This window comes from Schistocerca gregaria, unplaced genomic scaffold (assembly GCF_023897955.1).
Source record: "Schistocerca gregaria isolate iqSchGreg1 unplaced genomic scaffold, iqSchGreg1.2 ptg000387l, whole genome shotgun sequence".
Classification (NCBI taxonomy): domain Eukaryota; kingdom Metazoa; phylum Arthropoda; class Insecta; order Orthoptera; family Acrididae; genus Schistocerca; species Schistocerca gregaria.
Genome location: NW_026061829.1, coordinates 5,840,227 through 5,912,315, shown reverse-complemented (window position 1 = coordinate 5,912,315; position 72,089 = coordinate 5,840,227).

Genomic DNA, 72,089 nt, shown 5'->3' with positions numbered 1-72,089 from the left:
TCTACATATCCCCCCCCCCCCCCGCATGATCTGTCTACTTACCCCCTTCCCCTGTCATAAGATGAATGTCTACCTAAACCCCTCAGAAGATGTATGCCTATCTACCCCCTTCAAATGATTCGATTTTATCCCTCCTGTGGGAGATATCTGTCTCCCTACCCCTACCTCTGAGGATATCTGTCTGCCTACCCAACCCCCCCCCCTCGGAAGTTGTTAAACTACCACTCCTCTGGGAAGATATCTACTCCCACATCAGAGAATGTCCACACCCCTCTTGGAGGATGTCTGTATACCAAAACGCATACTTTGGAAGATGTCTCCCCCCCTTTGAAAGATGTCTGTCTACCATGAACACCCCTCAGAAGATGTCTGAGTACTGAACTCACCCTCAGAATATATCTCCTCCTTACCTACCCCCCCTCCCTTGGAATATGTCTGTCTACCTACCCATTTCCCATAAGAAGATGACTGTCTACCTTATTCCCCTCAGAAGGTGTATGTCTACATGCCACACCTCGGAACATGTCTGCCTACCTAAAACCCTCGGAAGAGGTCCATCTACCTCGCATCTTGGAAGATATTTATTTACACCCCTCTTGGAAGATATCTACCCCTGTCTTGGAGGATGACTACCTCCCTCTCGGATGATGTCTACCCTCTCTCTGAAATGTCTGTCTACATACCCTCCTCTCAAAAGATATTTCTCCTCCCTCAGATGATGTAAGTCTATCAACCCTCAAATGGAAAATGTCTGTCCTCCTAATCCCCCTCGGAAGATGTCTGTATACCTACCCACCTGTCTGTCTACGTACCCCCACTCCCATGATGTCTGTCTACCTCCCCCTTAGGTATATGTCTGTATACCTACACCCGTTCGGAAGATGTCTGTATACCAAACACTCCTCCGAAGATGACTATCTACCTACCCTGCCTCAGAAGGTGTCAGTCTACCTAACCCCTCGTTGGAAGATGTCTGTCTACAAAACTTCACTGGGAAGATGTCTGCCTACCTACAAATCCCACAACAGAAGAGGTCTGTCTACCTACTTACACCCCTTGGAAGATGTCTCTCTACATCCCTCCAGTCATAAAGTATTGTCTACCAACTCATACTTCTGAATATGTCTGTCAGCCTACCCCAGAAGATGATTGTCTAATTACCCCCTCATCTGAAGATGTCTGTCTACCTAGACCCCACGTGGAAAATGTATGTCTATGTACACCCCTCGGAAAATGTCTGTCTCCCTACACCCCCTCAGAAGATGTGTGTCTACCTACATGAACTTTTGTATGATATCTGTCTACAACGCCCGCACTTGGAAGATGTTTGTCTACCTACCGCACCCATTGGAATATGTCTGTCTATGTACCCACCAACCATCGGAAGATGTATGTCCACCTACACATCCCCCTCGGAAGATGTCTGTCTACCTACACTCATCAGAAGATGTTGTCTACTTTCCACCATCGGAAAATGTCTCTCTACCTACCCCTCTTGGCAAATGTCATTCTATGCCACCCCTCTGAAGAGGTCAGTTTACCTACAACCCCCCAGAAGAAGTCTGTCTAACTACCCCCCCTCTCGAAAAATGTCTATAGTCACCCTGCCTCGGACAATGTCTCTCTGCCTACGCCCCATCATGGAAGATGTCAGTCTACCCACCCACCCATCAGAAGAAGGCTGTCTAAACCATCCCCTCACATGATATGTCTGCCTACCAACCCCCTATTGGAAGATGTCTGGCTACCTACCCCACCCCACATCTGAAGATGTCTGTCTACCAACCCTCCACTTGGAAGATATCTGTCCTCCTACAACCCCTCAGAAGATGCCAGTCTACATAAACCCTCTCAGACATTATCTGCCTAAATACCCCTCCTCGGATGGTTTCTGTCTACCTACACCCACAACCCGTCATAATATGAATGTTTACCTAAACCCCTCAGAATATGTATATTTATCTACCACACCTTGAATGATTTGTCTCTATCTTATCCCTATCTCGGAAGATGTCTGTCTCCCAACCCACCCCCTCTGAGGATGTCTGTATACCTACCCCCCTTCTCGAAAGTTGTCTGTGTACATTCACCACACATTTAAACATGTCTATCTATGTACTTCCTCTCGGAAGATATCTATCTATTGCCGCCATGGAAGAAAAGTATCTCCCCCCTCTCGAAAGATGTCAATCTACCACTCCTCTCAGAAGATATACACTCCCCATCTGAGAATGTCTACATCCTCTCTCGTAGGATGTCTGTCTACCAAACTGCATCCTTTAGAAGGTGCTTCCCACCCCTTGGAAGATGTCTGTCTTCCAACACCCCCCTCCACCCCTTGGAAGATGTCTTTCTACCGCACCCAGGCTCAGAAGATGTCTCCATACCTAACACTCCTCGGAAGATGTCTTTCTACCTACCCCCCACCCCCCCAATCAGAAGATGACTGTCGACGTTATCCCCCTCACAGAATGTCTATGCCCCTCTCGGAGGATACTGCTTACCAAACTGCATCCTTTAGAAGATGTTTCCCACTCCTTGAAAAATATCTGTCTTCCAACACCCCCCCTTGGAAGTTGCCTGTCTACCGAATCCAGCCTCAGAAGATGTCTCCATACCTACCACCACTCGGAAGATGTCTGTCTACCCACCCACCCCGATCAGAAGATGACTGTCGACGTTATCCCCCTCACGTGCGGAGTAGGTAGAGAGTGATCTTCTGAGGGGGGTGGGGAATGTAGATAGAAAGACATATTTTGAGAGGCTGGTAGGTAGGCAGACATGCTCCAAACGAGGGGGTTGGGGGTTAAGTAGACAGGTATCTTCCGAGGGTGTGTAGGTAGACAGTCATCTTCTGAGGGGGGAGGGGGTGGGAAAACTGACGTTTTCCGGTTGGGGGGATAAGTAGAGAGTCATCTTCTGAGGGGGAAGTGGGTAAACACACATTTTCAGAAGGCGTGAGTAGGTAGGCAGACATATTACGAGGGGGGGGGGGTGGCGGGTGTACGTAGACAGTCATCTTACGAGGGGGGAGGGGGGTAAAAAGACAGGCATGTTCCAAGGTCCTCTATCAACTGCAAGACACCAGAACCGGCCTACAGTTGAATTTTCGATACCTAAAACTTGAGTAGTACTACTTCTTACCTGCCGATTGCATCAAATGAGAAGCTCCTATTTTGTTGTTTGTGGTGCGACCGCATACCTCAGCACATGACGTAAGTTTCCAGATGTATATGTAAACAGTTCCGTGAGCAAAGCTGCCACTGCGACGATCTGGCATTACGATTAGGCGCGTGAGTGCGTGTGAAATCGCTCTCTAAGTTTTCATACATTTATAGGTTTCAGATACATATTTTAACGGTTTTTGTGATAATATTTACTATATAAGATACTTATTAATGGTTTCTTCATTCACCTCCGCCTTTCTTGGGTTGTGACCTGATATTTGCGAGTGTTTCGTATCGAGCAACTTAACTTCTTACCTGTGTTTACATTCCGCGCTGTAGCGGCGCATCCAAAGCTAAGTACTAATTAGTTGTTTGTGTATAGTGGTTTATTTTGGAACTTTGGTAGTCTTCAATCGGTGTTCTTGTTGTTTCCTGGTGAAATAATTTCAGAAGAAATTGTCGCGAACTGTTTTCAGTTTCGTTACTGTGCCATTAGACGTTTGATAATCTTTCTGTTTTACCTTTTGTTTTATTTGCTGTTGATAAATACTGTTAATAATAGTAGCTACTTCCCTTGTACAGCAAGATTATGATTATTGTAGTCAGTTTTCTAACAGATTCTTATTGTACTAAAGGAACTTAAATAAATGCGAAACGTTTTCTTAGGTTTTTAATATATATTAACACGTTTCACATTTCCCCATGCAACGTGACGTTCAGACCTCGTTTGATGCAAAAGCTTGAGGTCCTCGATCATGTCCAAGGCACCAAAGCCGGCTAATAAGTCAGTAATCTATAACTAAAACTTGAATTGTACTGCTTCTTACTGGCCGAATACATCTTCTTAACACCTTCTTCTGTCTTCTACTGTGGTGCTTTTAGTGTCTCCGCAAACCGCAGCAGGCGACATAAGTTTGCAGACTATAAATTTAACCGTCTCAGAGCGTAAAGCGGCCGATGTGACGATCTGCCAATAAGTCGATTCGACAGCAAATGAAGAAAACGGTCGGATTTGTCAGGTTTTTACTACAAATGGACACTTTTCACATCATCCCGTGCAACGTGGCGTCCAGACCGCGTTTCATGCAAAATCTTAAGGCCCTAGGTCATGTCCAAGGTACCAAAGCAGGCTAATAAGTCAATAAATGATAACTAAAATTTGAATTGTACAACTTATTACTGGTTCTTTCTCGCTGATTACACCAACAGAGAAGCTTCATCTGTGTTCTACTGTGATGCTTTGACTGTCTCCGCATAACGCAGCACGCGACATGAGCTTGCAGATCTGGCAATTAGTCGATTAAATAGAAAATGACGAAAACGGGAGGATTTCTCAGGTTTTTACTACATATGAACACTTTTTACATTCTCCCGCACAACGTGGCAGACAGACCTCGTTTCATGAACAATCTCAAGGTCATAGCTCATGTACAAATAACCAAAGCCGGTTAATAAGTCAATAATAGATAAGTAAAATGTGAATTGTAATGCTTCGTACTGGCCGATTACATCTTCTGAGAGTCTTCTTCTGTGTTCTACTATGGTTCTTTTAGTGTCTAAGCATAGCGAAGGACACGATATAGTTTTGCAGAAGATAAATATAACCATTGCAGAGAGAAAAGCGGCCAATATGACGATCTGGCATTAAGTCGATTCGATATCAAATGACGAAAACGGCCGAATTTGTCAGGTTTTCACTACATATGAACACATTTCACATTCCCCCGTGCAACACGGCTGCTCGACCTCCCTTCATGCCAAATCTTAAGGTCCTAGCTCATGTCCAAGGCACCAAAGCCGGCTAAAAAGTCAATAATCGATAACTAAAACTTGAATTGTACTACTTCTTACTGGCTATTACATCAACATAGAACCTTCTTCTGTGTTCTATTATGGTGCTTTTATTGTCCCCGCATACCGCAGCACGCGACTTAGCTTTGCAGACGATAAATGTAACCGTTTCAGAGAAAAGAGCGGCCAATATGACGATCTGGCAAAAGACGATTCGATAGCAAATGACGATCTCACTTTAAGTCGATTTGATAACAAATGACGAAAACGGACGGATTTCCAGGTTTTTACTACTTGTGAACACAGTCTCCCTTGTACCGCGGCTGCTAGTTCTTCTGTGGTGCAAAATTGTAAGGTCCTAGCTCAAGTCCTACGCACCAAAGAAGGGTAAAAAGTCAATAATCGATAACTAAAACTTGAATTGTACTACTTCTTACTGCCTATTACATCAACTTAGAAGCCTCTTATGTGTTCTGCTATGCTGCATTTAGTGTCTCGGCATACCGCAACACGCGACATAGATTTGCAGTCCATAAATGTAACCGTTTCAGAGAGAAGACCGGCCAATGTGACGATCTAGCTAAAAGCCGATTCGATAACAAATGACGAAAACGGACTGATTTCTCTGTTTTTTACTACAAATTAACACTTTTCACATTCTCTCGTGCAACGCGGCTGCTAGACCTCCCATCATGCAAAATCGTAAGGTCCTAGCTCATGTCAAAGGCACCAAAGGCTGAAAACACAATAATCGATATCTAAAACTTGTATTGTATTACTTCTTACTGGCTATTACATCAACTTAGAAGCTTCTTCAGTGTTCTACTATGGTGCATTTAGTGTCTCCGCGTACCGCAGCACGCGACATAGCTTTACAGACGATAAATGTAACCGTTTTAGAGAGAAGAGCGGCCAATGTGACGATTAGACTTTAACTCGAATCGATAACAAATGACGATAACGGACGGATTGCTCAGGTTTTTACTACATATGAACACTTTTCACATTCTCCCGTGCAATGCGGCTGCTAGGCCTCCTTTCATGCAAAATCTTGAGGTCCTAGCTCATGTCTAAGGCACCAAAGATGGGTAAAAAGTCAATAATCGATACCTAAAACATGAGTTGTACTGGTTCTTACTGGCTATTACATCATTTTAGAAGCTTCATCTGTGTTCTACTATGGTGCTTTTAGTATCTCAGCATACGCAGCACGCGCCATAGCTTTGCAGACGATAAATTTAACCGTATCAGAGAGAAGAGCGTCTAATCTGACGATCTGGCATAAGTCGATTCGATAGCAAATGACGAAAACGGGCGGGTTTCTCAGGTTTTCACGTCATATGAACACTTTTGCACATTCCCCCGAGCAACGCGGCTACTAGAGCTCCCTTCATGCAAAATCTGAAGGTCCTAGTTCATGCCCAACGCAACAAAGCCGTCTATAAAATCAATAATCGATAACTAAATTTGAATTGTACTGCTTCGTACTAGCTATCACATGAACTTAGAAGCTTCTTCTGTATTCTATTATGGTGCTTTTAGTGTCTCCGCATACCGCAGCACGCGACATATCTTTGCACACGATAAATGTAACGGTTTCAAGAGAAAAGCGGGCTATATGACGATCTTGCATTAACCTGATTCGATAGCAAATGACGCAAACGGGCGGATTTCTCATTTTTTCACTACATATGAACACTTTTCACATTCCCCAGTGCAACACAGCTCCTAGACCTCCCTTCATGCAATATCTTAAGATCCTAGCTCATGTCAAAAGCACCAAAGCCGTGTAAAAGGTCAATAATCGATAACTAAAACAAAAATTGTAATGCTTAGTACAGGCTATCACATCATCTTTGAAGCTTCTTCTGTGTCCTATTATGGCGCTTTTATTGTCTCCGCATACCTCAGCACGCGACATAGCTTTGCACACGATAATTGTAACCGTTTCATTGAGAAGAGCGGCCAATATGACGATCTGGCAAAAGTCGAATCGATAGCAAATGACGAAAACGAACGGATTTCTCCGGTTATCACTACATATGAACACTTTTCACATTCCCCCGTGGAACGCGGCTGCTAGAACTCCCTCATGCAAAATCTTAAGGTCCTAGCTCGTGTCCTAGGCACCAAAGCCGTCTAAAAAGTCAATAATCGATAACAAAAACTTGAATTGTACTGCTTCATACTGGCTATCACATCAACTTAGAAGCTTCTTCTGTGATCTATAATGGGGCTTTTAGTGTCTCCGCATACCGTAGCACGCTACATAGCTTTGCACACGATAAATGTAACCGTTTCAGAGACAAGTGCGGCCAGTATGACGATCTGGCATTAAGCCGATACGATAGCATATGACGAAAACGGGCGGATTTCTCAGGTTTTCACTACAAATGAACACTTTTCACATTCCCAGTGCAACGCGGTTGCTAGACCTCGCTTCATGCAAAATCTTAAGGTCCTTGATCATGTCTAGGGCACCGAAGCCATCTAACAAGTTATTAATCGATAACTAAAACTTGAATTGTACTGCTACGTAATGACTTTCACAGCAACTTAGAAGCTTCTTCTATGTTCTATTATGGAGCTTTTAGTGACTCCGCATACCGCAGCACGCGACATAGCTTTGCAAACCAATAAATGTAACCGTTTCAGAGAGAAGAGCCGCCAATATGACGATCTGGCAAATGTCGATTCGATAGCAATGAGGAGAACGGGCGGATTTTCCAGGTTTCCACTGCATATGAACACTTCCCACATTCCCCTGTCAAACGCGGATGCTAGACCTCCCTCATGCAAAATCTTAAGGAACTACCTAATGTCCAAGCCACGAAAGCCGTGTAAAAAGTCAATGATCGATAGTTAAAACTTGAATTGGACTGCTTCGTACTGGCTATCACATCAACTTAGAAGCTTCTTCTGTGATCCATTATGGTGCTTTTAGTGTCTCCACATACCGCAGCACGCGACATATCTTTGCACACGATAAATGTAACGGTTTCTGAGAGAATAGCGGGCAATATGACGATCTGAAATTAAGTCGATTCGATAGCAAATGACGAAAACGCTCGGATATCTCAGGTTTTCTCTACATATGAACACTTTTCACATTCCTCCGTGCAACGCTTCTCTTAGACATCCCTTTATGCAATATCTTAAGGTCCTAGCTCATCTCAAAGCAACCAAAGCCATTTAAAAAGTCAATAATCGATAACTAAAACTTGAATTGTACTGCTTCGTACAGGTTATCACATCAACTTAGAAGCTTCTTCTGTGTTCTATTATGGTGATTTTAGTGTCTACGCATAGCGCAGCATACGACATAACTTTGCACACGATAAATGTAACGGTTTCAGAGAGAAAAGCGGGCTATATGACGATCTGGCATTAAGCTGATTCGATAGCAAATGACGAAAACGGGCGGAGTTCTCAGGTTTTCACTACATATGAACACTTTTCACATTCCCCAGTGCAACACAGCTCCTAGACCTCCCTTCATGCAATACCTTAAGGTCCTAGCACATGTCAAAGGCACCAAAGACGTGTAAAAAGTCATTAATCGATAACTAAAACAAAAATTGTAATGCTTAGTACAGGCTATCACATCATCTTTGAAGCTACTTCTCTGACCTATTATGGTGCTTTTATTGTCTCTGCATACCTCAGCACGCGACATAGCTTTGCACACGATAATTGTAACCGTTTCATTGAGAAGAGCGGCCAATATGACACTCTGGCAAAAGTCGAATCGATAGCAAATGACGAAAACGGGCGGATTTCTCCGGTTTTCACTACATATGAACACTTTTCACATTCCCCCGTCCAACGCGGCTGCTACACCTCACTTCATGCAAAATCTTAAGGTCCTAGCTCATGTCCAAGGCACCAAAGCCGTCTAAAAAATCAGTAATCGATAACTTATACTAGAATTGTACTGCTTCCTTTAGGGTATCACACCAACTTAGAAGCTTCTTCTGTGTCCTATTACGGTGCTTTTAGTGTCTCCGCATACTGCAGCACGCGACATAGCTTTGCACACGATAAATGTAACCGTTTCGAAGAGAAGAGCGGCCAATATGGCGATCTGGCAAAAATCGATTCGATAGCAAATGACGTAATCGGCGGATTTATCAGGTTTTTACTACATATGAACACTTTGCACATTCCCATGTGCAACGCGGCTGCTAGAACTCCCTCATGCAAAATCTTAAGGTCCTAGCTCATGTCCAGGTCACCAAAGACGTCTAAAAAGTCAGTAATCGATAACTAAAACTTGAATTTTACTGCTCCTTACTGGCTATCACATCAACTTAGAAACTTCTTCTGTGTTCTATTATGGTGCTTTTAGTGTCTACGAATACCGCAGCACGCAACATAGCTCTGCACACGATAAATGTAACCGTTTCAGAGAGAAGACATAAGACGAACTGGCAAAAGTCGATTCGATAGCAAATGACGAAATGGCGGATTTCTAAGGTTTTCACTACATATGAACACTTTTCACATTACCCCGTGCAACGTGGCTGCTAGACGTCCTTCATGGAAAATCTTAAGGTCCTAGCTCATGTCCAAGGCACCAAAGCCGTCTAAGAAGTCAATATCGATAACTAGAACTTGATTTGTACTGCTTCTTACTGGCTATCACTTCAACTTAGAAGCTTCTTCTGTGATCCATTATGGTGCTTTTAGTGTCTCCGCATAACGCAGCACGCGACATGGTTTTGCACACGAATAATGTAACCGTTTCAGAGAGAGGAGCGCGAAATATGACGATCTGGCATTAGGTCGATTCGATGGCAAATGACGAAAACGGGCGGATTCCTCAGGTTTTCACTACATATGAACACTTTTCACATTCCCCAGTGCATGACGGCTGCTAGACCTCCCTTCATGCAAAATCTTATGGTCCTACCTCGCGTCAGAGGCAACAAAGCCGTCTAAAAAGTCAATACTCAAAAATTTAAGCTTGAATTGTACTGCGTCGTAGTGGCTATCACATCAACTTAGAAGCTTCTTCTTTGATCTATTATGGTGCTTTTAGTGACTCTGCATACCGCACCACGTGACATAGCTTCGCACACTATAAATGTAACCGTTTCAGAGAGAAGTACGTCCAATATGACGATCTGGCATTAAGTCGATTTGATAGCAAATGAAGAAAACGGGCGGGTTTATCAGGTTTTCACTACATATGAACACTTTTCACATTACCCCGTGTAACGCGGCTGCTGGATCTCCCTTCATGCAAAATTTTAAGGTCCTAGCTCATGTCCAAGGCACCTAAGCCGTCTAAAAAGTCAATAATCGATAGCTAAAACTGGAATTGTACTGCATCTAACTGGCTATCACATCAACTTAGAAGCTTCTTCTGTGTTCTATTATGGAGGTTTTAGTGTCTCCGCATACCGCAGCACGCGACATAGCTTTGCACACGATAAATGTAACCGTTTCAGTGAGAAGAGCCGCCAATACGACGATCTTTCAAACGTCGATTCGATAGCAAATGAGGAGAACGGGCGGATTTCCCAGGTTTTCACTACATATGAACACTTCTCACATTCCCCCGTCAAACGCGGCTGCTAGACCTCCCTAATGCAAAATCTTAAGGACCTACCTCATGTCCAAGCCACGAAAGCCGTCTAAAAAGTCAATAATCGATAGCTAAAACTTGAATTGGACTGCTTCGAACTGGCTATCACATCAACTTAAAATAATCTTCTGTGTTCCATTATGGTGCTTTTAGTATCTCTGCATTTCGCAGCACGTTACATAGCTTTGCACACGATAAATGTAACCGTTTCAGAGAGATTACTGGCCAATATGACGATCTGGCATTAAGTCGATTCGATAGCAGATTACGAAAACGGAAGGATTTCTCAGGTTTTCACTACATATGAACTCTTTTCACATTCCCCGTGCAATGCGGTTGCTACACCTCCCTTCATGCAAAATCTTAAGGTCCTAGCTCATGTCCAAGGCACCAAAGCCGTATAAACAGTCAATAATCGATAAGTAAAACTTGAATTGTACTGCTACGTACTGGCTATCACATCAACTTAGAAGCTTCTTCTGTGTTCTATTATGGTGCTTTTAGTGTCTCCGCATACCGCAACACGCTACTTAGCTTTGCACACGATAAATGTAACCGTTTCAGAGAAAAGAGCGGCCAATATGACGATCTGGCAAAAGTCGATTCCATAGCAAATGACGATAACGGGCGGATTTCTAGGGTTTCACAACATATGAACACTTTTCACATTCCCCCGTGCAATGCGGCTGCTAGACCTCCCTTCATGCAAAATCTTAAGGTCCTATCTCATGTCCAAGGCACAAAAGCCGTCTAAGAAGTCAATAATCGATAACTAAAACCTGACTTGCACTGATTCTTACTGGCTATCACATCAACTTAGAAGCATCTTCTGTGTTATATTATGGTGCTATTAGTGTCTCTCCATACCGCAGCACGCGACATAGCTTTGTACACGATAAATGTGACGGTTTCAGAGAGAATAGCGGGCAATATGACGATCTGAATTAAGTGGATTCGATAGCAAATTACGAAAACGCTCGGATATCTCAGGTTTTCTCTACATATGAACAATTTTCACATTCACCCGTGCATCGCTTCTCTTAGTCATCCAATTATGCAATATCTTAAGGTCCTAGCTCATCTCAAAGGAACCAAAGCCGTCTCAAAAGTCAATAATCGATAACTAAAACTTGAATTGTACTGCTTCGTACTGGCTATTACATCAACTTAGAAACTTCTTCTGTGTTCCATTATGTTGCTTTTAGTGTCTACGCATACCGCAGCACGTGACATAGCTTTGAACACGATAAATGTAACCGTTTCAGAGAGAAGAGCGGCCAATATGACGATTTGGCGTTAAGTCGATTCGATAGCAAATGACGATATCGGCGGTTTTCTCAGGTTTTCACTACATATGAACACTTTTCACATTCCCCCGTGCAACGTGGCTGCTAGAACTCCCTCATGCAATATCTTAAGGTCCTAGCTCGTGTCCAAGGCACCAAAGCTGTCTAAGAAGTAAATAATCGATAACTAAAACCTGAATTGTACCGCTTCGTACTGGCTATCACATCAACATAGAAGCTTCCTCTGTGTTCTATTATGGTGCTTTTAGTATCTACGCATACCGCAGAACGCAAAATAGCTTTGCACACCATAAATGTAACGGATTCAGAGATAATTGCGGGTAATATGTCGATCTGGCACTAAGTCGATTCGATAGCAAATGACGAAAACGGGCGGATTTCTCAGAATTTCACTACATATGAACACATTTCACATTCTCCCGTGGAACGCGGATGCTAGACCTCCATTCATGCAAAATCGTAATGTCCTAGCGCATGTCCAAGGCACCAAAACCGTCTAAAAATTCAATAATCGATATCTAAAACTTAATTTGTACTGCTTCATACTAGCTATCACATCAACTTAGATGCTTCTTCTGTGTTCTATTATGGTGCTTTTAGTGTCTCCGCATACCGCAGCACGCGACATTGCTTTGCAGACGATAAATGTAACCGTTTCAAAGCGAAGAGCGTGCAATATGACGATCTGGCATTAAGTCGATTCGATAGCAAATGAGGAAAACGGGCGGATTTCTCAGGTATTCACTACATATGAACACATTTCACATTCCCCCGTGCAACGCGTCTGCTATAACTCCTTCATGCAAAATCTTATGGTCCCAGCTCATGTCCAAGGCACCAAAGCCATCTAAAAAGTCAATAATCGATAACTGAAACTTGAAATGTACTGCTTCGGACTGGCTATCACACCAATTTAGAAGCTTCTTTTGAGTTCTGTTATGGTGCTTTTAGTGTCTCCGCATACCGCAGCACGCGACATAGCGTTGCACACGATAAATGTAACCGTTTCAGAGAGAAGAGCGGGCAATATGACGATCTGGCATTTAGTCGATTCGATAGCAAATGACGAAAACGGGCGGATTTCTCACGTTTACACTACATATGAACTCTTTTCACATTCCCCCGTCCAACGCGGTTGCTAAACCTCCCGTCATGCAAGGTCGTAAGGTCCTAGCTCATGCCCAAGTCACCAAAATCGTCTGAAAAGTCAATAATCGATAACTAAAACTTCAATATTACTGCTTAGTACTAACTATCTCATCAACTTAGAAGCTTCTTCTGTGTTCTATTATGGTGCTTTTAGTGTCTCCGCATACCACAGCAGCGGCATTGCTTTGCACACGATAAATGTAACCGTTTCAGAGAGAATACCGGCCAATATGACGATCTGGCATTAAGTCGATTCGATAGCAAATGACGAAAACGGGCGGATTTCTCAGGTTTTCACAACGTATGAACAGTTTTCACATTCCACAGTGCAACGCGGCTACTAGACCTACCTTTATGCAAAATCTTAAGGTCCTAGCTCATGTCCAAGGCACCAAAGCCGTTTAAAAAGTCAATAATCGATAACTGAAACTTGAAATGTACTGCTTCGGACTGGCTATCACACCAATTTAGAAGCTTCTTTTGTGTTCTGTTATGGTGCGTTTAGTGTCTCCGCATACCGCAGCACGCGACATAGCGTTGCACACGATAAATGTAACCGTTTCAGAGAGAAGAGCGGCCAATATGACGATCTGGCATTTAGTCGATTCGATAGCAAATGTCGAAAACGGGGCGATTTCTCAGGTTTACACTACATATGAACACATTTCACATTCCCCCGTGAAAGACGGCTGCTAGAACTCCCTCATGCAAAATCTTAACGACCTAGCTCATGTCCAAGGCACCAAAGCCGTCTAAAAAGTCAGTAATCGATAACTAAAACTTGAATTGTACTGCTTCTTACTGGCTATCACAACAACTTAGAAACTTCATCTGTGTTGTATTATGGTGCTTTTAGTGTCTCCGCATACCGAAGCACGCGACATAGCTTTGCACACGATAAATGTAACCGTTTTCGAGAGAAGAGCCGCCAATATGACGATCTGTCATTTAGTCGATTCGAAAGCAAATGACGAAAACGGTCGGATTTCTCACGTTTTCACTACATATGAACTTTTTTTACATTCTCCCGTGCAACGCGGCTGCTAGTCCTCCATTCATGCAAGTTGGTAAGGTCCTAGCTCATGTCCAAGGCACGAAAATCGCCTAAAAAGTCAATAATCGATAACTAAAACTTGAATTGTACTGCTTCGTATTGGCTATCACATCAACTTAGAAGCTTCATCTGTGTTCTATTATGGTGTTTTTAGTGTCTCCGCATACCGCAGCACGCGACTTAGCTTTGCACACGATGAATGTAACCGTTTCATAGAGAAGAGCGGCCAATTGGACGATATGACAAAAGTCGATTCGATAGCAAATGACGAAAATTGGCGGATTTGACAGGTTTTCACTTTATATGAACACTTTTCACATTCCCCGTGCAACGCGGCTCCTAGATCTCCCTTCAAGCAAAATCTTAAGGTCCTAGCTCATGTCCAAGGCACCAAAGCCGTCTAAAAAGTCAACAATCGATAGCTAAAAATTGAATTGTATTGCTTCGTTTTGGCTATCATATCAACTTAGAAGCTTCTTCTGTGTTCTATTATGATGCTTTTAGTGTCTCCGCATAGCGCAGCACGCGACATGGCTTTGCACACGATAAATGTAACCGTTTTAGTGAGAATACCAGCCAAAATGGCGATCTGGCATTTAGTCGATTCGATAGCAAATGACGAAAACGGGCGGATTTCTCAGGTTTTTTTTGCATATGAAAACTTTTCACGGTCTCCAGTGCAACGCGGCTGTTAGACCTCCCTTCATTCAAAATCGTAAGGTCCTAGCTCATGTACAAGGCACCAAAGCAGTCTAAAAAGTCAATAATCGATAACTAAAACTACAATAGTACTGCTTTGTACTGGCTATCACATCAACTTAGAAGCTTCTTCTGTGACCCATTATGGTCCTTTTAGTGTCTCCGCATAACGCAGCACGAAACGTAGCTTTGCACACGATAAATGTAACCGTTTCAGAGAGAAGAGCGGCCAATATGACCATCTGGCAAAAGTCGATTCGATAGCAAATGACGAAAACTGGAGGATTTCTCAGGTTTTCACTACATATGAACATTTTTCACATTCCAACGTGCAACGCGGCTGCTATAACTCCCTCATGCAAATCGTAAAGTCCCAGCTCATCTCCATCTAAAAAGTCAATAATCGATAACTAAAACTTGAATTGTACTGCTTCTTACTGGCTATCACCCTCAACTTAGAAGCATCTTCTGTGTTCCATTATGGTGCTTTTAGTTTCTCCGCATACCACAGCACGCGACATATCTTTGCACACTATAAATGTAACCGTTTCAGAGAGAATACCGGCCAATATGACGATCTGGCATTAAGTCGATTCGATAGCAAATGACGAAAACAGGCGGATTTCTCAGGTTTTCACTACATATGAACACTTTTCACATTCCCCCGTGCAACGCGGCTGCTAGACCTCCCTTCATGCAGGGTCGTAAGGTCCTAGCTCATGTCCAAGGCACCAGAATCGTCTAAAAATTCAATAATCGATATCTAAAACTTTAATTGTCCTGCTTCGTATTAGCTATCACATCAACTTAGAAGCTTCTTCTGTGTTCTATTATGATGCTTTTAGTGTCTCTGCATACCGCAGCACGCGACATAGCTTTGCACACGATAAATATAACGGTTTCAGAGAGAATAGCGGGCACTATGACGATCTGGCGTTAAGTCGATTCGATAGCAAATGACGAAACATAGGCGGATATCTCAGGTTTTCACTGTATTTGAACACTTTTCAAATTCCCCCGTGCAACGCAGCTGCTAGACCTCCCTTCCTGCAAATTCTTATGGTCCTAGCTCATGCCCAAGGCACCAAAGCCATATAAAAAGTCAATAATGGATAACTAAAACTTGAAATCTACTGCTTCGTAATGGCTATCACATCAACTTAGAAGCTTCATGTGTGTTCTATTATGGTGTTTTTAGTGTCTCCGCTTACCTTAGCACGAGACATTGCTTTGCACACGATAAATGTAACCGTTTCAGAGAGAAGAGCGGCCAATATGACGATCTGGCATTAAGTCGATTCGATAGCAAATAACGAAAACGGTCGGATTTCTCAGGTTTTAATACATATGAACACTTTTCACATTCCCCCGTGCAACGCGTCTGCGAGACCTCCATTCCTGCAAAATCTGAATTTCTTTGCTCATGTCCAAGGCACCAATGCCGTGTGAAGAGTCAATAATCGATAAGTAAAACTTGAATTGTACTGCTTCGTACTGGCTATCACATTCACTTAGAAGCTTCATCTGTGTTCTATTATTGTGCTTTTGGTGTCTAGACATTCCGCAGCTTGCGACATAGTTTTTTACACGATAAATGTAGACGTTTCAGGGAGAAGAGCGGCCGGTATGACGATCTGGCATTACGTCGATTCCATAGCAAATGACGAAAACGGTCGGATTTCTCAGGTTTTTACTACATATGAATACTTTTCACATTCTCTCGTGCAACGTGGCTGCTAGACCTCCCTTCATGCAAAATCTTAAGGTCACAGCTCTTGTTCAAGGCACCAAAGCCGTCTGACAAGTCAATAATCGATAACTAAAACTTGAATTGTTCTGCTTCGTACTGGTATCACATCAACTTAGATGCTTCTTTTGTATTATATTATGGTGCTTTTAGTGTTACCACATACCGCAGCACGCGACATAGCTTTGCACACGATAAATGTAACCGTTTCAGAGAGAAGGGCGGCAAATTTGACGATATGGCATTAAATCGATTCGATAGCAAATGACGAAAACGGGCGGATTTCTCAGGTGTTTAATATATATGAGCACTTTTCACATTCTGTTGTGCAACGTGGCTACTAGACCTCCCTTCATGCAAAATCTTAAGGTCCTAGCTCATGTCCAAGGCACCAAGGCCGTCTACAAAAAGGCAATAATCGATAAGTAAAACTTGAATTGTACTGCTTCGTACTGGCTATCACATCAACTTAGATGCTTCTCCTATGTTCCATTATGGTGCTTTTAGTGTCTAGGCTTTCCGCAGTAGGCGAGATAGCTTTGCACACGATAAATGTAACCGTTCAAGAGAGAAGAGCGGCAAATATGAAGATCTGGCATTAGGTCGATTCGATAGCATATAACGAAAACGGGCGGATTTCTCAGCTTTTACTACATACGAAACTTATCACATCACACCGTGCAACGTGGCTGCTAGAATTCCCTTCATGCAAAATCTTCAGGTCCTAGCTCATGTCCAATGCACCAAAGCCGTCTAAAAAGTCAATAATCGATAACTAAAACTTGAATTGCACTGCTTCGTACTGGCTATCACATCAACTTAGTAGTTTCTTGTGTGTTCTATTATGCAGTTTTTAGTGTCTCCGCATACCGCAGCACGCGACATAGCTTTGCACACGATAAATGTAACCATTTCAGAGAGAACAGCGGCCAAGATGACGATCTGGCATTAAGTCGAATCGATAGCAACGTAAACGGGCGGATTTCACAATTTTTCACTACATATCAACACTTTTCACATTCTCCCATGCAACGCGGCTGCTAGACCTCCCATCCTGCAAAATCTGAAGGTCGTAGCTCTTGTTCAAGGCACCAAAGCTGTCTGACAAGTCAATAATCGATAACTAAAACTTGAATTGTTCTGCTTCGTACTGGCTATCACATTAACTTAGGTGCTTCTTTTGTATTATATTATGGTGCTTTTCGTGTCTCCACATACCGCAGCACGCGACATAGCATTGCACACGATAAATGTAACCATTTCAGAGAGAAGAACCGTCAATATGACGATCTCGCATTAAGTCGATTCGATAGCAAATGACGAAAACGGGCCGATTTCTCAGGTTTTCACTACATAAGAATACTTTTCACATTCCCCTGTGCAACGCGGCTGCTATACCTACCTTCTTACAAAATATTAAGGTACTAGCTCATGTCCAAGGCACCAAAGCCGTCTAAAAAGTCAATAATCGATAACTAAAACTTGAAATGTACGGCTTCGTACTGGCTGTCACATCAACTTAGATGCTTCTCCTATGTTCCATTATGGTGCTTTTAGTGTCTAGGCACTCCGCAGCAGGCGAGATAGCTTTGCACACGATAAATGTAACCGTTCAAGAGAGAAGAGCGGCCAATATGAAGATCTGGCATTAGGTCGATTCGATAGCAAATAACGAAAACGGGCGGATTTCTCAGCTTTTCACTACATACGAAACTTTTCACATCACCCCGTGCAACGTGGCTGCTAGAATCCCTTCATGCCAAATCTTAAGGTCTTAGATCATGTTCGATTCACCAAAGCCGTCTAAAAACTCAATAATCGATAACCAAAACTTGAATTGTACTGCTACGTGCTGGCTTTCACATCAACTTAGAAGCTTCTTCTGTGTTCTATCACATCAACTTAGAAATTTCTTCTGTGTTCTGTTATGGTGCTTTTAGTGTCTCCTCATACCGCAGCACGCGACATAGCTTTGCACACGACAAATGTAACCGTTTCAGAGAGAAAAGCGGCCAATATGACGATCTGGCATTAAGTCGATTCTATAGCAAATGACGAAAGCAGGCGGATTTCTCCGGTTTTCACTACATATGAACACATTTCACATTCCCCCATGCAAAGCGGCGGCTAGACCTCCCTCCCTGCAAAATCTTAAGGTCCTAGCTCATGTCCAAGGCACCAAAGCCGTCTAAAAAAGGCAATAATCGATAACTGAAATATGAATTGTACTGCTTCGTACTGGCTATCACATTAACTTAGGTGCTTCTTTTGTATTATATTATGGTGCTTTTCGTGTCTCCACATACCGCAGCACGCGACATAGCATTGCACACGATAAATGTAACCATTTCAGAGAGAAGAACCGTCAATATGACGATCAGGCATTAAGTCGATTCGATAGCAAATGACGAAAACGGGCAGATTTCTCAGGTTTTCACTACATATGAACACTTTTCACATTCCGCTGTGCAACGCGGCTGTTATACCTACCTTCTTACAAAACCTTAAGGTACTAGCTCATGTCCAAGGCACCAAAGCCGTCTAAAAAGTCAATAATCGATAACTAAAACTTGAAATGTACGGCTTCGTACTGGCTATCACATCAACTTAGATGCTTCTCCTATGTTCTATTATGGTGCTTTTAGTGTCTAGGCATTCCGCAGCAGGCGAGATAGCTTTGCACACGACAAATGTAACCGTTTAAGAGAGAAGAGCGGCCAATATGAAGATCTGGCATTAGGTCGATTCGACAGCAAATAAAGAAAACGGGCGGATTTCTCAGGTTTTTACAACATATGAACACTTTTCACATTCTGTCGTGCAACGTGGCTACTAGACCTCCCTTCATGCAAAATCTTAAGGTCCTAGCTCATGTCCAATGCACCAAAGCCGTCTAAAAAGTCAATAATCGATAACTAAAACTTGAATTACACTGCTTCGTACTGGCTATCAGATCAACATAGAAGCTTCTTGTGTGTTCTATTATGCTGTTTTTGGTGTCTCCGCATACCGCAGCACGCGATATGGCTTTGCACACGACAAATGTAACAGTTTCAGAGAGAAGAGCGGCCAATATGACGATCTGGCATTAAGTCGATTCGATAGCAAATGACGAAAACGGGCGGATTTCTCAGGTTTTCAATACATATGAACACTTTTCAAATTCCCCCGTGCAACGCGGCTGCGAGTCCTCCATTCCTGCAAAATCTTAAAGTCCTAGCTCATGTCCACGGCACCAAAGCCGTCTGACAAGTCAATAATCGGTAAGTAAAACTTGAATTGTACTGCTTCGTACTGGCTATCACATCAACTTAGTAGTTTCTTGTATGTTCTATTATGCAGTTTTTAGTGTCTCCGCATACCGCAGCACGCGACATAGCTTTGCACATGACAAATGTAACCGTTTCAGAGAGAAGAGCGGCCAATTTGACGATCTGGCATTAAGTCGATTCATTAGCATATGACGAAAACGGGCGGATTTCTCCGGTTTTCACTACATATGAACACTTTTCACATTCCCCCATGCAACGCGGCAGCTATACTTCCCTCAATGCAAAATCTCATGCTCCTAGCTCATGTCCATTCACCAAAGCCGTCTAAAAAGGCAATAATCGATAACTAAAACTTAAATTGTACTGCTACGTGCTGGCTTTCACATCAACTTAGATGCTTCTTCTGTGTTCTAACACATCAACTTAGAAATTTCTTCTGTGTTCTGTTATGGTGCTTTTAGTGTCTCCTCATACCGCAGCTCGCGACATAGGTTTGCACACGATAAATGGAACCGTTCCAGAGGAAAGACCGGCCAATATGACAATCTGGCATTAAGTTGATTCGATAGCAAAAGACGAAACGGGCTGATTTCTCAAGTTTTCACTACATATGAACACGTTTCACATTCCCCCATGAAACGTGGCTGCTAGACCTCCCTTCATGCAAAATCGTAAGGTCCTAGCACATATCCAAGGCACCAAAGAAGGGTAAAAAGTCAATAATCGATAACTAAAGCTTGAATTGTACTACTTCTTACTGGCTATTACATCAACTTAGAAGCTTCATCAGTGTTCTACTACGGTGCTTCTAGTGTCTCCGCATTCCGCAGCACGCGACATAGCTTTGCAGACGATAAATGTAACTGTTTCAGACAGTAGAGCGGACAATGTGACAATCTAGCTTTAAGTCGATTCGATAATAAATGACAAAAACGGACGGATTTCTCAGGCTTTTACTACATATGAACACTTTTCACATTCTCCCGTTCAACGCGGCTGCTAGTCCTCCTTTCATGCAAAATGTTAATGTAATAGCTCATGACCAAGTCACAAAAGCCAGCTAAAAAGTCAATAATCTATAACTAAAACTTGAATTGTACTACTTCTTACTGGCTATTACATCAACTTAGAAGCTTCATCTGTGTTCTACTATGGTGCTTCTAGTGTCTCCGCATACCGCAGCACGAGACATAGCTTTGCAGACGATAAATGTAACCGTTTCAGATAGAAGAGCGGCCAATGTGACAATCTGGCTTTAAATCGATTCGATAACAAATGACGAAAACGGACGGATTTCTCAGGTTTTTACTACATATGAATACTTTTCACATTCTCCCGTGCAACTCGGCTGCTGGTCCTCCTTCCATGCAAAATGTTAAGGTCCTAGCTCATGTCCAAGGCACCAAAGCCAGCTAAAAATTCAATAATCTATAACTAAAACTTGAATTGGACTACTTCTTACTGGCTATTACATCAACTTAGAACCTTCATCTGTGTTCTACTATGATGCTTTTAGTGTCTCCACATACCGCAGCACGCGACATAGCTTTGCACACGATACATGTAACCATTTAAGAGAGAAGAGCGGGCAATATGACGATCTGGCACTAAGTCGATTCGATAGCAAATGTCGAAAACGGGCGGATTTCTCAGGTTTCCACTATATATGAACACTTTTCACATTCCCTCGTGCAACGCAGCTCCTAGACATCCTTTCATGCAATATCGTAAGGTCGTAGCTCATGTCAAAGGAACCAGGTTTCCACTATATATGAACACTTTTCACATTCCCCCATGCAACGCGGCAGCTATACTTCCCTCAATGCAAAATCTCATGCTCCTAGCTCATGTCCATTCACCAAAGCCGTCTAAAAAGGCAATAATCGATAACTAAAACTTAAATTGTACTGCTACGTGCTGGCTTTCACATCAACTTAGATGCTTCTTCTGTGTTCTAACACATCAACTTAGAAATTTCTTCTGTGTTCTGTTATGGTGCTTTTAGTGTCTCCTCATACCGCAGCTCGCGACATAGGTTTGCACACGATAAATGGAACCGTTCCAGAGGAAAGACCGGCCAATATGACAATCTGGCATTAAGTTGATTCGATAGCAAAAGACGAAACGGGCTGATTTCTCAAGTTTTCACTACATATGAACACGTTTCACATTCCCCCATGAAACGTGGCTGCTAGACCTCCCTTCATGCAAAATCGTAAGGTACTAGCACATATCCAAGGCATAAAAGAAGGGTAAAAAGTCAATAATCGATAACTAAAGCTTGAATTGTACTACTTCTTACTGGCTATTACATCAACTTAGAAGCTTCATCAGTGTTCTACTACGGTGCTTCTAGTGTCTCCGCATACCGCAGCACGCGACATAGCTTTGCAGACGATAAATGTAACTGTTTCAGACAGTAGAGCGGACAATGTGACAATCTAGCTTTAAGTCGATTCGATAATAAATGACAAAAACGGACGGATTTCTCAGGCTTTTACTACATATGAACACTTTTCACATTCTCCCGTTCAACGCGGCTGCTAGTCCTCCTTTCATGCAAAATGTTAATGTAATAGCTCATGACCAAGTCACAAAAGCCAGCTAAAAAGTCAATAATCTATAACTAAAACTTGAATTGTACTACTTCTTACTGGCTATTACATCAACTTAGAAGCTTCATCTGTGTTCTACTATGGTGCTTCTAGTGTCTCCGCATACCGCAGCACGAGACATAGCTTTGCAGACGATAAATGTAACCGTTTCAGATAGAAGAGCGGCCAATGTGACAATCTGGCTTTAAATCGATTCGATAACAAATGACGAAAACGGACGGATTTCTCAGGTTTTTACTACATATGAATACTTTTCACATTCTCCCGTGCAACTCGGCTGCTGGTCCTCCTTCCATGCAAAATGTTAAGGTCCTAGCTCATGTCCAAGGCACCAAAGCCAGCTAAAAATTCAATAATCTATAACTAAAACTTGAATTGGACTACTTCTTACTGGCTATTACATCAACTTAGAACCTTCATCTGTGTTCTACTATGGTGCTTTTAGTGTCTCCACATACCGCAGCACGCGACATAGCTTTGCACTCGATACATGTAACCATTTAAGAGAGAAGAGCGGCCAATATGAAGATCTGGCATTAGGTCGATTCGACAGCAAATAAAGAAAACGGGCGGATTTCTCAGGTTTTTACAACATATGAACACTTTTCACATTCTGTCGTGCAACGTGGCTACTAGACCTCCCTTCATGCAAAATCTTAAGGTCCTAGCTCATGTCCAATGCACCAAAGCCGTCTAAAAAGTCAATAATCGATAACTAAAACTTGAATTACACTGCTTCGTACTGGCTATCAGATCAACATAGAAGCTTCTTGTGTGTTCTATTATGCTGTTTTTGGTGTCTCCGCATACCGCAGCACGCGATATGGCTTTGCACACGACAAATGTAACAGTTTCAGAGAGAAGAGCGGCCAATATGACGATCTGGCATTAAGTCGATTCGATAGCAAATGACGAAAACGGGCGGATTTCTCAGGTTTTCAATACATATGAACACTTTTCAAATTCCCCCGTGCAACGCGGCTGCGAGTCCTCCATTCCTGCAAAATCTTAAAGTCCTAGCTCATGTCCACGGCACCAAAGCCGTCTGACAAGTCAATAATCGGTAAGTAAAACTTGAATTGTACTGCTTCGTACTGGCTATCACATCAACTTAGTAGTTTCTTGTATGTTCTATTATGCAGTTTTTAGTGTCTCCGCATACCGCAGCACGCGACATAGCTTTGCACATGACAAATGTAACCGTTTCAGAGAGAAGAGCGGCCAATTTGACGATCTGGCATTAAGTCGATTCATTAGCATATGACGAAAACGGGCGGATTTCTCCGGTTTTCACTACATATGAACACTTTTCACATTCCCCCATGCAACGCGGCAGCTATACTTCCCTCAATGCAAAATCTCATGCTCCTAGCTCATGTCCATTCACCAAAGCCGTCTAAAAAGGCAATAATCGATAACTAAAACTTAAATTGTACTGCTACGTGCTGGCTTTCACATCAACTTAGATGCTTCTTCTGTGTTCTAACACATCAACTTAGAAATTTCTTCTGTGTTCTGTTATGGTGCTTTTAGTGTCTCCTCATACCGCAGCTCGCGACATAGGTTTGCACACGATAAATGGAACCGTTCCAGAGGAAAGACCGGCCAATATGACAATCTGGCATTAAGTTGATTCGATAGCAAAAGACGAAACGGGCTGATTTCTCAAGTTTTCACTACATATGAACACGTTTCACATTCCCCCATGAAACGTGGCTGCTAGACCTCCCTTCATGCAAAATCGTAAGGTCCTAGCACATATCCAAGGCACCAAAGAAGGGTAAAAAGTCAATAATCGATAACTAAAGCTTGAATTGTACTACTTCTTACTGGCTATTACATCAACTTAGAAGCTTCATCAGTGTTCTACTACGGTGCTTCTAGTGTCTCCGCATTCCGCAGCACGCGACATAGCTTTGCAGACGATAAATGTAACTGTTTCAGACAGTAGAGCGGACAATGTGACAATCTAGCTTTAAGTCGATTCGATAATAAATGACAAAAACGGACGGATTTCTCAGGCTTTTACTACATATGAACACTTTTCACATTCTCCCGTTCAACGCGGCTGCTAGTCCTCCTTTCATGCAAAATGTTAATGTAATAGCTCATGACCAAGTCACAAAAGCCAGCTAAAAAGTCAATAATCTATAACTAAAACTTGAATTGTACTACTTCTTACTGGCTATTACATCAACTTAGAAGCTTCATCTGTGTTCTACTATGGTGCTTCTAGTGTCTCCGCATACCGCAGCACGAGACATAGCTTTGCAGACGATAAATGTAACCGTTTCAGATAGAAGAGCGGCCAATGTGACAATCTGGCTTTAAATCGATTCGATAACAAATGACGAAAACGGACGGATTTCTCAGGTTTTTACTACATATGAATACTTTTCACATTCTCCCGTGCAACTCGGCTGCTGGTCCTCCTTCCATGCAAAATGTTAAGGTCCTAGCTCATGTCCAAGGCACCAAAGCCAGCTAAAAATTCAATAATCTATAACTAAAACTTGAATTGGACTACTTCTTACTGGCTATTACATCAACTTAGAACCTTCATCTGTGTTCTACTATGATGCTTTTAGTGTCTCCACATACCGCAGCACGCGACATAGCTTTGCACACGATACATGTAACCATTTAAGAGAGAAGAGCGGGCAATATGACGATCTGGCACTAAGTCGATTCGATAGCAAATGTCGAAAACGGGCGGATTTCTCAGGTTTCCACTATATATGAACACTTTTCACATTCCCTCGTGCAACGCAGCTCCTAGACATCCTTTCATGCAATATCGTAAGGTCGTAGCTCATGTCAAAGGAACCAGGTTTCCACTATATATGAACACTTTTCACATTCCCCCATGCAACGCGGCAGCTATACTTCCCTCAATGCAAAATCTCATGCTCCTAGCTCATGTCCATTCACCAAAGCCGTCTAAAAAGGCAATAATCGATAACTAAAACTTAAATTGTACTGCTACGTGCTGGCTTTCACATCAACTTAGATGCTTCTTCTGTGTTCTAACACATCAACTTAGAAATTTCTTCTGTGTTCTGTTATGGTGCTTTTAGTGTCTCCTCATACCGCAGCTCGCGACATAGGTTTGCACACGATAAATGGAACCGTTCCAGAGGAAAGACCGGCCAATATGACAATCTGGCATTAAGTTGATTCGATAGCAAAAGACGAAACGGGCTGATTTCTCAAGTTTTCACTACATATGAACACGTTTCACATTCCCCCATGAAACGTGGCTGCTAGACCTCCCTTCATGCAAAATCGTAAGGTACTAGCACATATCCAAGGCATAAAAGAAGGGTAAAAAGTCAATAATCGATAACTAAAGCTTGAATTGTACTACTTCTTACTGGCTATTACATCAACTTAGAAGCTTCATCAGTGTTCTACTACGGTGCTTCTAGTGTCTCCGCATACCGCAGCACGCGACATAGCTTTGCAGACGATAAATGTAACTGTTTCAGACAGTAGAGCGGACAATGTGACAATCTAGCTTTAAGTCGATTCGATAATAAATGACAAAAACGGACGGATTTCTCAGGCTTTTACTACATATGAACACTTTTCACATTCTCCCGTTCAACGCGGCTGCTAGTCCTCCTTTCATGCAAAATGTTAATGTAATAGCTCATGACCAAGTCACAAAAGCCAGCTAAAAAGTCAATAATCTATAACTAAAACTTGAATTGTACTACTTCTTACTGGCTATTACATCAACTTAGAAGCTTCATCTGTGTTCTACTATGGTGCTTCTAGTGTCTCCGCATACCGCAGCACGAGACATAGCTTTGCAGACGATAAATGTAACCGTTTCAGATAGAAGAGCGGCCAATGTGACAATCTGGCTTTAAATCGATTCGATAACAAATGACGAAAACGGACGGATTTCTCAGGTTTTTACTACATATGAATACTTTTCACATTCTCCCGTGCAACTCGGCTGCTGGTCCTCCTTCCATGCAAAATGTTAAGGTCCTAGCTCATGTCCAAGGCACCAAAGCCAGCTAAAAATTCAATAATCTATAACTAAAACTTGAATTGGACTACTTCTTACTGGCTATTACATCAACTTAGAACCTTCATCTGTGTTCTACTATGGTGCTTTTAGTGTCTCCACATACCGCAGCACGCGACATAGCTTTGCACACGATACATGTAACCATTTAAGAGAGAAGAGCGGGCAATATGACGATCTGGCACTAAGTCGATTCGATAGCAAATGTCGAAAACGGGCGGATTTCTCAGGTTTCCACTATATATGAACACTTTTCACATTCCCTCGTGCAACGCAGCTCCTAGACATCCTTTCATGCAATATCGTAAGGTCGTAGCTCATGTCAAAGGAACCAGGTTTCCACTATATATGAACACTTTTCACATTCCCCCGTGCAACGCAGCTCCTAGCTACCCTTTCATGCAAAATCGTAAGGTCGTAGCTCATGTCAAAGGAACCAATGCCGTCTAAAAAGTCAATAATCGATAACTAAAACTTGAATTGTACTGCTTCGTAGTGGCTATCACTTCAATATAGAAGCTTCTTCTGTGTTCTTTTATGGTGCTTTTAGTGTATCCGCATACCGCAGCACGCGACATAGCTTTGCACACGATAAATGTAACCGTTTCAGAGAGAACAGCGGCCAAGATGACGATCTGGCATTAAGTCGAATCGATAGCAAATAACGAAAACGGGCGGATTTCACAAGTTTTCACTACATATCAACACTTTTCACATTCTCCCGTGCAAGGCGGCTGCTAGACTTCCCCTCCTGCAAAATCTGATGGTCTTAGCTCATGTCCAAGGCACCAAAACCGTCTAAAAAAGGCAATAATCGATAACTGAAACTTGAATTGTACTGCTTCGTACTTTCTATCACATTAACTTAGGTGCTTCTTTTGTATTATATTATGGTGCTTTTCGTGTCTCCACATACCGCAGCACGCGACATAGTATTGCACACGATAAATGTAACCATATCAGAGAGAAGAACAGTCAATATGACGATCTGGCATTAAGTCGATTCGATAGCAAATGACGAAAACGGGCAGATTTCTCAGGTTTTCACTACATATGAACCCCTTTTCACATTCCCCTGTGCAACGCGGCTGCTATACCTATCTTGATGGAAAATCGTAAGGTACTAGCTCATGTCCAAGGCGCCAAATCTGTCTAAAAAGTCAATAATCGATAACTAAAACTTGAAATGTACGGCTTCGTACTGGCTATCACATCAACGTAGATGCTTCTTTTGTATTATATTATGGTGCTTTTACTGTTTCCACATACCGCAGCACGCGACATAGCTTTGCACACGATAAATGTAACCATTTCAGAGAGAAGAACCGTCAATATGACGATCTCGCATTAAGTCGATTCGATAGCAAATAACGAAAACGGGCGGATTTCTCAGGTTTTTACAACATATGAACACTTTCCACATTGTCTCGTGCAACGTGGCTGCTAGACCTCCCTTCATGCAAAATCTTAAGGTCCTAGCTCATGTCCAATGCACCAAAGCCGTCTAAAAAGTCAATAATCGATAACTAAAACTTGAATTGTTCTGCTTCGTACTGGTATCACATCAACTTAGAAGTTTCTTGTGTGTTCTATTACGCTGTTTTAAGTGTCTCCGCATACCGCAGCACGCGATATGGCTTTGCACACGACAAATGTAACAGTTTCAGAGAGAAGAGCGGACAATATGACGATCTGGCATTAAGTCGATTCGATAGCAAATGACGAAAACAGGCGGATTTCTCAGGTATTCGCTACATATGAACACTTTTCACATTCCCCCGTGCAACGCGGCTGCGAGACCTCCATTCCTGCAAAATCTTAAAGTCCTAGCTCATGTCCACGGCACCAAAGCCGTCTGACAAGTCAATAACCGATACGTAAAACTTGAATAGTACTGCTTCGTACTGGCTATCACATCAACTTAGATGCTTCTTTTGTATTATATTATGGTGCTTTTAGTGTTACCACATACCGCAGCACGCGACATAGCTTTGCACACGATAAATGTAACCGTTTCAGAGAGAAGGGCGGCAAATTTGACGATATGGCATTAAATCGATTCGATAGCAAATGACGAAAACGGGCGGATTTCTCAGGTGTTTAATATATATGAGCACTTTTCACATTCTGTTGTGCAACGTGGCTACTAGACCTCCCTTCATGCAAAATCTTAAGGTCCTAGCTCATGTCCAAGGCACCAAGGCCGTCTAAAAAAGGCAATAATCGATAACTAAAACTTGAATTGTACTGCTTCGTACTGGCTATCACATCAACTTAGATGCTTCTCCTATGTTCCATTATGGTGCGTTTAGTGTCTAGGCATTCCGCAGTAGGCGAGATAGCTTTGCACACGATAAATGTAACCGTTCAAGAGAGAAGAGCGGCAAATATGAAGATCTGGCATTAGGTCGAAAGATAGCATATAACGAAAACGGGCGGATTTCTCAGCTTTTACTACATACGAAACTTATCACATCACACCGTGCAACGTGGCTGCTAGAATTCCCTTCATGCAAAATCTTCAGGTCCTAGCTCATGTCCAATGCACCAAAGCCGTCTAAAAAGTCAATAATCGATAACTAAAACTTGAATTGCACTGCTTCGTACTGGCTATCACATCAACTTAGTAGTTTCTTGTGTGTTCTATTATGCAGTTTTTAGTGTCTCCGCATACCGCAGCACGCGACATAGCTTTGCACACGATAAATGTAACCATTTCAGAGAGAACAGCGGCCAAGATGACGATCTGGCATTAAATCGAATCGATAGCAACGTAAACGGGCGGATTTCACAATTTTTCACTACATATCAACACTTTTCACATTCTCCCATGCTACGCGGCTGCTAGACCTCCCTTCCTGCAAAATCTGAAGGTCGTAGCTCTTGTTCAAGGCACCAAAGCCGTCTGACAAGTCAATAATCGATAACTAAAACTTGAATTGTTCTGCTTCGTACTGGTATCACATCAACTTAGAAGCTTCTTGTGTGTTCTATTACGCTGTTTTAAGTGTCTCCGCATAACGCAGCACGCGATATGGCTTTGCACACGACAAATGTAACAGTTTCAGAGAGAAGAGCGGACAATATGACGATCTGGCATTAAGTCGATTCGATAGCAAATGACGAAAACGGGCGGATTTCTCAGGTATTCGCTACATATGAACACTTTTCACATTCCCCCGTGCAACGCGGCTGCGAGACCTCCATTCCTGCAAAATCTTAAAGTCCTAGCTCATGTCCACGGCACCAAAGCCGTCTGACAAGTCAATAATCGATACGTAAAACTTGAATAGTACTGCTTCGTACTGGCTATCACATTAACTTAGGTGCTTCTTTTGTATTATATTATGGTGCTTTTCGTGTCTCCACATACCGCAGCAAGCGACATAGCATTGCACACGATAAATGTAACCATTTCAGAGAGAAGAACCGTCAATATGACGATCTCGCATTAAGTCGATTCGATAGCAAATGACGAAAACGGGCCGATTTCTCAGGTTTTCACTACATAAGAATACTTTTCACATTCCCCTGTGCAACGCGGCTGCTATACCTACCTTCTTACAAAATCTTAAGGTACTAGCTCATGTCCAAGGCACCAAAGCCGTCTAAAGAGTCAATAATCGATAACTAAAACTTGAAATGTACGGCTTCGTACTGGCTGTCACATCAACTTAGATGCTTCTCCTATGTTCCATTATGGTGCTTTTAGTGTCTAGGCACTCCGCAGCAGGCGAGATAGCTTTGCACACGATAAATGTAACCGTTCAAGAGAGAAGAGCGGCCAATATGAAGATCTGGCATTAGGTCGATTCGATAGCAAATAACGAAAACGGGCGGATTTCTCAGCTTTTCACTACATACGAAACTTTTCACATCACCCCGTGCAACGTGGCTGCTAGAATTCCCTTCATGCCAAATCTTAAGGTCTTAGATCATGTTCGATTCACCAAAGCCGTCTAAAAACTCAATAATCGATAACCAAAACTTGAATTGTACTGCTACGTGCTGGCTTTCACATCAACTTAGAAGCTTCTTCTGTGTTCTATCACATCAACTTAGAAATTTCTTCTGTGTTATGTTATGGTGCTTTTAGTGTCTCCTCATACCGCAGCACGCGACATAGCTTTGCACACGATAAATGTAACCGTTTCAGAGAGAAAAGCGGCCAATATGACGATCTGGCATTAAGTCGATTCTATAGCAAATGACGAAAGCAGGCGGATTTCTCCGGTTTTCACTACATATGAACACATTTCACATTCCCCCATGCAACGCGGCGGCTAGACCTCCCTCCCTGCAAAATCTTAAGGTCCTAGCTCATGTCCAAGGCACCAAAGCCGTCTAAAAAAGGCAATAATCGATAACTGAAATATGAATTGTACTGCTTCGTACTGGCTATCACATTAACTTAGGTGCTTCTTTTGTATTATATTATGGTGCTTTTCGTGTCTCCACATACCGCAGCACGCGACATAGCATTGCACACGATAAATGTAACCATTTCAGAGAGAAGAACCGTCAATATGACGATCAGGCATTAAGTCGATTCGATAGCAAATGACGAAAACGGGCAGATTTCTCAGGTTTTCACTACATATGAACACTTTTCACATTCCCCTGTGCAACGCGGCTGCTATACCTACCTTCTTACAAAACCTTAAGGTACTAGCTCATGTCCAAGGCACCAAAGCCGTCTAAAAAGTCAATAATCGATAACTAAACTTGAAATGTACGGCTTCGTACTGGCTATCACATCAACTTAGATGCTTCTGCTATGTTCTATTATGGTGCTTTTAGTGTCTAGGCATTCCGCAGCAGGCGAGATAGCTTTGCACACGACAAATGTAACCGTTTAAGAGAGAAGAGCGGCCAATATGAAGATCTGGCATTAGGTCGATTCGACAGCAAATAACGAAAACGGGCGGATTTCTCAGGTTTTTACAACATATGAACACTTTTCACATTCTGTCGTGTAACGTGGCTACTAGACCTCCCTTCATGCAAAATCTTAAGGTCCTAGCTCATGTCCAATGCACCAAAGCCGTCTAAAAAGTCAATAATCGATAACTAAAACTTGAATTACACTGCTTCGTACTGGCTATCAGATCAACATAGAAGCTTCTTGTGTGTTCTATTATGCTGTTTTTGGTGTCTCCGCATACCGCAGCACGCGATATGGCTTTGCACACGACAAATGTAACAGTTTCAGAGAGAAGAGCGGCCAATATGACGATCTGGCATTAAGTCGATTCGATAGCAAATGACGAAAACGGGCGGATTTCTCAGGTTTTCAATACATATGAACACTTTTCAAATTCCCCCGTGCAACGCGGCTGCGAGTCCTCCATTCCTGCAAAATCTTAAAGTCCTAGCTCATGTCCACGGCACCAAAGCCGTCTGACAAGTCAATAATCGGTAAGTAAAACTTGAATTGTACTGCTTCGTACTGGCTATCACATCAACTTAGTAGTTTCTTGTATGTTCTATTATGCAGTTTTTAGTGTCTCCGCATACCGCAGCACGCGACATAGCTTTGCACATGGCAAATGTAACCGTTTCAGAGAGAAGAGCGGCCAATTTGACGATCTGGCATTAAGTCGATTCATTAGCATATGACGAAAACGGGCGGATTTCTCCGGTTTTCACTACATATGAACACTTTTCACATTCCCCCATGCAACGCGGCAGCTATACTTCCCTCAATGCAAAATCTCATGCTCCTAGCTCATGTCCATTCACCAAAGCCGTCTAAAAAGGCAATAATCGATAACTAAAACTTAAATTGTACTGCTACGTGCTGGCTTTCACATCAACTTAGATGCTTCTTCTGTGTTCTAACACATCAACTTAGAAATTTCTTCTGTGTTCTGTTATGGTGCTTTTAGTGTCTCCTCATACCGCAGCTCGCGACATAGGTTTGCACACGATAAATGGAACCGTTCCAGAGGAAAGACCGGCCAATATGACAATCTGGCATTAAGTTGATTCGATAGCAAAAGACGAAACGGGCTGATTTCTCAAGTTTTCACTACATATGAACACGTTTCACATTCCCCCATGAAACGTGGCTGCTAGACCTCCCTTCATGCAAAATCGTAAGGTCCTAGCACATATCCAAGGCACCAAAGAAGGGTAAAAAGTCAATAATCGATAACTAAAGCTTGAATTGTACTACTTCTTACTGGCTATTACATCAACTTAGAAGCTTCATCAGTGTTCTACTACGGTGCTTCTAGTGTCTCCGCATACCGCAGCACGCGACATAGCTTTGCAGACGATAAATGTAACTGTTTCAGACAGTAGAGCGGACAATGTGACAATCTAGCTTTAAGTCGATTCGATAATAAATGACAAAAACGGACGGATTTCTCAGGCTTTTACTACATATGAACACTTTTCACATTCTCCCGTGCAACGCGGCTGCTAGTCCTCCTTTCATGCAAAATCTTAAGTTCCTAGCTCATGTCCAGGGCACCAAAGAAGGTTAAAAAGTCAATAATCCATAACTAAAACTTGAATTGTACTACTTCTTACTGGCTATTACATCAGTTGAGAAGCTTCATCTGTGTTCTACTATGGTGCTTTTAGTGTCTCGCATACCGAAGCACGCGACATAGCTTTGCAGACGATAAGTACAACAGTTTCAGAGAGAAGAGCGGCCAATGTGACGATCTGGCTTTAAGTCGATTCGATAACAAATGACGAAAACGGACGGATTTCTCAGGTTTTTACTACATATGAACACTATACACATTCTCCAGTGCAACTAGGCTGCTAGTCCTCCTTTCATGCAAAATGTTAAGGTCCTAGCTCATGACCAAGTCACAAAAGCCAGCTAAAAGTCAATAATCTATAACTAAAACTTGAATTGTACTACTTCTTACTGGCTATTACATCAACTTAGAAGCTTGATCTGTGTTCTACTATGGTGCTTCTAGTGTCTCCGCATACCGCAGCACGCGACATAGCTTTGCAGACGATAAATGTAACCGTTTCAGATAGAAGAGCGGCCAATGTGACAATCTGGCTTTAAATCGATTCGATAACAAATGACGAAAACGGACAGATTTCTCAGGTTTTTACTACATATGAATACTTTTCACATTCTCCCGTGCAACTCGGCTGCTGGTCCTCCTTCCATGCAAAATGTTAAGGTCCTAGCTCATGTCCAAGGCACCAAAGCCAGCTAAAAATTCAATAATCTATAACTAAAACTTGAATTGTACTACTTCTCACTTGCTATTACATCAACATAGAGGCTTCATCTGTGTTCTACTATGGTGCTTTTAGTGTCCCCGCATACCGCAGCACGCGACATAGCTTTGCAGAGGATAAATGTAACCGTTCCAGATTCAAGTGCGGCCAATGTGACGATCTGGCTTCAAGTCGATTCGATAACAAATGACGAATACGGACGGATTTCTAGGTTATTACTACATATGAACACTTTTCACATTCTCCAGTGCAACTCGGCTGCTAGTCCTCCTTTCATGCAGAATCTTAAAGTCCTAGCTCATGTCCAAGGCACAAAAGCCAGCTAAAAAGTCAATAATCGATACCTAAAACTTGAATTGGACTACTTCTTACTGGCTATTACATCAACTTAGAACCTTCATCTGTGTTCTACTATGGTGCTTTTAGTGTCTCCGCATACCGCAGCACTCGCCATAGCTTTGCAGACGATAAGTACAATCGATTCAGAGAGAAGAGCGACCAATGTGACGATCTGGCTTTAAGTCGATTCGATAACAAATGACGAATACGGACGGATTTCTCAGGTTTTTACTACATATGAACACTTTTCACATTCTCCCGTGCAACTCGGCTGCCAGTCCTCCTTTCATGCAGATTCTTAAGGTCCTAGCTCATGTCCAAGGCGCCAAAGCCAGCTAAAAAGTCCATAATCGATACCTAAAACTTGAATTGTACTACTTCTTACGGGCTATTACATTTAATTAGATGCTTCATCTGTGTTTTACTATGGTGGTTTTAGTGTCTCCGCATACCGCAGCACACGTCATAGTATTGCAGACGATAAGTACAACCGTTTCAGAGAGAAGAGAGGCCAATGTGACGATTTGGCTTTAAGTCGATTCGATAACAAATGACGAAAACGGACGGATTTCTCAGGTTTTTACAACATATGAACACTTTTCACATTCTCCCGTGCAACTCGGCTGCTAGTTCTCCTTACATGCAGAATCTTAAGGTCCTAGCTCATGTCCAAGGAACCGAAGCCAGCTAAAAAGTCAATAATCGATACCTAAAACTTGAATTGTACTACTTCTTACTGGCTATTACATCAACATAGAACCTTCATCTGTGCTCTACTATGGTGCTAATAGTGTCTCCGCATACCGCAGCACGCGATATAGCTTGCAGACGATAAGTACAACCGTTTTAGACAGAAATGCGGCCAATGTGACGATCTGGCTTTAAGTCGATTCGATAACAAATGACGAAAACGGACGGATAACTAGGTTTTTACTACATATGAACAGTTTTCACATTCTCCCATGCAACTCGGCAGCTAGTCCTCCTTTCATGCAGAATCTTAAGGTCCTAGCTCATGTCCAAGGAACCAAAGCCAGCTAAAAAGTCAATAACCGATACCTAAAACTTGAATTGTACTACTTCTTACTGGCTATTACATCAACTTAGAAGCTTCATCTGTGTTCTACTATGGTGCTAATAGTGTCTCCGCATACCGCAGCACGCGACATAGCTTTGCAGACGATAAGTACAATCGTTTCAGAGAGGAGAGCGACCAATGTGACGATCTGGCTTTAAGTCGATTCGATAACAAATGACAAAAACGGACGGATTTCTCAGGTTTTTACTACATATGAACACTTCTCACATTCTCCCGTGCAACTCGGCTGCTGGTCCTCCTTTCATGCAAAATGTTAAAGTCCTAGCTCATATCAAAGGCACCAAAGAAGTGTAAAAAGTCAATAATCGATTCCTCAAACGTGAATTGTACTACTTCTCACTTGCTATTACATCAACATAGAAGCTTCATCTGTGTTCTACTATGGTGCTTTTAGTGTCCCCGCATACCGCAGCACGCGACATAGCATTGCAGACGATAAATGTAATCGTTTCAGAGAGAAGAGCGGCCAATGTGATGATCTGGCTTTAAGTCGATTCGATAACAAATGACGAAAACGTGCGGATTTCTCAGGTTTTTACTACATATGAACACTTTTCACATTCTCCCGTGCAACGCGGCAGCTAGTCCTCCTTTGATGCAAAACGTTAAGGTCCTAGAACATGTCCAAGGCACCAAAGTAGTGTAAAACGTCCATAATCGATAACTAAAACTTGAATTGTACTACTTCTTACTGGCTATTACATCAACCTAGAAGCTTCATCTGTGTTCTACTATGGTGCTTTTAGTGTCTCCGCATACCGCAGCACGAGACATAGTTTTGCAGACGATAAATGTAACCGTTTCAGACTGAAGTGCGGCCAATGTGACGATCTGGCTTCAAGTCGATTCGATAACAAATGACGAAAACGGACGGATTTCTCAGGTTTTTACTACATATGAACACTTTTCACATTCTCCCGTGCAACGCGGCTGCTAGTCCTCCTTTCATGCAATATCTTAAGGTCCTACCTCGTGTCCAAAGCACCAAAGAAGGTTAAAAAGTCAATAATCGATAACAAAAACTTGAATTGTACTACTTCTTACTGGCTATTACATTAACTTAGAAGCTTCGTATGTGTTCCACTATGGTGCTTTTAGTGTCTCAGCATACCGCAGCACGCGACATAGCTTTGCAAACGATAAGTACAACCGTTTCAGACAGAAGGGCGACAACGTGACGATCTGGCTTTAAGTCGATTCGAAAACAAATGACGAAAACGGACGGATTTCTCAGGTTTTTAATACATATGAACACTTTTCACATTCCCCCATGCAACGCGGCAGCTATACTTCCCTCAATGCAAAATCTCATGCTCCTAGCTCATGTCCATTCACCAAAGCCGTCTAAAAAGGCAATAATCGATAACTAAAACTTAAATTGTACTGCTACGTGCTGGCTTTCACATCAACTTAGATGCTTCTTCTGTGTTCTAACACATCAACTTAGAAATTTCTTCTGTGTTCTGTTATGGTGCTTTTAGTGTCTCCTCATACCGCAGCTCGCGACATAGGTTTGCACACGATAAATGGAACCGTTCCAGAGGAAAGACCGGCCAATATGACAATCTGGCATTAAGTTGATTCGATAGCAAAAGACGAAACGGGCTGATTTCTCAAGTTTTCACTACATATGAACACGTTTCACATTCCCCCATGAAACGTGGCTGCTAGACCTCCCTTCATGCAAAATCGTAAGGTCCTAGCACATATCCAAGGCACCAAAGAAGGGTAAAAAGTCAATAATCGATAACTAAAGCTTGAATTGTACTACTTCTTACTGGCTATTACATCAACTTAGAAGCTTCATCAGTGTTCTACTACGGTGCTTCTAGTGTCTCCGCATACCGCAGCACGCGACATAGCTTTGCAGACGATAAATGTAACTGTTTCAGACAGTAGAGCGGACAATGTGACAATCTAGCTTTAAGTCGATTCGATAATAAATGACAAAAACGGACGGATTTCTCAGGCTTTTACTACATATGAACACTTTTCACATTCTCCCGTGCAACGCGGCTGCTAGTCCTCCTTTCATGCAAAATCTTAAGTTCCTAGCTCATGTCCAGGGCACCAAAGAATGTTAAAAAGTCAATAATCCATAACTAAAACTTGAATTGTACTACTTCTTACTGGCTATTACATCAGTTGAGAAGCTTCATCTGTGTTCTACTATGGTGCTTTTAGTGTCTCGCATACCGAAGCACGCGACATAGCTTTGCAGACGATAAGTACAACAGTTTCAGAGAGAAGAGCGGCCAATGTGACGATCTGGCTTTAAGTCGATTCGATAACAAATGACGAAAACGGACGGATTTCTCAGGTTTTTACTACATATGAACACTATTCACATTCTCCAGTGCAACTAGGCTGCTAGTCCTCCTTTCATGCAAAATGTTAAGGTCCTAGCTCATGACCAAGTCACAAAAGCCAGCTAAAAGTCAATAATCTATAACTAAAACTTGAATTGTACTACTTCTTACTGGCTATTACATCAACTTAGAAGCTTGATCTGTGTTCTACTATGGTGCTTCTAGTGTCTCCGCATACCGCAGCACGCGACATAGCTTTGCAGACGATAAATGTAACCGTTTCAGATAGAAGAGCGGCCAATGTGACAATCTGGCTTTAAATCGATTCGATAACAAATGACGAAAACGGACAGATTTCTCAGGTTTTTACTACATATGAATACTTTTCACATTCTCCCGTGCAACTCGACTGCTGGTCCTCCTTCCATGCAAAATGTTAAGGTCCTAGCTCATGTCCAAGGCACCAAAGCCAGCTAAAAATTCAATAATCTATAACTAAAACTTGAATTGTACTACTTCTCACTTGCTATTACATCAACATAGAGGCTTCATCTGTGTTCTACTATGGTGCTTTTAGTGTCCCCGCATACCGCAGCACGCGACATAGCTTTGCAGACGATAAATGTAACCGTTCCAGATTGAAGTGCGGCCAATGTGACGATCTGGCTTCAAGTCGATTCGATAACAAATGACGAATACGGACGGATTTCTAGGTTATTACTACATATGAACACTTTTCACATTCTCCAGTGCAACTCGGCTGCTAGTCCTCCTTTCATGCAGAATCTTAAAGTCCTAGCTCATGTCCAAGGCACAAAAGCCAGCTAAAAAGTCAATAATCGATACCTAAAACTTGAATTGGACTACTTCTTACTGGCTATTACATCAACTTAGAACCTTCATCTGTGTTCTACTATGGTGCTTTTAGTGTCTCCGCATACCGCAGCACTCGCCATAGCTTTGCAGACGATAAGTACAATCGATTCAGAGAGAAGAGCGACCAATGTGACGATCTGGCTTTAAGTCGATTCGATAACAAATGACGAATACGGACGGATTTCTCAGGTTTTTACTACATATGAACACTTTTCACATTCTCCCGTGCAACTCGGCTGCCAGTCCTCCTTTCATGCAGAATCTTAAAGTCCTAGCTCATGTCCAAGGCACAAAAGCCAGCTAAAAAGTCAATAATCGATACCTAAAACTTGAATTGGACTACTTCTTACTGGCTATTACATCAACTTAGAACCTTCATCTGTGTTCTACTATGGTGCTTTTAGTGTCTCCGCATACCGCAGCACGCGACATAGCTTTGCAGACGATAAGTACAATCGTTTCAGAGAGAAGAGCGACCAATGTGACGATCTGGCTTTAAGTCGATTCGATAACAAATGACGAAAACGGACGGATTTCTCAGGTTTTTACTACATATGAACACTTCTCACATTCTCCCGTGCAACTCGGCTGCTGGTCCTCCTTTCATGCAAAATGTTAAAGTCCTAGCTCATATCAAAGGCACCAAAGAAGTGTAAAAAGTCAATAATCGATTCCTCAAACGTGAATTGTACTACTTCTCACTTGCTATTACATCAACATAGAAGCTTCATCTGTGTTCTACTATGGTGCTTTTAGTGTCCCCGCATACCGCAGCACGCGACATAGCATTGCAGACGATAAATGTAACCGTTTGAGAGAGAAGAGCGGCCAATGTGATGATCTGGCTTTAAGTCGATTCGATAACAAATGACGAAAACGTGCGGATTTCTCAGGTTTTTACTACATATGAACACTTTTCACATTCTCCCGTGCAACGCGGCAGCTAGTCCTCCTTTCATGCAAAACGTTAAGGTCCTAGAACATGTCCAAGGCACCAAAGTAGTGTAAAACGTCCATAATCGATAACTAAAACTTGAATTGTACTACTTCTTACTGGCTATTACATCAACCTAGAAGCTTCATCTGTGTTCTACTATGGTGCTTTTAGTGTCTCCGCATACCGCAGCACGAGACATAGTTTTGCAGACGATAAATGTAACCGTTTCAGACTGAAGTGCGGCCAATGTGACGATCTGGCTTCAAGTCGATTCGATAACAAATGACGAAAACGGACGGATTTCTCAGGTTTTTACTACATATGAACACTTTTCACATTCTCCCGTGCAACGCGGCTGCTAGTCCTCCTTTCATGCAATATCTTAAGTTCCTACCTCGTGTCCAAAGCACCAAAGAAGGTTAAAAAGTCAATAATCGATAACAAAAACTTGAATTGTACTACTTCTTACTGGCTATTACATTAACTTAGAAGCTTCATATGTGTTCCACTATGGTGCTTTTAGTGTCTCAGCATACCGCAGCACGCGACATAGCTTTGCAAACGATAAGTACAACCGTTTCAGACAGAAGGGCGACAACGTGACGATCTGGCTTTAAGTCGATTCGAAAACAAATGACGAAAACGGACGGATTTCTCAGGTTTTTAATACATATGAACACTTTTCACATTCTCCCGTGCAACTCGGCTGATAGTCCTCCTTTCATGCAAAATCTTAAGTTCCTAGCTCATGTCGAAGGCAACAAAGAAGGGTAAAAAGTCAATAATCCATAAATAAAACTTGAATTGTACTACTTCTTACTGGCTATTACACCTTCTTAGAAGCTTCATGTGTGTTCTACTATGGTGCTTTTAGTTCTCCACATACCGCAGCACGCGACGTAGCTTTGCAGACGATAAATGTAACCGTTTCAGAGAGAAGAGCGGCCAATTTGATGATCTGGCTTTAAGTCGATTCGATAACAAATGACGAAAACGTGCGGATTTCTCAGGTTTTTACTACATATGAACACTTTTCACATTCTCCCGTGCAACGCGGCAGCTAGTCCTCCTTTCATGCAAAACGTTAAGGTCCTAGAACATGTCCAAGGCACCAAAGTACTGTAAAACGTCCATAATCGATAACTAAAACTTGAATTGTACTACTTCTTACTAGCTATTACATCAACCTAGAAGCTTCATCTGTGTTCTACTATGGTACTTTTAGTGTCTCCGCATACCGCAGCACGAGACATAATTTTGCAGACGATAAATGTAACCGTTTCAGACTGAAGTGCGGCCAATGTGACGATCTGGCTTCAAGTCGATTCGATAACAAATGACGAAAACGGACGGATTTCTCAGGTTTTTACTACATATGAACACTTTTCACATTCTCCCGTGCAACGCGGCTGCTAGTCCTCCTTTCATGCAATATCTTAAGGTCCTACCTCGTGTCCAAAGCACCAAAGAAGGTTAAAAAGTCAATAATCGATAACAAAAACTTGAATTGTACTACTTCTTACTGGCTATTACATCAACTTAGAAGCTTCATATGTGTTCCACTATGGTGCTTTTAGTGTCTCAGCATACCGCAGCACGCGACATAGCTTTGCAGACGATAAGTACAACCGTTTTAGACAGAAATGCGGCCAATGTGACGATCTGGCTTTAAGTCGATTCGATAACAAATGACGAAAACGGACGGATTTCTAGGTTTTTACTACATATGAACACTTTTCACATTCTCCCGTGCAACTCGGCAGCTAGTCCTCCTTTCATGAAGAATCTTAAGGTCCTAGCTCATGTCCAAGGAACCAAAGCCAGCTAAAAAGTCAATAATTGATACCTAAAACTTGAATTGTACTACTTCTTACTGGCTATTACATTAAATTAGATGCTTCATCTGTGTTTTACTATGGTGGTTTTAGTGTCTCCGCATACCGCAGCACACGTCTTAGCTTTGCAGACGTAAGTACAACCGTTTCAGAGAGAAGAGAGGCCAATGTGACGATTTGGCTTTAAGTCGATTCGATAACAAATGACGAAAACGGACGGATTTCTCAGGTTTTTACTACATGTGAACACTTTTCACATTCTCCCGTGCAACGCGGCTGCCAGTTCTCCTTTCATGCAGAATCTTAAGGTCTTAGCTCATGTCCAAGGCACCAAAGCCAGCTAAAAAGTCAATAATCGATACCTAAAACTTGAATTGTACTACTTCTTGCTGGCTATTACATCAAATTAGAAGCTTCATCTGTGTTCTACTATGGTGCTTTTAGTGTCTCCGCATACCGCAGCACGCGACATAGCTTTGCAGACGATAAATGTAACCGTTTCAGATAGAAGAGCGGCCAATGTGACAATCTGGCTTTAAATCGATTCGATAACAAATGACGAAAACGGACGGATTTCTCAGGTTTTTACTACATATGAACACTTTTCACATTCTCCAGTGCAACTCGGCTGCTAGTTCTCCTTTCATGCAGAATCTTAAAGTCCTAGCTTATGTCCAAGGCGCCAAAGCCAGCTAAAAAGTCCATAATCGATACCTAAAACTTGAATTGTACTACTTCTTACAGGCTATTACATTTAAATAGATGCTTCATCTGTGTTTTACTATGGTGCTTTTAGTGTCTCCGCATACCGCAGCACGCGACATAGCTTTGCAGACGATAAGTACAACCATTTCAGAGAGAAGAGCGACCAATGTGACGATCTGGCTTTAAGTCGATTCGATAACAAATGACGAATACGGACGGATTTCTCAGGTTTTTACTACATATGAACACTTTTCACATTCTCCCGTGCAACTCGGCTGCCAGTCCTCCTTTCATGCAGATTCTTAAGGTCCTAGCTCATGTCCAAGGAACCAAAGCCAGATAAAAAGTCAATAATCGATACCTAAAACTTGAATTGTACTACGTCTTACTGGCTATTACATCAACTTACAAGCTTCATCTGTGTTCTACTATGGTGCTAATAGTGTCTCCGCATACCGCAGCACGCGACATAGTACAATCGTTTCAGAGAGAAGAGCGACCAATGTGACGATCTGGCTTTAAGTCGATTCGATAACAAATGACGAAAACGGACGGATTTCTCAGGTTTTTACTACATATGAACACTTCTCACATTCTCCCGTGCAACTCGGCTGCTGGTCCTCCTTTCATGCAAAATGTTAAGGTCCTAGCTCATATTCAAGGCACCAAAGAAGTGTAAAAAGTCAATAATCGGTACCTCAAACGTGAATTGTACTACTTCTCACTTGCTATTACATCAACATAGAAGCTTCATCTGTGTTCTACTATGGTGCTTTTAGTGTCCCCGCACACCGCAGCACGCGACATAGCTTTGCAGACGATAAATGTAACCGTTTCAGAGAGAAGAGCGGCCAATGTGATGATCTTGCTTTAAGTCGATTCGATAACAAATGACGAAAACGTGCGGATTTCTCAGGTTTTTACTACATATGAACACTTTTCACATTCTCCCGTGCAACGCGGCAGCTAGTCCTCCTTTCATGCAAAACGTTAAGGTCCTAGAACATGTCCAAGGCACCAAAGTAGTGTAAAAAGTCAATAATCGATAACTAAGACTTGAATTGTACTACTTCTTACTGGCTATTACATCAACCTAGAAGCTTCATCTGTGTTCTACTATGGTGCTTTTAGTGTCTCCGCATACCGCTTCACGAGACATAGTTTTGCAGACGATAAATGTAACCGTTAAAGACTGAAGTGCGGCCAATGTGACGATCTGGCTTCAAGTCGATTCGATAACAAATGACGAAAACGGACGGATTTCTCAGGTTTTTACTACATATGAACACTTTTCACATTCTCCCGTGCAACGCGGCTGCTAGTCCTCCTTTCATGCAATATCTTAAGGTCCTACCTCGTGTCCAAAGCACCAAAGAAGGTTAAAAAGTCAATAATCGATAACAAAAACTTGAATTGTACTACTTCTTACTGGCTATTACATCAACTTAGAAGCTTCATATGTGTTCCACTATGGTGCTTTTAGTGTCTCAGCATACCGCAGCACGCGACATAGCCTTGCAAACGATAAGTACAACCGTTTCCGACAGAAGGGCGACAACGTGACGATCTGGCTTTAAGTCGATTCGAAAACAAATGACGAAAACGGACGGATTTCCAAGGTTTTAAATACATATGAACACTTTTCACATTCTCCCGTGCAACTCGGCTGCTAGTCCTCCTTTCATGCAAAACCTTAAGTTCCTAGCTCATGTCGAAGGCAACAAAGAAGGGTAAAAAATCAATAATCCATAAATAAAACTTGAATTGTACTACTTCTTACTGGCTATTACTCTTTCTTAGAAGCTTCATGTGTGTTCTACTATGGTGCTTTTAGTTCTCCACATACCGCAGCACGCGACATAGCTTTGCAGACGATAAGTACAACCGTTTCAGAGAGAAGAGAGGCAAATGTGACGATTTGGCTTTAAGTCGATTCGATAACAAATGACGAAAACGGACGGATTTCTCAGGTTTTTACTACATATGAACACTTTTCACATTCTCCCGTGCAACGCGGCTGCTAGTTCTCCTTACATGCAGAATCTTAAGGTCCTAGCTCATGTCCAAGGCACCAAAGCCAGCTAAAAAGTCAATAATCGATACCTAAAACTTGAATTGTACTACTTCTTACTGGCTATTACATCAACTTAGAAGCTTCATCTGTGTTCTACTATGGTGCTTTAAGTGTCTCCGCATACCGCAGCACGCGACATAGCTTTGCAGACGATAAGTACAACCGTTTTAGACAGAAATGCGGCCAATGTGACGATCTGGCTTTAAGTCGATTCGATAACAAATGACGAAAACGGACGGATTTCTAGGTTTTTACTACATATGAACACTTTTCACATTCTCCCGTGCAACTCGGCAGCTAGTCCTCCTTTCATGAAGAATCTTAAGGTCCTAGCTCATGTCCAAGGAACCAAAGCCAGCTAAAAAGTCAATAATTGATACCTAAAACTTGAATTGTACTACTTCTTACTGGCTATTACATTCAATTAGATGCTTCATCTGTGTTTTACTATGGTGGTTTTAGTGTCTCCGCATACCGCAGCACACGTCTTAGCTTTGCAGACGATAAGTACAACCGTTTCAGAGAGAAGAACGGCAAGTGTGACATTCTGGTTTTAAGTCGATTCGATAACAAATGACGAAAACGGACGGATTTCTCAGGTTTTTACTACATATGAACACTTTTCACATTCTCCCGTGCAACTCGGCTGCTAGTTCTCCCTTTCATGCAGAATCTTAAGGTCTTAGCTCATGTCCAAGGCACCAAAGCCAGCTAAAAAGTCAATAATCGATACCTAAAACTTGAATTGTACTACTTCTTACTGGCTATTACATCAACTTAGAAGCTTCATCTGTGTTCTACTATGGTGCTTTTAGTGTCTCCGCATACCGCAGCACGCGACATAGCTTTGCAGACGATAAGTACAATCGTTTCAGAGAGAAGAGCGACCAATGTGACGATTTGGCTTTAAGTCGATTCGATAACAAATGACGAATACGGACGGATTTCTCAGGTTTTTACTACATATGAACACGTTTCACATTCTCCCGTGCAACTCGGCAGCCAGTCCTCCTTTCATGCAAATTCTTAAGATCCTAGCTCATGTCCAAGCCGCCAAAGCCAGTTAAAAGTCCATAATCGATAACTAAAACTTGAATTGTACTACTTCTTACAGGCTATTACATTTAATTAGATGCTTCATCTGTGTTTTACTATGGTGGTTTTAGTGTCTCCGCATACCGCAGCACACGTCATAGCATTGCAGACGATAAGTACAACCATTTCAGAGAGAAGAGCGGCCAATGTGACGATCTGGCTTTAAGCGATTCGATAACAAATGACGATAACGTACGGATTTTTCGGGTTTTTACTGCATATGAACACTTTTCACATTCTCCCATGCAACTCAGCTGCTAGTCCTCCTTTCATGCAGAATCTTAAGGTCCTAGCTCATGCCCAAGGCACCAAAGCCACCTAAAAAGTCAATAATCGATACCTAAAACTTGAATTGTACTACTTCTTACTGGTTATTACATCAACGTAGAAGCTTCATCTGTGTTCTACTATGGTGCTTTTAGTTCTCCACATACCGCAGCACGCGACATAGCTTTGCAGACGATAAGTACAATCGTTTCAGAGAGAAGAGCGACCAAATTGACGATCTGGCTTTAAGTCGATTCGATAACAAATGAAGAAAACGGACGGATTTCTCAGGTTTTTACTGCATATGAACACTTTTCACATTCTCCCGTGCAACTCAGCTGCTAGTCCACCTTTCATGCAGAATCTTAAGGTCCTAGCTCATGTCCAAGGAACCAAACCCAGCTAAAAAGTCAATAATCGATACCTAAAACTTGAATTGTACTACTTCTTACTGGCTATTACATCATCATAGAAGCTTCATCTGTGTTCTACTATGGTGCTTTTAGTGTCTCCGCATACCGCAGCACGCGACATAGCTTTGCAGACGATAAGTACAACCGTTTCAGAGACAAGAGCGGCCAATGTGACGATCTGGCTTTAAGTCGATTCGATAACAAATGACGAAAAAGGACGGATTTTTCAGGTTTTCTACTACATATGAACACTTTTCACATTCTCCCGTGCAACTCGGCTGCTAGTCCTCCTTTCATGCAGAATCTTAAGGTCCTAGCTCATGTCCAAGGCACGAAAGCCAGCTAAGAAGTCAATAATCGATACCTAAAACTTGAATTGTACTACTTCTTACTAGCTATTACAATAAATTAGATGCTTCATCTGTGTTTTACTATGGTGGTTTTAGTGTCTCCGCATACCGCAGCACACGTCTTAGCTTTGCAGACGATAAGTACAACCGTTTCAGAGAGAAGAGCGGCCAGTGTGACATTCTGGCTTTAGGTCGATTCGATAACAAATGACGAAAACGGACGGATTTCTCAGGTTTTTACTACATATGAACACTTTTCACATACTCCCGTGCAACTCGGCTGCTAGTTCTCCTTTCATGCAGAATCTTAAGGTTCTAGCTCATGTCCAAGGCACTAAAGCCAGCTAAAAAGGCAATAATCGATACTTAAACTTGAATTGTACTACTTCTTACTGGCTATTACATCAACTTAGAAGCTTCATCTGTGTTCTACTATGGTGCTTTTAGTGTCTCCGCATACCGCAGCACGCGACATAGCGATGCAGTCGATAAGTACAATCGTTTCAGAGAGAAGAGCGACCAATGTGACTATCTGGCTTTAAGTCGATTCGATAACAAATGACGAAAACGGACGGATTTCTCAGGTTTTTACTACATATGAACACTTTTCACATTCTCCAGTGCAACTCGGCTGCTAGTTCTCCTTTCATGCAGAATCTTAAAGTCCTAGCTTATGTCCAATTCGCCAAAGCCAGCTAAAAAGTCCATAATCGATACCTAAAACTTGAATTGTACTACATCTTACAGGCTATTACATTTAAATAGATGCTTCATCTGTGTTTTACTATGGTGCTTTTAGTGTCTCCGCATACCGCAGCACGCGACATAGCGATGCAGTCGATAAGTACAATCGTTTCAGAGAGAAGAGCGACCAATGTGACTATCTGGCTTTAAGTCGATTCGATAACAAATGACGAAAACGGACGGATTTCTCAGGTTTTTACTACATATGAACACTTCTCACATTCTCCCGTGCAACTCGGCTGCTGGTCCTCCTTTCATGCAAAATGTTAAGGTCCTAGCTCATATTCAAGGCACCAAAGAAGTGTAAAAAGTCAATAATCGATACCTCAAACGTGAATTGTACTACTTCTCACTTGCTATTACATCAACATAGAAGCTTCATCTGTGTTCTACTATGGTGCTTTTAGTGTCCCCGCACACCGCAGCACGCGACATAGCTTTGCAGACGATAAATGTAACCGTTTCAGAGAGAAGAGCGGCCAATGTGATGATCTTGCTTTAAGTCGATTCGATAACAAATGACGAAAACGTGCGGATTTCTCAGGTTTTTACTACATATGAACACTTTTCACATTCTCCCGTGCAACGCGGCAGCTAGTCCTCCTTTCATGCAAAACGTTAAGGTCCTAGAACATGTCCAAGGCACCAAAGTAGTGTAAAAAGTCAATAATCGATAACTAAAACTTGAATTTTACTACTTCTTACTGGCTATTACATCAACCTAGAAGCTTCATCTGTGTTCTACTATGGTGCTTTTAGTGTCTCCGCATACCGCTTCACGAGACATAGTTTTGCAGACGATAAATGTAACCGTTTCAGACTGAAGTGCGGCCAATGTGACGATCTGGCTTCAAGTCGATTCGATAACAAATGACGAAAACGGACGGATTTCTCAGGTTTTTACTACATATGAACACTTTTCACATTCTCCCGTGCAACGCGGCTGCTAGTCCTCCTTTCATGCAATATCTTAAGGTCCTACCTCGTGTCCAAAGCACCAAAGAAGGTTAAAAAGTCAATAATCGATAACAAAAACTTGAATTGTACTACTTCTTACTGGCTATTACATCAACTTAGAAGCTTCATATGTGTTCCACTATGGTGCTTTTAGTGTCTCAGCATACCGCAGCACGCGACATATCCTTGCAAACGATAAGTACAACCGTTTCCGACAGAAGGGCGACAACGTGACGATCTGGCTTTAAGTCGATTCGAAAACAAATGACGAAAACGGACGGATTTCTCAGGTTTTAAATACATATGAACACTTTTCACATTCTCCCGTGCAACTCGGCTGCTAGTCCTCCTTTCATGCAAAATCTTAAGTTCCTAGCTCATGTCGAAGGCAACAAAGAAGGGTAAAAAATCAATAATCCATAAATAAAACTTGAATTGTACTACTTCTTACTGGCTATTACTCTTTCTTAGAAGCTTCATGTGTGTTCTACTATGGTGCTTTTAGTTCTCCACATACCGCAGCACGCGACATAGCTTTGCAGACGATAAGTACAACCGTTTCAGAGAGAAGAGAGGCCAATGTGACGATTTGGCTTTAAGTCGATCCGATAACAAATGACGAAAACGGACGGATTTTTCAGGTTTTTACTACATATGAACACTTTTCACATTCTCCCGTGCAACGCGGCTGCTAGTTCTCCTTACATGCAGAATCTTAAGGTCCTAGCTCATGTCCAAGGCACCAAAGCCAGCTAAAAAGTCAATAATCGATACCTAAAACTTGAATTGTACTACTTCTTACTGGCTATTACATCAACTTAGAAGCTTCATCTGTGTTCTACTATGGTGCTTTAAGTGTCTCCGCATACCGCAGCACGCGACATAGCTTTGCAGACGATAAGTACAACCGTTTTAGACAGAAATGCGGCCAATGTGACGATCTGGCTTTAAGTCGATTCGATAACAAATGACGAAAACGGACGGATTTCTAGGTTTTTACTACATATGAACACTTTTCACATTCTCCCGTGCAACTCGGCAGCTAGTCCTCCTTTCATGAAGAATCTTAAGGTCCTAGCTCATGTCCAAGGAACCAAAGCCAGCTAAAAAGTCAATAATTGATACCTAAAACTTGAATTGTACTACTTCTTACTGGCTATTACATTCAATTAGATGCTTCATCTGTGTTTTACTATGGTGGTTTTAGTGTCTCCGCATACCGCAGCACACGTCTTAGCTTTGCAGACGATAAGTACAACCGTTTCAGAGAGAAGAGCGGCAAGTGTGACATTCTGGTTTTAAGTCGATTCGATAACAAATGACGAAAACGGACGGGATTCTCAGGTTCTTACTACATATGAACACTTTTCACATTCTCCCGTGCAACTCGGCTGCTAGTTCTCCCTTTCATGCAGAAGCTTAAGGTCTTAGCTCATGTCCAAGGCACCAAAGCCAGCTAAAAAGTCAATAATCGATACCTAAAACTTGAATTGTACTACTTCTTACTGGCTATTACATCAACTTAGAAGCTTCATCTGTGTTCTACTATGGTGCTTTTAGTGTCTCCGCATACCGCAGCACGCGACATAGCTTTGCAGACGATAAGTACAATCGTTTCAGAGAGAAGAGCGACCAATGTGACGATCTGGCTTTAAGTCGATTCGATAACAAATGACGAATACGGACGGATTTCTCAGGTTTTTACTACATATGAACACGTTTCACATTCTCCCGTGCAACTCGGCAGCCAGTCCTCCTTTCATGCAAATTCTTAAGATCCTAGCTCATGTCCAAGCCGCCAAAGCCAGCTAAAAAGTCCATAATCGATACCTAAAACTTGAATTGTACTACTTCTTACAGGCTATTACATTTAATTAGATGCTTCATCTGTGTTTTACTATGGTGGTTTTAGTGTCTCCGCATACCGCAGCACACGTCATAGCATTGCAGACGATAAGTACGACCATTTCAGAGAGATGAGCGGCCAATGTGACGATCTGGCTTTAAGCGATTCGATAACAAATGACGATAACGTACGGATTTTTCGGGTTTTTACTGCATATGAACACTTTTCACATTCTCCCATGCAACTCAGCTGCTAGTCCTCCTTTCATGCAGAATCTTAAGGTCCTAGCTCATGCCCAAGGCACCAAAGCCACCTAAAAAGTCAATAATCGATACCTAAAACTTGAATTGTACTACTTCTTACTGGTTATTACATCAACGTAGAAGCTTCATCTGTGTTCTACTATGGTGCTTTTAGTTCTCCACATACCGCAGCACGCGACATAGCTTTGCAGACGATAAGTACAATCGTTTCAGAGAGAAGAGCGACCAAATTGACGATCTGGCTTTAAGTCGATTCGATAACAAATGAAGAAAACGGACGGATTTCTCAGGTTTTTACTGCATATGAACACTTTTCACATTCTCCCGTGCAACTCGGCAGCCAGTCCTCCTTTCATGCAAATTCTTAAGATCCTAGCTCATGTCCAAGCCGCCAAAGCCAGCTAAAAAGTCCATAATCGATACCTAAAACTTGAATTGTACTACTTCTTACAGGCTATTACATTTAATTAGATGCTTCATCTGTGTTTTACTATGGTGCTTTTAGTGTCTCAGCATACCGCAGCACGCGACATAGCCTTGCAAACGATAAGTACAACCGTTTCCGACAGAAGGGCGACAACGTGACGATCTGGCTTTAAGTCGATTCGAAAACAAATGACGAAAACGGACGGATTTCTCAGGTTTTAAATACATATGAACACTTTTCACATTCTCCCGTGCAACTCGGCTGCTAGTCCTGCTTTCATGCAAAATCTTAAGTTCCTAGCTCATGTCGAAGGCAACAAAGAAGGGTAAAAAATCAATAATCCATAAATAAAACTTGAATTGTACTACTTCTTACTGGCTATTACTCTTTCTTAGAAGCTTTATGTGTGTTCTACTATGGTGCTTTTAGTTCTCCACATACCGCAGCACGCGACATAGCTTTGCAGACGATAAGTACAACCGTTTCAGAGAGAAGAGAGGCCAATGTGACGATTTGGCTTTAAGTCGATCCGATAACAAATGACGAAAACGGACGGATTTTTCAGGTTTTTACTACATATGAACACTTTTCACATTCTCCCGTGCAACGCGGCTGCTAGTTCTCCTTACATGCAGAATCTTAAGGTCCTAGCTCATGTCCAAGGCACCAAAGCCAGCTAAAAAGTCAATAATCGATACCTAAAACTTGAATTGTACTACTTCTTACTGGCTATTACATCAACTTAGAAGCTTCATCTGTGTTCTACTATGGTGCTTTAAGTGTCTCCGCATACCGCAGCACGCGACATAGCTTTGCAGACGATAAGTACAACCGTTTTAGACAGAAATGCGGCCAATGTGACGATCTGGCTTTAAGTCGATTCGATAACAAATGACGAAAACGGACGGATTTCTAGGTTTTTACTACATATGAACACTTTTCACATTCTCCCGTGCAACTCGGCAGCTAGTCCTCCTTTCATGAAGAATCTTAAGGTCCTAGCTCATGTCCAAGGAACCAAAGCCAGCTAAAAAGTCAATAATTGATACCTAAAACTTGAATTGTACTACTTCTTACTGGCTATTACATTCAATTAGATGCTTCATCTGTGTTTTACTATGGTGGTTTTAGTGTCTCCGCATACCGCAGCACACGTCTTAGCTTTGCAGACGATAAGTACAACCGTTTCAGAGAGAAGAGCGGCAAGTGTGACATTCTGGTTTTAAGTCGATTCGATAACAAATGACGAAAACGGACGGATTTCTCAGGTTTTTACTACATATGAACACGTTTCACTTTCTCCCGTGCAACTCGGCAGCCAGTCCTCCTTTCATGCAAATTCTTAAGATCCTAGCTCATGTCCAAGCCGCCAAAGCCAGCTAAAAAGTCAATAATCAGTACCTAAAACTTGAATTGTACTACTTGTTACAGGCTATTACATCGACTTAGAAGCTTCATCTGTGTTCTACTATGGCGATTTTATTGTCTCCGCATACCGCAGTACGCGACATAGCTTTGCAGACGATAAGTACGACCATTTCAGAGAGATGAGCGGCCAATGTGACGATCTGGCTTTAAGCGATTCGATAACAAATGACGATAACGTACGGATTTTTCGGGTTTTTACTACATATGAACACTTTTCACATTCTCCCATGCAACTCAGCTGCTAGTCCTCCTTTCATGCAGAATCTTAAGGTCCTAGCTCATGCCCAAGGCACCAAAGCCACCTAAAAAGTCAATAATCGATACCTAAAACTTGAATTGTACTACTTCTTACTGGTTATTACATCAACGTAGAAGCTTCATCTGTGTTCTACTATGGTGCTTTTAGTTCTCCACATACCGCAGCACGCGACATAGCTTTGCAGACGATAAGTACAATCGTTTCAGAGAGAAGAGCGACCAAATTGACGATCTGGCTTTAAGTCGATTCGATAACAAATGAAGAAAACGGACGGATTTCTCAGGTTTTTACTGCATATGAACACTTTTCACATTCTCCCGTGCAACTCAGCTGCTAGTCCACCTCTCATGCAGAATCTTAAGGTCCTAGCTCATGTCCAAGGAACCAAACCCAGCTAAAAAGTCAATAATCGATACCTAAAACTTGAATTGTACTACTTCTTACTGGCTATTACATCATCATAGAAGCTTCATCTGTGTTCTACTATGGTGCTTTTAGTGTCTCCGCATACCGCAGCACGCGACATAGCTTTGCAGACGATAAGTACAACCGTTTCAGAGACAAGAGCGGCCAATGTGACGATCTGGCTTTAAGTCGATTCGATAACAAATGACGAAAAAGGACGGATTTTTCAGGTTTTTACTACATATGAACACTTTTCACATTCTCCCGTGCAACTCGGCTGCTAGTCCTCCTTTCATGCAGAATCTTAAGGTCCTAGCTCATGTCCAAGGCTCGAAAGCCAGCTAAGAAGTCAATAATCGATACCTAAAACTTGAATTGTACTACTTCTTACTGGCTATTACATCAACTTAGAAGCTTCATCTGTGTTCTACTATGGTGCTTTTAGTGTCTCCGCATACCGCAGCACGCGACATAGCTTTGCAGACGATAAGTACAATCGTTTCAGAGAGAAGAGCGACCAATGTGACGATCTGGCTTTAAGTCGATTCGATAACAAATGACGAAAACGGACGGATTTCTCATTTTTTTACTACATATGAACACTTTTCACATTCTCCCGTGCAACTCGGCTGCTGGTCCTCCTTTCATGCAGATTCTTAAGGTCCTAGCTCATGTCCAAGGCACCAAAGCCAGCTAAGAAATTAATAATCGATACCTAAAACTTGAATTGGACTACTTCTTACTGGCTATTACATTAAATTAGATGCTTCATCTGTGTTTTACTATTGTGGTTTTAGTGTCTCCGCATACCGCAGCACAAGTCATAGCTTTGCAGACGATAAGTACAACCGTTTCAGAGAGAAGAGTGGCCAATATGACATTCTGGCTTTAAGTCGATTCGATAACAAATGACGAAAAAGAACGGATTTTTCAGGTTTTTACTACATATGAACACTTTTCACATTCTCCCGTGCAACGCGGCTGCTAGTTCTCCTTACATGCAGAATCTTAAGGTCATAGCTCATGTCCAAGGCACCAAAGCCAGCTAAAAAGTCAATAATCGATACCTAAAACTTGAATTGTACTACTTCTTACTGGCTATTACATCAACTTAGAAGCTTCATCTGTGTTCTACTATGGTGCTTTAAGTGTCTCCGCATACCGCAGCACGCGACATAGCTTTGCAGACGATAAGTACAACCGTTTTAGACAGAAATGCGGCCAATGTGACGATCTGGCTTTAAGTCGATTCGATAACAAATGACGAAAACGGACGGATTTCTAGGTTTTTACTACATATGAACACTTTTCACATTCTCCCGTGCAACTCGGCAGCTAGTCCTCCTTTCATGAAGAATCTTAAGGTCCTAGCTCATGTCCAAGGAACCAAAGCCAGCTAAAAAGTCAATAATTGATACCTAAAACTTGAATTGTACTACTTCTTATTGGCTATTACATTCAATTAGATGCTTCATCTGTGTTTTACTATGGTGGTTTTAGTGTCTCCGCATACCGCAGCACACGTCTTAGCTTTGCAGACGATAAGTACAACCGTTTCAGAGAGAAGAGCGGCAAGTGTGACATTCTGGTTTTAAGTCGATTCGATAACAAATGACGAAAACGGACGGATTTCTCAGGTTTTTACTACATATGAACACTTTTCACATTCTCCCGTGCAACTCGGCTGCTAGTTCTCCCTTTCATGCAGAATCTTAAGGTCTTAGCTCATGTCCAAGGCACCAAAGCCAGCTAAAAAGTCAATAATCGATACCTAAAACTTGAATTGTACTACTTCTTACTGGCTATTACATCAACTTAGAAGCTTCATCTGTGTTCTACTATGGTGCTTTTAGTGTCTCCGCATACCGCAGCACGCGACATAGCTTTGCAGACGATAAGTACAATCGTTTCAGAGAGAAGAGCGACCAATGTGACGATCTGGCTTTAAGTCGATTCGATAACAAATGACGAATACGGACGGATTTCTCAGGTTTTTACTACATATGAACACGTCTCACATTCTCCCGTGCAACTCGGCAGCCAGTCCTCCTTTCATGCAAATTCTTAAGATCCTAGCTCATGTCCAAGCCGCCAAAGCCAGCTAAAAAGTCCATAATCGATACCTAAAACTTGAATTGTACTACTTCTTACAGGCTATTACATTTAATTAGATGCTTCATCTGTGTTTTACTATGGTGGTTTTAGTGTCTCCGCATACCGCAGCACACGTCATAGCATTGCAGACGATAAGTACAACCATTTCAGAGAGAAGAGCGGCCAATGTGACGATCTGGCTTTAAGCGATTCGATAACAAATGACGATAACGAACGGATTTTTCGGGTTTTTACTGCATATGAATTCTTTTCACATTCTCCCATGCAACTCAGCTGCTAGTCCTCCTTTCATGCAGAATCTTAAGGTCCTAGCTCATGCCCAAGGCACCAAAGCCACCTAAAAAGTCAATAATCGATACCTAAAACTTGAATTGTACTACTTCTTACTGGTTATTACATCAACATAGAAGCTTCATCTGTGTTCTACTATGGTGCTTTTAGTTCTCCACATACCGCAGCACGCGACATAGCTTTGCAGACGATAAGTACAATCGTTTCAGAGAGAAGAGCGACCAAATTGACGATCTGGCTTTAAGTCGATTCGATAACAAATGAAGAAAACGGACGGATTTCTCAGGTTTTTACTGCATATGAACACTTTTCACATTCTCCCGTGCAACTCGGCTGCTAGTCCTCCTTTCATGCAGAATCTTAAGGTCCTAGCTCATGTCCAAGGCACGAAAGCCAGCTAAGAAGTCAATAATCGATACCTAAAACTTGAATTGTACTACTTCTTACTGGCTATTACATCAACTTAGAAGCTTCATCTGTGTTCTACTATGGTGCTTTTAGTGTCTCCGCATACCGCAGCACGCGACATAGCTTTGCAGACGATAAGTACAATCGTTTCAGGGAGAAGAGCGACCAATGTGACGATCTGGCTTTAAGTCGATTCAATAACAAATGACGAAAACGGACGGATTTCTCATTTTTTTACTACATATGAACACTTTTCACATTCTCCCGTGCAACTCGGCTGCTGGTCCTCCTTTCATGCAGATTCTTAAGGTCCTAGCTCATGTCCAAGGCACCAAAGCCAGCTAAAAAGTCCATTATCGATACCTAAAACTTGAATTGTACTACTTCTTACTAGCTATTACAATAAATTAGATGCTTCATCTGTGTTTTACTATGGTGGTTTTAGTGTCTCCGCATACCGCAGCACACGTCTTAGCTTTGCAGACGATAAGTACAACCGTTTCAGAGAGAAGAGCGGCCAGTGTGACATTCTGGCTTTAGGTCGATTCGATAACAAATGACGAAAACGGACGGATTTCTCATGTTTTTACTACATATGAACACTTTTCACATACTCCCGTGCAACTCGGCTGCTAGTTCTCCTTTCATGCAGAATCTTAAGGTCCTAGCTCATGTCCAAGGCACTAAAGCCAGCTAAAAAGTCAATAATCGATACTTAAACTTGAATTGTACTACTTCTTACTGGCTATTACATCAACTTAGAAGCTTCATCTGTGTTCTACTATGGTGCTTTTAGTGTCTCCGCATACCGCAGCACGCGACATAGCGATGCAGTCGATAAGTACAATCGTTTCAGAGAGAAGAGCGACCAATGTGACGATCTGGCTTTAAGTCGATTCGATAACAAATGACGATAACGAACGGATTTTTCGCGTTTTTCCTGCATATGAACACTTTTCACATTCTCCCGTGCAACTCAGCTGCTAGTCCTCCTTTCATGCAGAATCTTAAGGTCCTAGCTCATGTCCAAGGCACCAAAGCCAGCTAAGAAATTAATAATCGATACCTAAAACTTGAATTGGACTACTTCTTACTGGCTATTACATTAAATTAGATGCTTCATCTGTGTTTTACTATTGTGGTTTTAGTGTCTCCGCATACCGCAGCACAAGTCATAGCTTTGCAGACGATAAGTACAACCGTTTCAGAGAGAAGAGCGCCCAATATGACATTCTGGCTTTAAGTCGATTCGATAACAAATGACGAAAAAGAACGGATTTTTCAGGTTTTTACTACATATGAACACTTCTCACATTCTCCCGTGCAACGCGGCTGCTAGTCCTCCTTTCATGCAGAATCTTAACGTCCTAGGTCATGTCCAAGGCACCAAAGCCAGCTAAAAAGTCAAAAATCGATACCTAAAACTAGAATTGTACTATATCTTACTGGCTATTACATCAACTTAGAAGCTTCATCTGTGTTTTACTATGGTGGTTTTAGTGTCTCCGCATACCGCAGGACACGTCATAGCTTTGCAGACGATAAGTACAACCGTGTCAGAGAGAAGAGCGGCCAATGTGAAGATCTGGCTTTAAGTCGAGTCGATAACAAATGACGAAAACGGACGGATTTCTCAGGTTTTTACTACATATGAACACTTTTCACATTCTCCCGTGCAAATCAGCTGCTAGTCCTCCTTTCATGAAGAATCGTAAGGTCCTAGCTCATGTCCAAGGCACCAAAGATAGCTATAAAGTCAATAATCGATACCTAAAACTTGAATTGTACTACTTCTTACTATCTATTACATCAACTTAGAAGCTTCATCTGTGTTCTACTATGATGCTTTTAGTGTCTCCGCATACCGCAGCACGCGACATAGCTTTGCATACGATAAGAACAATCGTTTTAGACATAAATGCGGCCAATGTGACGATCTGGCTTTAAGTCGATTCGATAACAAATGACGTAAACGGACGGATTTCTAGGTTTTTACTACATATGAACACTTTTCACATTCTCCCGTACAACTCGGCTGATAGTCCTCCTTTCATGCAGAATCTTAAGGTCCTAGCTCATGTCCAAGGAACCAAAGCCAGCTAAAAAGTCAATAATCGATACCTAAAACTTGAATTGTGCTACTTCTTACTGGCTATTACATCAACTTAGAAGCTTCATCTGTGTTCTACTATGGATCTTTTAGTGTTTCCGCATACCGCAGCACACGTCATATATTTGCAGACGATAAGTACAACCATTTCAGAGAGAAGAGCGGCCAATGTGACGATCTGGCCTTATGACGATTCGATAAAAAAATGACGATAACGAACGGATTTTTCAGGTTTTTACTGCATATCAACACTTTTCACATTCTCCCGTGCAACTCAGCTGCTAGTCCTCCTTTCATGCCGAATCTTAAGGTCCTAGCTCAAGTCCAAGGCACCAAAGCCCCCTAAAAAGTCAATAATCGATACCTAAAACTTGAATTGTACTACTTCTTACTGGCTATTACATCAACTTAGAAGCTCCATCTGTGTTCTACTATTGTGCTTTTAGTGTCTCCGCATACCACAGCACGCGACATAGCTTTGCAGACGATAAGTACAACCGTTTCAGAGAGAAGAGCGGCCAATGTGACGATCTGGCTTTAAGTCGATTCGGTAACAAATGACGAAAACGGACGGATTTCTAGGTTTTTACTACATATGAACACATTCCACATTCTCCCATGCAACTCGGCTGCTAGTCCTCTTTTCATGCAGAATCTTAAGGTCCTAGCTCATGTCCAAGGCACCAAAGCCAGCTAAAAAGTCAATAATCGAAACCTAAAACTTGAATTGTACTATATCTTACTGGCTATTACATCAACTTAGAAGCTTCATCTGTTTTCTACTATGGTGCTTTTAGTGTCTCCGCATACCGGAGCACGAGACATAGCTTTGCAGACGATAATTAGGACCGTTTCAGAGAGAAGAGCGGCCAATGTGGAGATCTGGCTTTAAGTCGAGTCGATAACAAATGACGAAAACGGACGGATTTCTCAGGTTTTTACTACATATGAACACTTTTCACATTCTCCCGTGCAACTCGGCAGCTAGTCCTCCTTTCATGCAGAATCTTAAGGTCCTAGCTCATGTCCAAGGAACCAAAGCCAGCTAAAATGTCAATAATCGATACCTAAAACTTGAATTGGTCTACTTCTTACTGGCTATTACATCAACTTAGAAGCTTCATCTGTGTTCTACTATGGTGCTTTTAGTGTCTCCGCATACCGCAGCACGCGACATAGCTTTGCAGACGATAAGTACAACCGTTTCAGAGAGAAGAGCGGCCAATGTGACGATCTGGCTTTAAGTCGATTCGGTAACAAAAGACGAAAAAGGACGGATTTCTAATGTTTTTGCTACATGTGAACACTTTTCACATTCACCCGTGCAACTCGGCTGATAGTCCTCCTTTCATGCAGAATATCAAGGTCCTAGCCCATGTCCAAGGCACAAAAGCAAGCTAAAAAGTCAATTATCGATACCTAAAACTTGAGTTGTACTACTTCTTACTGGCTATTACATCAACTTAGAAGCTTCATCTGTTTTCTACTATGGTGCTTTTAGTGTCTGCGCATACCGCAGCACGCGACATAGCTTTGCAGACGATAAGTACAACCGTTTCAGAGAGAAGAGCGGCCAATGTGACGATCTGGCTTTAAGTCGATTCGATAACAAATGACGAAAACGGAAGGATTTCTAGGTTTTTACTACTTATGAACACATTCCACATTCTCCCGTGCAACTCGGCTGCTAGTCCTCCTTTCATGCAGAATCTTAAGGTCCTAGCTCATGTCCAAGGCACCAAAGCCAGCTAAAAAGTCAATAATCGATACCTAAAACTTGAATTGTACTATATCTTACTGGCTATTACATCAACTTAGAAGCTTCATCTGTTTTCTACTATGGTGCTTTTAGTGTCTCCGCATACTGGAGCACGAGACATAGTTTTGCAGATGATAATTACGACCGTTTCAGAGAGAAGAGCGGCCAATTTGATGATCTGGCTTTAAGTTGAGTCGATAACAAATGACGAATACGGACGGATTTCTCAGGTTTTTACTACATATGAACACTTTTCACATTCTCCCGTGCAACTCCGGTGCTTGTTCTATTTCATGCAGAATCTTAAGGTCCTAGCTCATGTCCAAGGCACCAAAGCCAGCTAAAAAGTTAATAATCGATACCTAAAACTTAAATTGTACTACTTCTTACTGGCTATTACATCAACTTAGAAGCTTCATCTGTGTTCTACTATAGTGCTTTGAGAGTCTCCGCATACCGCAGCATGCGACATAGCTTTGCAGACGATAAGTACAACCGTTTCAGAGAGAGGAGCGGCCAATGTGACGATCTGGCTTTAAGTCGATTCGGTAACAAATGACGAAAACGGACGGATGTCTAGGTTTTTACTACATATGAACACATTCCACATTCTCCCATGCAACTCGGCTGCTAGTCCACCCTTCATGCAGAATCTTAAGGTCCTAGCTCATGTCCAAGGAACCAAAGCCAGCTAAAAAGTCAATAATCGATACCTAAAACTTGAATTGGTCTACTTCTTACTGGCTATTACATCAACTTAGAAGCTGCATCTGTGTTCTACTATGGTTCTTTTAGTGTCTCCGCATACCGCAGCACGCGACATAGCTTTGCAGACGATAAGTACAACCGTTTCAGAGAGAAGAGCGGCCAATGTGACGATCTGGCTTTAAGTCGATTCGGTAACAAATGACGAAAACGGACGGATTTCTAGGTTTTTACTACATATGAACACATTCCACATTCTCCCATGCAACTCGGCTGCTAGTCCTCCTTTCATGCAGAATCTTAAGGTCCTAGCTCATGTCCAAGGCACCAAAGCCAGCTAAAAAGTCAATAATCGAAACCTAAAACTTGAATTGTACTACTTCTTACTGGCTATTACATCAACTTAGAAGCTTTATCTGTTTTCTACTATGGTGCTTTTAGTGTCTCCGCATACCGGAGCACGAGACATAGCTTTGCAGACGATAATTAGGACCGTTTCAGAGAGAAGAGCGGCCAATGTGAAGATCTGGCTTTAAGTCGAGTCGATAACAAATGACGAAAACGGACTGATTTCTCAGGTTTTTACTACATATGAACACTTTTCACATTCTCCCGTGCAACTCGGCAGCTAGTCCTCCTTTCATGTAGAATCTTAAGGTCCTAGCTCATGTCCAAGGAACCAAAGCCAGCTAAAAAGTCAATAATCGATACCTAAAACTTGAATTGGTCTACTTCTTACTGGCTATTACATCAACTTAGAACCTTCATCTGTGTTCTACTATGGTGCTTTTAGTGTCTCCGCATACCGCAGCACGCGACATAGCTTTGCAGACGATAAGTACAATCGTTTCAGAAAGAAGAGCGACCAATGTGACGATTTGGCTTTAAGTCGATTCGATAACAAATGACGAAAACGGACGGATTTCTAGGTTTTTACTACATATGAACACTTTTCACATTGTCCCGTGCAACTCTGCTGCTAGTCCTCCTTTCATGCAGAATCTTAAGGTCCTATCTCATGTCCAAGGCACCAAAGCCAGCTAAAAAGTCAATAATCGATACCTAAAACTTGAATTGGACTACTTCTTACTGGCTATTACATCAACTTAGAACCTTCATCTGTGTTCTACTATGGTGCTTTTAGTGTCTCCGGATACCGCAGCACGCGACAGAGCTTTGCAGTCGATAAGTACAATCGTTTCAGAGAGAAGAGCGACCAATGTGACGATCTGGCTTTAATTCGATTCGGTAACAAATGACGAATACGGACGGATTTCTCAGGTTTTTACTACATATGAACACTTTTCACATTCTCCCGTACAACTCGGCTGATAGTCCTCCTTTCATGCAGATTCTTATGGTCCTAGCTAATTTCCAAGGCACCAAAGCCAGCTAAAAATCCATAATCGATACCTAAAACTTGAATTGTACTACTTCTTACTGGCTATTACATTAAATTAGATGCTTCATCTATGTTTTGCTATGGTGGTTTTAGTGTCTCCGCATACCGCAGTACACGTCATATCTTTGCAGACGATAAGTACAACCATTTCAGAGAGAAGAGCGGCCAATGTGACGATCTGGCCTTATGTCGATTCGATAAAAAAATGACGATAACGAACGTATTTTTCGGGTTTTTACTGCATATGAACACTTTTCACATTCTCCCGTGCAACTCGGCTGCTAGTCCTCCTTTCATGCAGAATCTTAAGGTCCTAGCTCAAGTCCAAGGCACCAAAGCCAGCTAAAAAGTCAATAATCGATACCTAAAACTTGAATTGTACTACTTCTTACTGGCTATTACATCAACTTAGAAGCTTCATCTGTGTTCTACTATGGTGCTTTTAGTGTCTCCGCATACCGCAGCACGCGACATAGCTTTGCAGACGATAAGTACAACCGTTTCAGAGAGAACAGCGGCCAATGTGACGATCTGGCTTTAAGTCGATTCGGTAACAAATGACGAAAACGGACGGATTTCTAGGTTTTTACTACATATGAACACATTCCACATTCTCCTGTGCAACTCGGCTGCTAGTCCTCCTTTCATGCCGAATCTTAAGGTCCTAGCTCATGTCCAAGGCAGCAAAGCCAGCAAAAAAGTCAATAATCGAAACCTAAAACTTGAATTGTACTATATCTTACAGGCTATTACATCAACTTAGAAGCTTCATCTGTTTTCTACTATGGTGATTTTAGTGTCTCCGCATACCGCAGCACGCGACATAGCTTTGCAGACGATAAGTACAACCGTTTCAGAGAGAAGAGCGGCCAATGTGACGATCTGGCTTTATGTCGATTGGATAACAAATGACGAAAACGGACGAATTCTAGGTTTTTACTACATATGAACACTTTTCACATTCTCCCGTGCAACTCTGCAACTAGGCCTCCTTTCATGCAGAATCTTAAGGTCCTAGCTCATGTCCAAGGAACCAAAGCCAGCTAAAAAGTCAATAATCGATACCAAAAACTTGAATTGGACTACTTCTTACTGGCTATTACATCAACTTAGAAGCTTCATCTGTGTTCTATTATGGTGCTTTTAGTGTCTCCACATACCGCAGCACGCTACATAGCTTTGCAGACGATAAGTACAACCGTTTCAGAGAGAAGAGCGGCCAATGTAACGATCTGGCTTTAAGTCGATTCGATAACAAATGACGAAAACGGACGGATTTCTAATGTTTTTGCTACATGTGAACACTTTTCACATTCACCCGTGCAACTCGGCTGATAGTCCTCCTTTCATGCAGAATATCAAGGTCCTAGCTCATGTCCAAGGCACAAAAGCAAGCTAAAAAGTCAATTATCGATACCTAAAACTTGAGTTGTACTACTTCTTACTGGCTATTACATCAACTTAGAAGCTTAATCTGTTTTCGACTATGGTGCTTTTAGTGTCTGCGCATACCGCAGCACGCGACATAGCTTTGCAAACGATAATTACGACCGTTTCAGAGAGAAGAGCGGCCAATGTGATGATCTGGCTGTAAGTTGAGTCGATAACAAATGACGAAAACGGACGGATTTCTCAGGTTTTTACTACATATGAACACTTTTCACATTCTCCCGTGCAACTCCGGTGCTAGTTCTCCTTCCATGCAGAATCTTAAGGTCCTAGCTCATGTCCAAGGCACCAAAGCCAGCTAAAAAGTCAATAATCGATACCTAAAACTTGAATTGTACTACTTCTTACTGGCTATTACATCAACTTAGAAGCTTCATCTGTGTTCTACTATGGTGCTTTTAGTGTCTCCGCATACCGCAGCACGCGACATAGCTTTGCAGACGATAAGTACAACCGTTTCAGAGAGAAGAGCGGCCAATGTGACAATCTGGCTTTAAGTCGATTCGGTAACAAATGACGAATACGGACGGATTTCTCAGGTTTTTACTACATATGAACACTTTTCACATTCTCCCGTGCAACTCGGCTGCTAGTCCTCCTTTCATGCAGATTCTTAAGGTCCTAGCTCATGTCCAAGGCACCAAAGCCAGCTAAAAAGTCCATAATCGATACCTAAAACTTGAATTGTACTACTTCTTACTGGCTATTACATTAAATTAGATGCTTCATCTGTGTTTTACTATGGTGGTTGTAGTGTCTCCGCATACCGCAGCACACGTCATATCTTTGCAGACGATAAGTACAACCATTTCAGAGAGAAGAGCGGCCAATGTGACAATCTGGCCTTATGTCGATTCGTAAAAAAATGACGATAACGAACGGATTTTTCGGGATTTTACTGCATATGAACACTTTTCACATTCTCCCGTCCAACTCGGCTGCTAGACCTCCTTTCATGCAGAATCTTAAGGTCCTAGCTCATGTCCAAGGCACCAAAGCCAGCTAAAAAGTCATGAATCGATACCTAAAACTTGAATTGTACTATATCTTACTGGCTATTACATCAACTTAGAAGCTTCATCTGTTTTCTACTATGGTGCTTTTAGTGTCTCCGCATACTGGAGCACGAGACATAGCTTTGCAGACGATAATTACGACCGTTTCAGAGAGAAGAGCGGCCAATGTGATGATCTGGCTTTAAGTTGAGTCGATAACAAATGACGAAAACGGACGGATTTCTCAGGTTTTTACTACATATGAACACTTTTCACATTCACCCGTGCAACTCCGGTGCTAGTTCTCCTTTCATGCAGAATCTTAAGGTCCTAGCTCATGTCCAAGGCACCAAAGCCAGCTAAAAAGTCAATAATCGATACCTAAAACGTAAATTGTACTACTTCTTACTGGCTATTACATCAACTTAGAAGCTTCATCTGTTTTGTACTATGGTGCTTTTGTGTCTGCGCATACCGCAGCACGCGACATCGCTTTGCAGACGATAAGTACAACCGTTTCAGAGAGAAGAGCGGCCAATGTGACGATCTGGCTTTAAGTCGATTCGATAACAAATGACGAAAATGGACGGATTTCTCAGGTTTTTACTACATATGAACACTTTTCACATTCTCCCGTGCAACTCGGCTGCTAGTCCTCCTTTCATGCACATTCTTAAGGTCCTAGCTCTTGCCCAAGGCACCAAAGCCAGCTAAAAAGTCCATAATCGATACCTAAAACTTGAATTGTACTACTTCTTACTTTCTATTACATTAAATTAGATGCTTCATCTGTGTTTTACTATGGTGGTTTTAGTGTCTCCGCATACCGCAGCAAGCGTCATAGCTTTGCAGACGATAAGTACAACCGTTTCAGAGAGAAGAGCGGCCAATGTAACGATCTGGCTATTAGTCGATTCGATAACAAATGACGAAAACGGACGGATTTCTAATGTTTTTGCTACATGTGAACACTTTGCACATTCTCCCGTGCAACTCGGCTGATAGTCCTCCTTTCATGCAGAATATCAAGGTCCTAGCTCATGTCCAAGGCACAAAAGCAAGCTAAAAAGTCAATAATCGATACCTAAAACTTGAGTTGTACTACTTCTTACTGGCTATTACATCAACTTAGAAGCTTCATCTGTTTTCTACTATGGTGCTTTTAGTGTCTGCGCATACCGCAGCACGCGACATCGCTTTGCAGACGATAAGTACAACCGTTTCAGAGTGAAGAGCGGCCAATGTGACGATTTGGCTTTAAGTCGATTCGATAACAAATGACGAAAACGGAAGGATTTCTAGGTTTTTACTACATATGAACACATTCCACATTCTCCCGTGCAACTCGGCTGCTAGTCCTCCTTTCATGCAGAATCTTAAGGTCCTAGCTCATGTCCAAGGCACCAAAGCCAGCTAAAAAGTCAATAATCCATACCTAAAACTTGAATTGTACTATATCTTACTGGCTATTACATCAACTTAGAAGCTTCATCTGTTTTCTACTATGGTGCTTTTAGTCTCTCCGCATACTGGAGCACGAGACATAGCTTTGCAGACGATAATTACGACCGTTTCAGAGAGAAGAGCGGGCAATGTGATAATCTGGCTTTAAGTTGAGTCGATAACAAATGACGAAAACGGACGGATTTCTCATGTTTTTACTACATATGAACACTTTTCACATTCTCCCGTGCAACTCCGGTGCTAGTTCTCCTTTCATGCAGAATCTTAAGGTCCTAGCTCATGTCCAAGGCACCAAAGCCAGCTAAAAAGTCAATAATCGATACCTAAAACTTAAATTGTACTACTTCTTACTGGCTATTACATCAACTTAGAAGCTTCATCTGTTTTCTACTATGGTGCTTTTAGTGTCTGCGCATACCGCAGCACGCGACATCGCTCTGCAGACGATAAGTACAACCGTTTCAGAGAGAAGAGGGGCCAATGTGACGATCTGGCTTTAAGTCGATTCGATAACAAATGACGAAAACGGACGGATTTCTCAGGTTTTTACTACATATGAACACTTTTCACATTCTCCCGTGCAACTCGGCTGCTAGTCCTCCCTTCATGCAGAATCTTAAGGTCCTAGCTCATGTCCAAGGCACCAAAGCCAGCTAAAAAGTCAATAATCGATACCTAAAACTTGAATTGTACTACTTCTTACTTTCTATTACATTAAATTAGATGCTTCATCTGTGTTTTACTATGGTGGTTTTAGTGTCTCCGCATACCGCAGCACGCGTCATAGCTTTGCAGACGATAAGTACAGCCATTTCAGAGAGAAGAGCGGCCAATGTGGCGATCTGGCTTTAAGTCGATTCGATAACAAATGACGTAAACGGACGGATTTTTCGGGTTTTTACTGCAAATGAACACTTTTCACACTCTCCCGTGCAACTCGGCTGCTAGTCCTCCTTTCATGCAGAATCTTAAGGTCCTAGCTCATGTCCAAGGCACCAAAGCCAGCTAAAAAGTCAATAATCGATACCTAAATCTTGAATTGTACTACTTCTTACTGGCTATTACATTAAATTAGATGCTTCATCTATGTTTTGCTATGGTGGTTTTAGTGTCTCCGCATACCGCAGCACACGTCATATTTTTGCAGACGATAAGTACAACCATTTCAGAGAGAAGAGCGGCCAATGTGACGATCTGGCCTTATGTCGATTCGATAAAAAAATGACGATAACGAACGTATTTTTCGGGTTTTTACTGCATATGAACACTTTTCACATTCTCCCGTGCAACTCGGCTGCTAGTCCTCCTTTCATGCAGAATCTTAAGGTCCTAGCTCAAGTCCAAGGCACCAAAGCCAGCTAAAAAGTCAATAATCGATACCTAAAACTTGAATTGTACTCTTTCTTACTGGCTATTACATCAACTTAGAAGCTTCATCTGTGTTCTACTATGGTGCTTTTAGTGTCTCCGCATACCGCAGCACGCGACATAGCTTTGCAGACGATAAGTACAACCGTTTCAGAGAGAACAGCGGCCAATGTGACGATCTGGCTTTAAGTCGATTCGGTAACAAATGACGAAAACGGACGGATTTCTAGGTTTTTACTACATATGAACACATTCCACATTCTCCTGTGCAACTCGGCTGCTAGTCCTCCTTTCATGCCGAATCTTAAGGTCCTAGCTCATGTCCAAGGCACCAAAGCCAGCTAAAAAGTCAATAATCGAAACCTAAAACTTGAATTGTACTATATCTTACAGGCTATTACATCAACTTAGAAGCTTCATCTGTTTTCTACTATGGTGATTTTAGTGTCTCCGCATACCGCAGCACGCGACATAGCTTTGCAGACGATAAGTACAACCGTTTCAGAGAGAAGAGCGGCCAATGTGACGATCTGGCTTTATGTCGATTGGATAACAAATGACGAAAACGGACGAATTCTAGGTTTTTACTACATATGAACACTTTTCACATTCTCCCGTGCAACTCTGCAGCTAGGCCTCCTTTCATGCAGAATCTTAAGGTCCTAGCTCATGTCCAAGGAACCAAAGACAGCTAAAAAGTCAATAATCGATACCTAAAACTTGAATTGGACTACTTCTTACTGGCTATTACATCAACTTAGAAGCTTCATCTGTGTTCTATTATGGTGCTTTTAGTGTCTCCACATACCGCAGCACGCTACATAGCTTTGCAGACGATAAGTACAACCGTTTCAGAGAGAAGAGCGGCCAATGTAACGATCTGGCTTTAAGTCGATTCGATAACAAATGACGAAAACGGACGGATTTCTAATGTTTTTGCTACATGTGAACACTTTTCACATTCACCCGTGCAACTCGGCTGATAGTCCTCCTTTCATGCAGAAAATCAAGGTCCTAGCTCATGTCCAAGGCACAAAAGCAAGCTAAAAAGTCAATTATCGATACCTAAAACTTGAGTTGTACTACTTCTTACTGGCTATTACATCAACTTAGAAGCTTAATCTGTTTTCGACTATGGTGCTTTTAGTGTCTGCGCATACCGCAGCACGCGACATAGCTTTGCAAACGATAATTACGACCGTTTCAGAGAGAAGAGCGGCCAATGTGATGATCTGGCTGTAAGTTGAGTCGATAACAAATGACGAAAACGGACGGATTTCTCAGGTTTTTACTACATATGAACACTTTTCACATTCTCCCGTGCAACTCCGATGCTAGTTCTCCTTCCATGCAGAATCTTAAGGTCCTAGCTCATGTCCAAGGCACGAAAGCCAGCCAAAAAGTCAATAATCGATACCTAAAACTTGAATTGTACTACTTCTTACTGGCTATTACATCAACTTAGAAGCTTCATCTGTGTTCTACTATGGTGCTTTTAGTGTCTCCGCATACCGCAGCACGCGACATAGCTTTGCAGACGATAAGTACAACCGTTTCAGAGAGAAGAGCGGCCAATGTGACAATCTGGCTTTAAGTCGATTCGGTAACAAATGACGAATACGGACGGATTTCTCAGGTTTTTACTACATATGAACACTTTTCACATTCTCCCGTGCAACTCGGCTGCTAGTCCTCCTTTCATGCAGATTCTTAAGGTCCTAGCTCATGTCCAAGGCACCAAAGCCAGCTAAAAAGTCCATAATCGATACCTAAAACTTGAATTGTACTACTTCTTACTGGCTATTACATTAAATTAGATGCTTCATCTGTGTTTTACTATGGTGGATGTAGTGTCTCCGCATACCGCAGCACACGTCATATCTTTGCAGACGATAAGTACAACCATTTCAGAGAGAAGAGCGGCCAATGTGACAATCTGGCCTTATGTCGATTCGTAAAAAAATGACGATAACGAACGGATTTTTCGGGATTTTACTGCATATGAACACTTTTCACATTCTCCCGTCCAACTCGGCTGCTAGACCTCCTTTCATGCAGAATGTTAAGGTCCTAGCTCATGTCCAAGGCACCAAAGCCAGCTAAAAAGTCATGAATCGATACCTAAAACTTGAATTGTACTATATCTTACTGGCTATTACATCAACTTAGAAGCTTCATCTGTTTTCTACTATGGTGCTTTTAGTGTCTCCGCATACTGGAGCACGAGACATAGCTTTGCAGACGATAATTACGACCGTTTCAGAGAGAAGAGCGGCCAATGTGATGATCTGGCTTTAAGTTGAGTCGATAACAAATGACGAAAACGGACGGATTTCTCAGGTTTTTACTACATATGAACACTTTTCACATTCATCCGTGCAACTCCGGTGCTAGTTCTCCTTTCATGCAGAATCTTAAGGTCCTAGCTCATGTCCAAGGCACCAAAGCCAGCTAAAAAGTCCATAATCGATACCTAAAACTTGAATTGTACTACTTCTTACTTTCTATTACATTAAATTAGATGCTTCATCTGTGTTTTACTATGGTGGTTTTAGTGTCTCCGCATACCGCAGCAAGCGTCATAGCTTTGCAGACGATAAGTACAACCGTTTCAGAGAGAAGAGCGGCCAATGTAACGATCTGGCTATTAGTCGATTCGATAACAAATGACGAAAACGGACGGATTTCTAATGTTTTTGCTACATGTGAACACTTTGCACATTCTCCCGTGCAACTCGGCTGATAGTCCTCCTTTCATGCAGAATATCAAGGTCCTAGCTCATGTCCAAGGCACAAAAGCAAGCTAAAAAGTCAATAATCGATACCTAAAACTTGAGTTGTACTACTTCTTACTGGCTATTACATCAACTTAGAAGCTTCATCTGTTTTCTACTATGGTGCTTTTAGTGTCTGCGCATACCGCAGCACGCGACATCGCTTTGCAGACGATAAGTACAACCGTTTCAGAGTGAAGAGCGGCCAATGTGACGATTTGGCTTTAAGTCGATTCGATAACAAATGACGAAAACAGAAGGATTTCTAGGTTTTTACTACATATGAACACATTCCACATTCTCCCGTGCAACTCGGCTGCTAGTCCTCCTTTCATGCAGAATCTTAAGGTCCTAGCTCATGTCCAAGGCACCAAAGCCAGCTAAAAAGTCAATAATCCATACCTAAAACTTGAATTGTACTATATCTTACTGGCTATTACATCAACTTAGAAGCTTCATCTGTTTTCTACTATGGTGCTTTTAGTGTCTCCGCATACTGGAGCACGAGACATAGCTTTGCAGACGATAATTACGACCGTTTCAGAGAGAAGAGCGGGCAATGTGATAATCTGGCTTTAAGTTGAGTCGATAACAAATGACGAAAACGGACGGATTTCTCATGTTTTTACTACATATGAACACTTTTCACATTCTCCCGTGCAACTCCGGTGCTAGTTCTCCTTTCATGCAGAATCTTAAGGTCCTAGCTCATGTCCAAGGCACCAAAGCCAGCTAAAAAGTCAATAATCGATACCTAGAACTTAAATTGTACTACTTCTTACTGGCTATTACATCAACTTAGAAGCTTCATCTGTTTTCTACTATGGTGCTTTTAGTGTCTGCGCATACCGCAGCACGCGACATCGCTTTGCAGACGATAAGTACAACCGTTTCAGAGAGAAGAGGGGCCAATGTGACGATCTGGCTTTAAGTCGATTCGAAAACAATTGACGAAAACGGACGGATTTCTCAGGTTTTTACTACATATGAACACTTTTCACATTCTCCCGTGCAACTCGGCTGCTAGTCGTCCCTTCATGCAGAATCTTAAGGTCCTAGCTCATGTCCAAGGCACCAAAGCCAGCTAAAAAGTCAATAATCGATACCTAAAACTAGAATTGTACTACTTCTTACTTTCTATTACATTAAATTAGATGCTTCATCTGTGTTTTACTATGGTGGTTTTAGTGTCTCCGCATACCGCAGCACGCGTCATAGCTTTGCAGACGATAAGTACAGCCATTTCAGAGAGAAGAGCGGCCAATGTGGCGATCTGGCTTTAAGTCGATTCGATAACAAATGACGTAAACGGACGGATTTTTCGGGTTTTTACTGCAAATGAACACTTTTCACACTCTCCCGTGCAACTCGGCTGCTAGTCCTCCTTTCATGCAGAATCTTAAGGTCCTAGCTCATGTCCAAGGCACCAAAGCCAGCTAAAAAGTCAATAATCGATACCTAAAACTTGAATTGTACTACTTCTTACTGGCTATTACATTAAATTAGATGCTTCATCTATGTTTTGCTATGGTGGTTTTAGTGTCTCCGCATACCGCAGCACACGTCATATTTTTGCAGACGATAAGTACAACCATTTCAGAGAGAAGAGCGGCCAATGTGACGATCTGGCCTTATGTCGATTCGATAAAAAAATGACGATAACGAACGTATTTTTCGGGTTTTTACTGCATATGAACACTTTTCACATTCTCCCGTGCAACTCGGCTGCTAGTCCTCCTTTCATGCAGAATCTTAAGGTCCTAGCTCAAGTCCAAGGCACCAAAGCCAGCTAAAAAGTCAATAATCGATACCTAAAACTTGAATTGTACTACTTCTTACTGGCTATTACATCAACTTAGAAGCTTCATCTGTGTTCTACTATGGTGCTTTTAGTGTCTCCGCATACCGCAGCACGCGACATAGCTTTGCAGACGATAAGTACAACCGTTTCAGAGAGAACAGCGGCCAATGTGACGATCTGGCTTTAAGTCGATTCGGTAACAAATGACGAAAACGGACGGATTTCTAGGTTTTTACTACATATGAACACATTCCACATTCTCCTGTGGAACTCGGCTGCTAGTCCTCCTTTCATGCCGAATCTTAAGGTCCTAGCTCATGTCCAAGGCACCAAAGCCAGCTAAAAAGTCAATAATCGAAACCTAAAACTTGAATTGTACTATATCTTACAGGCTATTACATCAACTTAGAAGCTTCATCTGTTTTCTACTATGGTGATTTTAGTGTCTCCGCATACCGCAGCACGCGACATAGCTTTGCAGACGATAAGTACAACCGTTTCAGAGAGAAGAGCGGCCAATGTGACGATCTGGCTTTATGTCGATTGGATAACAAATGACGAAAACGGACGAATTCTAGGTTTTTACTACATATGAACACTTTTCACATTCTCCCGTGCAACTCTGCAGCTAGGCCTCCTTTCATGCAGAATCTTAAGGTCCTAGCTCATGTCCAAGGAACCAAAGACAGCTAAAAAGTCAATAATCGATACCTAAAACTTGAATTGGACTACTTCTTACTGGCTATTACATCAACTTAGAAGCTTCATCTGTGTTCTATTATGGTGCTTTTAGTGTCTCCACATACCGCAGCACGCTACATAGCTTTGCAGACGATAAGTACAACCGTTTCAGAGAGAAGAGCGGCCAATGTAACGATCTGGCTTTAAGTCGATTCGATAACAAATGACGAAAACGGACGGATTTCTAATGTTTTTGCTACATGTGAACACTTTTCACATTCACCCGTGCAACTCGGCTGATAGTCCTCCTTTCATGCAGAAAATCAAGGTCCTAGCTCATGTCCAAGGCACAAAAGCAAGCTAAAAAGTCAATTATCGATACCTAAAACTTGAGTTGTACTACTTCTTACTGGCTATTACATCAACTTAGAAGCTTAATCTGTTTTCGACTATGGTGCTTTTAGTGTCTGCGCATACCGCAGCACGCGACA